Here is a 71,833-nt window from a genome sequence, read left to right as displayed (position 1 = left end):
AGGTGGTGAAGAACCCACCTGCCATGCAAGAGACCCGGGTTTGACCCCTGGGTTGGGAAGATGCCCTGGAGAAGGGAACGGCAACCTATTCCAGTATTCTTGCCTGGAGAATTCTATGGGCAGAGGAGCCTGGAGGGCTACAGTCCACGTGGTCACAAAGAGTCAGACATAACTGAGCCATCAACTCACACACACTGCTTTCTCTTGGCTGTGTGACCTTGGGCAGCTACTTAACATCTCTGAACTTTAGCTTCCTCCCCCACAATATAGGGCAAGGAGGACTATCTATAAGGAGTCTGTGGAAGCAATAAGTGGTAGGTGCTGGGGCAGGCCAGGGGCTCAGGAAATGTAGGACCAAGGGCACTCGGGCCTGCCCCACTCAGCTGGCCACTGGGATAAGCAAGCTCACCAGCTCCCCACCCCCACAAACGCCTCAGAGAATCTTGGATACCCAGAGGGTTGGGAGATGCCGGAGTCCGGCCTCCTCTTCCACGGAGCTGTCCTCGGCGGGCATTACACATTTCACCCCTCCCTGGGCCGCACTGAGACCACCTCCTGCCTCTGTTCCTATGTGCCCTGCTGTGCCCTCATCACCCAGGTCCCTCCTGCCCTGAGGAAGCAGTCATGCCTCCCTACTCTGGGCCCTGTGGTCCTAGGACCAGTGCCTCCTTTGAAGAGAGGAACATGGAAGTAGGCAATGCTTAGCCTCACCAGGAAAAGGCCTCTCTCCTGTTGGAATCAAGGATGTTTACAGGGGAAGGACAGCGCTTTGAACAGGGAGGTCCCCTTGAGTCAGAAAAAAAATCACTCTTCTCAGAGAAGATTCTTTCTCTGGGAAGGCAGTCGATTTTGGATGTGGGTTACCGTGCTGAGCTATGACGTCTGCCTGGAACCCTGTGTTGAGAATTCTAAAATAGTCCCTGATTTAGAGGGAAGGAATGCTGGGATTGATTAGTGATGTCTGCCTTGGGTGTGGGTGAAATACACACATAGCCTGTATTGCCATTCTGGATCTGAATGTCTGCTCAAGAGGTCCAGACCTACTCACTTCCCTCCCCTGTCCCTTGTTGGTCTCCTTTCCTTGAAAGTTCCCTAGCAAAAGGGATCTGTCAGGGAAGACACTGTTTAAACAGAACTCTCCCTGGCCTCCAACCATAGTATGGTTGTTCTATTTCTCATTCATTCCTCCTTTTCTCCCAGATGATGAGGGTTGAAAGCAGTGGTTCTCAGTTGGGGCAGTTTGCCACCCAGGAGACATCCAGCCAGGTCAGGAGACACTTCTGGTTGTCAAAATGCGAGAGGGTGGGGAGAGGGGGGAGAGAGTGGCTGCTACTGGCATGTAGTGGGTGGGGTCCAGGGATGCTGCTAGGCACTCTACAACATACAGACCAGGCCCCCAAAACAAAGAATTATCTGGTCCAAGCTGTTAATAGTGCCCGAGAAATAAGGTCTAGAGAACACATGACTTTCTTGCCCCTTGGGATTGATCTGAATTCACCTGGTGGCTCAGACGGTAAAACGTCTGTCTACAATGTGGGAGACCTGGGTTTGATCCATGGGTTGGGAAGATCCCCTGGAGAAGGAAATGGCAATCCACTCCAGGACTATTGCCTGGAAAATCCCATGGACAGAGGAGCCTGGTAGCCTACAGTCCGTGGGGTCGCAAAGAGTCGGACACGACTGAGTGTGATTGATCTGTTGGGCTCCTACCCCAGCGCTTCTAAACTTCCAAGCTTGAATCAGCTGCTCTCTCCTGCTCACAACCTCTCCATCACTGACCTCACTATACCCTTCCAGCATGGCTCACAAATCCTGCAGTATCTCCCTCCACCCTGGCTTCATCTCTCACCAAGTGTTTTCACTTGCTATTCCCTACACTTTCCCCTCTTGTTCATATAGCAACCTCTATTCATCCTTAAAAACTCAGATTAGACATTACCTCCTCCAGGAAGACTTCTCTGCCTCAGCCTCCAAGGAGACTGATGTAAATCAGCCACCACTTTGTGCTGTTTCTGTGTCTTGCAAACTCCTTACTGTCGTACCTTCGCCTTCCATTGTATTTGTTTTAATTGCTTAAATGACCACTTTCTTCCTGTGACCATCTACTTCTTGAAAGCAGGGACTGGGTTTTCTTCATTTCCTTATTCCCAGAGGAGCCCAGTGCCTGGCACACTGTAAGAGCCCAGTAAAGGAGACTGCTGGGCTGCTGGTCCAGTCTTGCCTGGGTGTGAGTCCCAGGGTGGGTCCCTGTTGGTTTCCTACAGTAGAGCTGGTAGGAGGGTGGGCTCAGGCCCAACTCTGCTCCTCACAGGCTGAGTGACCTTGGGCAGGGCGCTTCATCTCCCTGTGTCTCAGGCCCCTCTGTAAAATGAAGATGACAACCAAACCTACCCGTGGTTCTCATGATGAAGTCAGTTAATACATGCGAAGTGTTTACAGCAGCGCCTGTTGAATAAATCACAGGGGCTCACGCAGGGTGAACACTGATCGTTAGATGACTACCCTACTGACGTCACACCATAGCTCTGCCTTGCGCCCGCTCTGGCTGTCCCTTTTCCTCCCGAACATTTCTATCTCGAAAGCATGACTGCCTTTCACTGTGGCTGCCACCTAGTTCCTGTCACGGATGTCTTCCCGAACATTCAAACGTGCCAAATGTGCCAGACTTCCAGGCTGTGCTGCCCCCCTTCTCTCTACTTGAGCTCCCCCAGGCCCAGCCCCCCAGCCCCCTCTGACCCGAGCCCCCTCTCATCAGCCCCCTGGTGCCTAGCAGAGAGCCAGGCCTCTTCCATTCACTGGGGAAGTCCTTGCCGCCTAAGCGAATGACTGATGGGATTTGTCAAGTGGGAGCTGAGGGCTACAGGGAAGGGGGGGGGGGGGGGAGGCTGAGGCAGGGGGAGAGGGGAGGCAGGCCTCTCCAGAAGGCTCAGGGGCTGTTTCCAGGCTGGCTGATTGGTCTTGACAAGCAGGATGGAGGCTGAGCAGCCCCTTGTCCTCTGCACTTTAAAAGGCCAGCGCCCCTCCCAGAATCTTTCCTTGGAGACCTGCTAAAATAATACATTTAGACCTGCCAAACCCAATCGCTTCCGTCTGTCAGGCTCCCTGCAAATAGCACTTCTTAGCAGAGCTCAGCGAAAATACGATTCCAAACAGCATGGGGGCAATCATACATCAATCGAAGAAAAACATTTTCCCCCTTCCCTTCCACCAGCCCCCATAATTGCATTTTAAAACCGTTCCTGTGTTTCTGGGAGAGACACCACGGTACCTGTTGCTTTTTAACTCGGAGCTGAGCGATGCGGCAAAATGAGGCTAAACACAGCAAAGTTATTTTGATTTATTTCCTAACGTCGGAATTTGGAACTTGCTGCGGGGACTCAGCCGCAAGAAGACGAGCTGATGAAAATGTATTTTTTCCTGTCGTTACTCTTTTAAATAGACGGGTGTTTTATTCTTCCTTTTTGCCACTTTGCTGTGCTAGACTGAGCTTTATGGCATCCTGGCATGCCTGTGCTTTGCTTCTCAGCATCAGAATGTCTGCCCCCACCCTCTGGCCTCTTCTTCCCATGCCCAGAGCTGCAATGCCCCAGAGAGAGTTCTGCCTTGGGGATCAGCATTGCCCTTTTCAGGGGCCAGTTTTAAAGTAGCTCCCCCACCCCAGGGCCGGAGCGGGATGTCACCAAGGCCTCATTGGGAGCATCTGTAGCATCCTTTCCTCTCTGACTTGGAGGATGGGGAAGGAAAGGGGGGAAGAGAGGGAGTTATTGAGGGGCTGGAAGAAGGAAAGGAGAGAGAAGGCGGATTTGAAGATGAACGTGGACAGCTGCCACTGTTTGCCATTGACCAAACCAAACTGGTCAGTGAATTTAGAGGCAGGGAACCCCTGATCACCACTTAACATCTGGGAGTTGGTCTCGGGCTGGGTCCCACCTACAGAATAGGGTTAAGCATAACCTGCCTTCCTGTCCTGTGAGATCTGGACTTAGTGCCCAATACAATGACCAGAAGGGACTCAGAGCTTTCCTCCAAAGCCTGGCCAGCTCCTGGGTGCTCACTGGGGGCCCAGGGTCCAGCCCCTCTGTCTCAGGCTCTCCATGGCCACAGCCCACTCCTCAGGCTGTGCAGCGGACCTGGCAGCAAATGATGGAATGTCTGGGTATTGGCCCGTGCATCCCACCCTCACTGCTGGCTCGGGAGCCCCAGATCCCCTCTCTCCCCTCCACCAGGAGCCCTTCTCCTCCTCTGAAGGGCTCCCCTCCTACCCCAGAGGTTCATCCACACAGTTCTCTCAACAGAGATTGTTCTCTTCCCTAGAGGAATGCCAGGGCCAGCTGTAAGGTTGTTTTCCACTTTGAAAATGAAATGAACTAATTGGCAGAGCCTTGTAATCTGGGACCCTATCCTTGCAGGCCCCCCTCAGCCCCTGACACCCTAGCACTGGCTGGGGTTTCCTCCGACTCCCCGATCCCTCATGCATCTCCCTCCCTTCTCTGCAGCCCAAGCCCACGAAGATGCCACTCTGGAACACCTTGAGCCCCACATGCCCTGGAAAGCAGGATCCACGCTGGAAGCCCAGCATGGCTTTTGAAGATTGAAGCTGAGGACAGATCCTCCTCCTGGGAGGAGGTGGGAAAGAGCACTTTTCTGGGAGTCAGTCCAACTATCTGTCAGCCCTTCTGTCAACCCCAGCATTACCCAGCCTGCATCACAGGTCGAGAGGGCATGAGATGTCCCTTTGCAGTTGGGGACAGTTGAGGCCTAAGTGGCACCGGTTCCCTCAGACCCTGGACAGAAGCCCCCAGCCTTCTCCGATCCTGGGCTGTCTCCTGCCTGTCCATGTGGAGAACCAGGCAGCTGTGCAGACTGACAGGAGCTGCCTGCCAGCATGGTCTCAAGGGCAGGCCCAGCAGGTTGCCACGGAGATGCCATTATTAACAGAGCTAATGGCCACTCTGTGCAGTCAGCAGCACAGATTACAAGGCTCCGGAGCGCCTGCACCAGTGGTCTACTCCTTCGGGCTAGGTCTCTGCCCTCCATATCCCAAGAGGTGTGAGCAGCAGAGCAGTGCATCAGGCGGCCCCAGCCTCCTGCGTCCTTGAACACTCTGTGAGCTTGGGCAAGCTGCCCATCCCCTTCCACATCTCAGCTCCCTGTCCACAAAGTGTGGGTCCTCATAGGGATGTGCTGAGGATTAAGTTAAGTCCTCTCTGTGCCCACACAAAAGAAGAACTCAGTGAATGTAAGCCATGGCCATCTAGGTCTCTTCCCTCTGAGGCCCAGGGAGGGCAAGAGTTCAGGGCAAGGACCATGGGGTCCTGGCTCTCACTTAGGTCTCCTCCCCTCTGTACCATGTATTCCAAACAAATCTTGGCTTGTGCTGTTCCCACCCCGCTGAAGCACCCTCCCCACTCTGGTCCTTAAATGATGTCCTGACCCCAAACCAGTCTTGTAGCCTCCAGGGAGCTGTCTACAAGTTCTTGGGCTCACACTGGCTCCTCTTCTCTCTGACTGTGTAGGCACTTCATCAGAGCCTGCAGTTTCTCTCTGAGTAGCTGTTTCCTTTTTTCCAGATCTTGACCAGCCTCTCACTGAAATCTACCTGTCAGCATCCTGGCCGGACGGTTGGCCCACCCGCTTTGGGTGGTCATGAGCTCACCCGTTATAGTGGGCGGAAGCCTTCTATAAACAAGCCAGGAAATGAAACTTATTAGGCCACAGATCTGGCCCCGTGTGCCCCACCTGTGAAATGGAGGTGACATAGTAGCTACCAGTTTCAGGGACTCACCCTAAGCCAAGCCATAGGCTTTCTTGTCTTATTCTAGCCTCAGACCTTCTTTTTCAGGCAAGATGACACAGGCTCAGCACGGCTGAGTAACTTGCCCAGGGTCACACAGCAACTTGCAGAGCTGGGCCTTCTAGAACTCAGGTCTTCCTGGCCCATAGCCAGGAGTCAAAGCTGCCTTGGATTCCCTGAGGAAGAGAAGTCAAGGGGGTCAAAGGCCAGGAGCCAGCAAGTAGGCCCAGAGGGCTCTGCCACAACACTCCAGCCTGTCTGGGACTCCTGGGACTTGACCAGGCTGACTTATTTTCCTAGCAGAGCAGGAGGCTGTGGGAGGCCCCCTGAGAAAGGTGTGGGTGGCCGTTTCCATCTCCCTCTCCTGGGACAGTTCAGAGAGGAGCAGGTGTCCACAGCCCCACTTCTGAAGGAGACAGGGTGGTGGGTCCGGCCCCAGTCGGGCCTGAGTCTCTTGCCTCTCAAAGAAACTGTCCTGGCGAAGAGAGCTTCTCTGCTCCTGAGGCTTCCCAGGTGGCACAGTGGTAAAGAATCCACCTGCCAATGCAGGAGACTCAAGAGTCGAGGGTTCGATCCCTGGATTGGGAAGATCCCCCGGAGAAGGAAATGACAAGCCGCTCTAGTATTCTTGCCTGGAGAATCCGATGGACAGAGGAGCCTGGTGGTCTACAGTCCGTGGGGTCGCAGAGAGTCAGACACTACGCTATGAGTCACGTCACGCTTCTCTGCTTCTGCTCCACCTGGCTCCCCCTCCCTCTCCCTCTTTCCTGCCCCTCGAGGAGGAGGTCCTCGGGGGGTGGGTTCTGTGATTAGGGGTGGGTTCTGTGATTAGAGGCTGGTTCTAGCCCACTGGCCCCCACTGAAAGGAAAGTGGCTTCCTCAGGGCCTCAGAGCAAGCCAGTTTCGCTTCAGCACCCAACTCGGGGGAGTCCCGCAGGCTATGGAAATGATGAAGCTGCTCCCTTGTGACAGCTCGGCTACCTTGCACCCAAGGGTACTGTGAAGAAACAAAACCCATGAGACCGCAGAGACCTTCTAGAACACGGGGATCGTGAGGCCCAGAGAGGAAAGGCTGAGCATTAGATTACAGAGAGAACCAGCTGGGTAGGGGAGTGAGAGCTGCATAGACCACAAATGCAGAGTGAGAAAGATGGGCCAGTGCGGGAGGTGTGGTTGCCTTAAATAAACACCCAGCGCTGGCATCTGGGGCCAACAGCCTTAGCCCCAGGCAGAGGGGAAAAATGTCCATTTGGTGTGGTTTTTGAAAAGTCTCGGGAATTTGATTTCGGCTTTGAAAAGAGCTCAAGTGAAGCATGAACAGGCAACCGGGGAAATATTACAGGAAAATCCCCATTGAACTGGCACTGGACACTCTGGTTTGGGTCCTGGCTGGCCTGCCGTTGCTGGGTGACTTGACGCCCTTGCCAAGCTTTTCTGTCTCCTTTATCTGTCAAGTGCAGAAAATAATCCTACTGCCTCAAATTCCCAAGGGGCTGATGGAAGCTCCAGCACACAAAAACAATCAGTTAGAAGCCCCACAAACAGAAGAGGCTGTTGTTGCTCATACACACGCGAGGCAGGACGAGTCCAGCCTCAGAGAAGGGACCAGGATTTGTCCCCACAATAAAAGGTGTTCTAACCAGAAGCCACACTAACAGAAGGGCTTCCCTAGTGGCTCAGATGGTAAAGAATCTTCCTGCAATGCAGGAGACCTGGGTTTGATCCCTGGGCCAAGAAGATCCCGTGGAAAAGGGGATGGCAACTCTCTCCAGTTTTCTTGCCTGAGAATTTCATGGACAGAGGAGCCTGGATAGCTACAGTCCATGGGGTTGCAAAGAGTTGGACATGCCTGAACTGAGCGATTAACACTTTCACTAATACACTACCAGTCAGCATGGACCAAACACTGCCAGGTGCAGACTGTACCAAAGGGCCACTTCACTCTGGGAACTCACTTTGACCCTTCAAGATGGCTTTCCTTATACCCCTTTTCAGATGAACCATCAGGGATCCAGAGAGGTAACAAGACTTGCTGATGATCACCCAGCTTGTAGCTAAGTTCCTGCAGGTGCAGAAACTTTAACTGAGACCCTTCAGCTTCTCAGGCCACCACCCTATGAGATGTTAAGTCTCTGCGTACATCCGTGCTAAGTTGCTTCAGTCGAGTTTGACTCTTTGTGACCCTCTGGACTGTAGCCCACCAGGCTCCTCTGTCCATGGGATTCTCCAGGCAAGAAGACTGGAGTGGGTTGCCATGCCAGGGACTGAACCTATGTCTCTTATGTCTCCTGCATTAGCAGGCAGGTTCTTTACCACTAGCGCCACCTGGGAAGCCCGTGTAACAGAGAGAGAATGGGATTTGGGAGCTAAGGATCCAGCCTGGAGACCAGCCTTAGGGAGCTGCCCAACGAGATGACTCAGGAGGGAAGAGTGGTCTTGACATCTGCTCTGCCCCATGGGCTGTTGCAAGGATGTACTTACTGTGTTAAACTAGAATCTGAAGCTGTGCACGTGTGATAGTCGCTCAGTCGTGTCCAACTCTGCGACCCCATGGACTGTAGCCTGTCAGGCTCCTCTGTCCATGAAATTCTCCAGGCAAGAATACTGGAGTGGATTGCCATTCCCTTCTCCAGGGGATCTTCCCGACCCAGGGATCAAACTTGGGTCTCCCATCTTACAGGCAGTTTCCCGTTTGAGCCACCAGGGAAGCCTGAGTCTCTGCATGGTAATCCTAATTGTTAGAATAAGAACCTGGCTGCTGAAGTCATTTAGAGATGGTTGCAAAGACGCCTCTGCCCAGGGAAGGCTGCACCTGGGCCAGCCAGGGCACTGGGACTATCAGAGAACACTCCAAGATCTCAGAGAGGCCCCTGGCGAGCATGGTTCTTACAACCTTTATGGTCAGGAGCCTACCCTCTCCCCACGCTGTGCCTGTGACTTGCTTCCACCCTCACTGGGAGTTTGTGGGTGGCCTTGACAGGTCAAAGCTGTTTCAGTCGGAGTGGCTTCTCACTCAGAGCTTTCCTGAAGCCTTTCTGACTCCTGCTTCCAGCAGCCCTGGCAGGGAGTGTAGCAAAGGCGCTGGGTGTGGGCGGAGACTGGAAAAGCAGCACGTGGCAGTGGCAGAGGGCTGTGCTGCTGTCGCACCCACCCTAGGGAGAGGGGGAGCTGCTGCTCAGCTTAAAGGAATCCCACGAGTGTTGACTTGAGCAGATGGAGGGGGCAGCAGGGACTGAAGGCGCAAGCAGGAACAGTGGCTAAAGCAAAGGTGGAGATGTGGGGATGGAGCAGGAGGATGGAGGAACAAGCCTGGTCTAAAGGGTTACATGGCAATGACAGATCTCAAAAGGTCCAGAAACCAAGGCTGAACTTAGGTTGTCAGCAGGACAAAGTGAGGAGGCCCCTGCAGGCTCTTGGGCAGGTGAGGAGCAAAAGAAGGGGACCTGTCCATCCTGCCTCTGAGACCCCTGTTATTGAGGCATAAGGGGGACCTGGAAGGGAGGCAGAGGGTCCCCAGGGCCCATCCTCCCCCACAGCCACCAGATGCTGCAGGCCACGGAAGTGGCTGTGTGACAGCCCTTCCATACACACTCCCCCACCTGGTGTGGCTTTCGTGGTCAGCCTTTCAGCAGACAACAGAGCCAACCACAGGCAGCTCCGCCTGAGGTCACCCCCACGGCGACCCCGAGCTCATGCAAACGAGCATGGAAGAAGTGACAAGGGCACCTGGGAGCAAGGCTTCCTTTCTCAGGCCCTGGTGGGCAGGTAGGCGGTGGGAAGCCAGTAGAGGCCGGGGGTTAGTTTGAACATGGTGAGCTCAGCCCCTTCATGTCAGGCACCCAGAGACGCAAAGGCTCTGTGCTCAGGGCCGGGATCTCAGTTCTGAGCCTGCCTCCCACACACCAGGCCTCCTGGGCAAGTTACCTCTTTCTGGACCCCTGCTTCCTCAAAACCAATAGAGAGAGGAGGGTAGGTGTGGTGGTCCTCCTGATGCACCGGATGGACTTTCTGCTTCAACCCAGGAGACCCGACATTCCCATGGGGGTCATGAAGTCACACGCCACGGGTCCCAGCAGGTGACATAGTGGGCGTGAGGACACCTGATGGGCAGATCGAGCCTAACTGAGCCTGGTTCCTCTGACTCCAGAGGCTCATGTGGGCCAAGCAGACAGAGAGCAGGCACGTACCAGCCCAAGGCCGCTGGCAGAAGCCCCTGCTTCCTAGCTTGGGAGCTTCTTGGGGAAATCTGGTGCCTTTGAGAAGGAAAAAGCCCCGGGCAGATAGGACACCTTCCCCTGGAGTGAGCAGAGAGGACCCTGGGCTTCTCCCAGGCTCTGGAGCCTCCATCCCCTGCTGACTACACCTCCAGCTTCCTTCCTCTCTGACCTAGGTCACCTGCTTTCAAATTTTACACCTCTCTGCGCCTCAGCTTCCTCCTCTATGAAATGGGTCTAACGAGCCTTTCTCCTTTAGGGTGGCCACAGAGAGAAAATCAGCTAATCCATGTAAAGCAGCCAGTCGGTACCCAAATGGGACCTGTTGGTGTGGTAAGTGGGCGATTCTTATTCAGTGGCAGCCAAGCACTGGGCCCCAATTAATATCATTTAAAGAGGAAATGGCTGGGCCAGGAAGTGGTTTTGTGCTCTCCTAGGACTGGCATCCTGGTGCTGATGAAGAAACTAACCTGCTCACCAGCTTCTTCAGCAGGTCTGACTGGCCCCTGTCCATACTGATGCCTTCTTGATCAGGAGCGTGATGCTCTGGAAGCTCACACTCCCTAGTAAACAGGCACATCAAAGTTAGGGAAGAGGCAGCATGTGGCAATAATCCACACAGGGGTACCTGCCAGCCAAGGCCTTTGAGGGCCAGTGATTCTGAGACAAGATATTACTGTTTCCACTTCACCGATGAGAAAACCAAAGCTCAGAATGGGGATGTGACTTGCCCACGGTCACTCAGTCAAGAAGCTGGCCTAGGAGAGTAGGTCTCCTCAGACAGACATCTGCCACCACAGCTGAGGCTGAACAGCTCTGGGCTCAGTTGCCTCATTTATAGAATGGTCTTACAGCATCCATCCTGTGCCAGGCAAAGGAGATGGAGGTGGGCAGGGGTTCTAGCCCAAAGCTGGACCACACAACCAACAGCCCCTTCCCAGGACCACCAGGAAAACAGCAAATGGCTTACCCAGGTTTCTCACTCAGCCCTTGGTTCTGGCATCAACTCCAAGCCTGAAAGGGACAATTCTGAGCAGTTATCAAAGCACCCCTTATCTGTGTCAGGAGCCCAGGGCTGCGGTGGGTTATACACTGCAGACAACAGCATTTGAGAGGGCTGGAGACCCTCTGCTATGGCATTCCAGGGGTCTGAGTCCTGCTGGCGAGGTCTGAGGAAGGATCTCAAGACACCCAGATGATGACGGAGCAGGCCTGGTGGGGAGCTGAGATTTCAGCAGCCAGCGGAGTTGGGGATCCCCAAGGGAGGAGGCTAGATGACATCGCCAAGACCACAGGAAGCGAAACGCCACCCTGTGTGAGTAGAGCCTGGGAGGCTGGGTGGGAACCTCCCGGGGCCTGGAGTCCTGACCCCAGGCCACACCCCTTGACCCTTTGACTCCACAAAGGGAGGGCTGCAGCCCGGAGTTCATACCCAGTGTGTCTCTGCCTAAGCCCCAGCAGCTGTGCTGTGCACCCCTTTGGTCCATTTATTGGTGCAAGTATGTGACATATCCTTAGGATCGATGGTGCAGACCCGCTGTAAAGCGTCAAAAGACGCAGAAGGATACCCCACGCAAGCCAAGTTCTTTCCTTCCCCAGGTCCTCTCATCAACTCCCCTCCGCACAGGCCTCCAGCTCAACTAGTTTCTCCAGAGCCTTCCGGATACTATTACGTGTGCATTTACCAACACGGTTGTGCACACTACCTGTGCGTGTGCACGTGTGTGCGCGCATGTGCATATCCTTCTCCTCTCTTTTCACCCAAACGGTAGCGGATCTTGGAGCCTGGTGGTTATCAGAACACAGAAGCCACACCCTTTTTCAGCAGTTTCAAATAGTAATTCTTTTGTGTGCTTCTGTGTGTCGATTGTGTATGGTTGGGAGGGTGCCTGTTTCACGTGGTGTGGCTCAGGGTCCCCTGTGCTGGTTGTGTGTAGAATTCTGTTGTGTGGACACCACTGTTTTTTTAATACCCACCCCCCATTGATCATTTGGGCTTCCCAGGTGGTACTAGGGGTAGAGAATCACATGCCAGTGCAAGAGACATAAGAGACGTGGGTTTGAAGAAGATCCCCTGGAGAAGAGAATGGCAACTCACACCAGTATTGTTCCTTTTATTTTTATTCTTTTGACCACACCACTTAGTACGTGGGATCTTAGTTTCCCAACTAGGGATTGAACCCAAGCCCCCTGCAATGGAAGCAGAGAGCCACTGGACCACCAGGGCAGTCCCAGTCAACTGACTGTCAACGTTTTCCTTTTATAAATAAAGCCAGGATGAATGCAGAGTCCACACTTCATACATGTATCTGAGGGATGCTGGCTTGGAGCTAGGTTTGCTGGGTCAAGGGGAGGAGCATGTGCAGCTGTGGTGGGTTGCCACTTGCCCTCCCCCAAGGCGGCCCTGCCTCCTGTTCTTGCCCACACGTCCCCCCACTGCCTTCCCCCCCTCCCCGCACCCTCTCTTTCCATCCACGCACAGAGCCGCCGCACTTTGATCTTCCCCATCTGACGGTTGAAAGAGGGTCTCTCCTTGAAGTTTTCATTTGCATTTCTCTTATGAGGAAGACAAACTTTTCATGTGTTTAAGAGACATCTATATATTCTTTCAAAAACTGTCTTCCTATCCTGGGCCCATTTCTAGAACTGGGGCACTGGTGCTTTCTCCTTGCTGGGCGGGAACTCCTGGCCCTTTAAAGACATCAGTCGTGTCTTTGCAATAGGAGCTGCAGTTTTGTTTCTCGGCTGATTGCTTGTCTTTATGCCTGGGGTCACCCCATGCTTATCCTCTGCGGCCCCCTTCAAAGTCCAAAGTTCTTTGGCAGGAGGAATGAGTTCAGTTCCTAATCCCCAGTGTGGCTGTGGGCCCGGGGCTTCCCTGGGCTCATGTTCTCATCTATAAAATGGGTGGGAGCATCAGTGGTCTCTAAAATCCCTCCCAATCCCACTGGTCTGAGATCAAGGTCTAAGCTCTGAATGACCAGACCCAGGGCGAAGGGGCTCTGAGCGCCAAGAGGGTGATGGGAATGGGCTGGAGCAGGACAGGGCCAGAAAGAGGAAGCACGTGAATGAGACGGGTAGCTGGCCTCAGTGCTGCCTCGGGCAGGCTCGTGACGCCCCCTTTCCCCAGTGTGTAGGGAGCAAGGGGCCTGGAGTGCCAGCCAAGGTCCAAAGGGGCCTGGAATCTCAGGGCTATAACCATGGAGGCCTCTGCCAACCCTGGGCTTGAGAGTCCCGCTAGGAGGACACAGGGGAGCTGCTGGCCCTGGAAGGTGGCCCGGGAGACCCTACTCCGGCCTGGCTGGGCTCCAGAGATCCAGGCCCCAGCATCATCCTGTGAGAGGAAGGCTGAGGCCCAGCCACTTGAGGGACAAGCTAGGGCCCCCCACCTGTGGGCAGCCACACCAGGTGAACCCAGGGTCCCTGTTGTCGTTTTCCTATTCCACACCTGGGTCGAGGCCTGGAAGTGATAGGATGAGTTCCTATCCACAGAGCCCTTGCTTGTGTTCAGCTCCATGCATACACTTGACCCTCAGCCATCGCAACCCCAGCTCACTCTCTCCAGCAGGTCCCTGGGGGCTCTGCTGTGCTGCCTCCCAACACATGAAGAAACCGGGGCCCGTCTACGCAGACACACTCAGGGAAGCGGGGCGAGAGGAGGCAGCAGCCACTGCTCAACAGAGAATGCCTGTCTGAGCTCCGTTCCCCCATCCCCTGACTACCACCACCACCATGGAGGCTGAGCACAGGGACCGGGCCTTCCTTCCCAGGCTGGTCCCCAACGTGTCCTTGAATAAATCCTGAGAACAGCACTGTCTTCCACAACACTGCACCCAGCCCAGGACCTGGCCCCGGCTATTGCTCTGTAACCTTTCTCATGTGAATCAGAAGAGTTTCTGGGCCCAGGAATCACAGAGAGGGGGCACAGCACTGCATGAAGGGGCAGGACTCTGGCTGGGGACTGGAGGAGGCCCCTTGGATAATCTTCTCCTCCAGCCTCAGCTGCCTAAGAAAGGATCTGGCTCTGAAATTACTCACTGTGGTGCAGTGCCTTTTTTAAAATGAATTAGTTTATTTATTTGGCTGCGCCAGGTTTAGCTGCAGTATGTGGGATTTATATGAACATATATAAATGCATGTACGGACTTCCCGATAGCTCACTTGGTAAAGAATCCACCTGCAATGCAGGAGACCCCAGTTCAATTCCTGGGTTGAGAAGATCCGCTGGAGAAGGGATAGGCTACCCACTCCAGTGGTCTTGGGCTTCTCTTGTGGCTCAGCTGGTAAAGAAACTGCCTGCAATGCAGGAGACCTGGGTTTGATCCCTGGGTTGGAAAGATCCCCTGGAGAAGGGAAAGGCTACCCACTCCAGTATATAATTTATTTACTTATTTATGGCTGCACTGATTGGGCTTTCTCTAGTTGGCCGCGAGTTGGGGGCTACTCTTTGTTGCAGTTCCAGGGCATCTTGTTGCAGTGCCTTCTTTTATTTCAGAACATAGGCTCAATGGCACGCAGGCTTCAGTAATTGTGGTGCACAGGCTTAATTGTTCCACAGTTCGTGGGAACATCCCAGACCAGGTATCAAACCTGTGTCCCTGCATTGGCACCAGGGAAGTCCATGTGGGATCTTTAAGTTGCAGCATATGAGATCTAGTCCCCCAACCAGGGATCGAACCGTGGTCCCCTGCACTAGGAGCACAGAATCTTAGTCACTGGACTACCAGGGAAGTCCCTGACCCGTGCCTTTTTGGTAGCAGGTAATGGGGGTGTATAGGTTGTTCCCTCTGTGAGGGGATCAGAGGGACTAGAGAGGGACTGCTCAGCAAGGAAGTTTAACTTGACTGCTTTGCATTGGACGGCTTTGCCATAGAACACGTAGGGAATGAGATCATGTTAGCCAGAGCCCTTCCCCAGAGCAAAAGCCTCCCTGCTTCAAGCTCACCTCGAATTCCTCCCTGAGCAGGAGCATTTACATTTCATGCCCCAGAGAGGAGGCCACGCTCAGTAGAGGGCAAGAAGTGAATGGGAGTAGGTGGAAGCAAGCAGAGGGACAGTCTTACCAGCTGAAGAGCTCCCAGGGCACCTCCCTCCCCAGCCCCCTAGCCTCTGTGCCTGAGCAGGTGCTCCATTTCTGCAAAGCCAGCAGCTCCTTGCCTTTGTCCACCAGATTACTCCGCAGGGCCAAAGCCCTCATCTGCTTTAGTGCTTTGCAGATTGCTTGTGGGAAGAGGCTAGGGGGTCAGAGCTGGCCTTGTCGCAGCAGGGGACAGGGGATGAGGGAGAAGGGAAGGGACCATTCCCACGTCTGGTCCTGGCTTCTCAGAGTCCAGCAAGGCTGGCAGGCCTTTCTGGTAGGTTTCCTTCATCTTGTGGCTGCTGGGGAAGGAAGACTAGAAGCAGATAACGGTCACGGGCTAGGCAGCAGCCAGAGGCAGACAGCAGAAGGCACTGGCCTGGAAATCCGGCCTGCGGAGCCAAATAGCACTGTGGGGAGTCCCAGCTCTGCTCTCTCCAGGCCGAGCAGCCTTGGGCACATGACTTACCCTATGTGGCTTAGCCTCTTCATGTCAAATGGAGATAACATAACAGTTTCCACTCCACAGATGAGCGAATAAGCTGTGAAACTCTCAACATGAGCTATTTGTATGAGTCTTGGCCTTCTCCAATACCTTCTGCCATCCCATGGATCTAGTGCCCACCTATGACGGCCTAGGCAAGGCACTTTCCCTCCTGGCCTCACAGAATCCTCCTCCCCGCTGCATGAGATAGGATTATTATCTGTTTCCCAGATCAGAATGACTGGCTGAATCATTTGCTCAAAGTCACACAGCAAGGAAAAGGCAGAGGTGAGCAGACCCCAGAGCTGCCATCTGGAAGGATCAGGCCCTCTCTGTGAAGCTGTTGTTCTCCTGCCCGTAAACTCCCTGTGTGACTGTGGACGAGTCACTGGGTCTCAATTTGTTCATCTGTGAATTGGCCTAGCTGCCATCTCATGCTTCAGTCTGGTCGGTGTGGGCACTTCACTTCCAGCTGCCTCGTCTGTGTCCCCTAGGGTGCATGGACATGTCCCTTCAGGGGAGGAGAAGGAAGGAGAGTAGGTTTAGACCCTGATTCTCGCCCATTTGGTTGTGGGTCCATGAGTAAATCCATTCCTCAATAATTCAATAAATATCTGAGTATAGCAGAGTGGAGTGGGGGCCAGGAAGACGAATAGGAAACAGTTCTGCTCTCATGGTTTAGCAGATCCTTTAGCTTCCCTGGGCCTTGGTTGTTAATCTGTGCAATGGGCTCACTGCCTCTGGTCTTCCAGGTAGGTGTTCTGGCCTCAGGGTCCTAGATGCGATGGCTGCAGATCAAATGGGAGTGGGAGGGGGCCTTCGATCTGGACAGCCCAATTTTGAGGGGGAGCAGTCTCACAGGTGGCCCTGCAGGCTGCTTCCCTCATCCATCCCACAGAAGTGTGTGCCATGTTCCCATTTCTCAAAATAGCCTTCTTTTTTTTTTTTTTTTTTTTAATGAAAACTGACCCATCTTCCTTCCTTGGAAATGTGAGCAGTAGACGAGCTTGTTGAGAAAGAGGCAGATGGTGGGCTAGGCTGCATCATCTCTTGTAACTCATGAATATCCAACTCATGAGTGGATGTCTGACCTCTTCTCAGGAAGCTGGTTCTGTGAAAGGCTGGCCCTGGTCCCCTCTCTTCCAGAAGAGGAGACCCCTTTGCCCTATGGACCCAGTCTGTTACCCACAGACCAGCAGGCTCCTCTGAGATCACTTTAGCCCCAAACCCTTAAGATCTTCATCTCTCCCATCTCCTCCAGTGCAGGTAGACTCTTGTAAATTTCTTGGATTAATGTGAACTGACAGAGGAGTTGAGTTGATTCGTCTTGAATCTAACTGCGGTGAATTGACTTTGATGCCAGATTACAGGCTTCATCAAGACCCGTAGAAATTTGGTTTTTCTAAATGCTGGTCTAAGGACTTCCTTGGTGGAGCAGTGGCTAAGACTCTGCGCTCCCAATGCAGAGGGCCAGGGTTTGATCCCTGGTCATGGAACTAGACCCACATGCTAGAGCTAAGAGTTTGCATGCTCCAACTAAAGATCCAGGATGCCGCAACTAAGACCCAGCGCACCCACATAAACAAATCAATTTTTAAAAAATAAAGAAATAAATCCATAGATCCAAAAGGCTCCAGTTTTGGCCCCTTGTTTGCATTTCCTTCTTGAGAGAAAGTGAAGGGGCAGGAGGGATGTGGGGGACAGGAGTGGGGTTCAGTGATGGCTTCCTTTGGGAAACATCACCTTCCAGCCATACTCTCCCACATGCTCTCAATTTGAGCTGAAAGATGCCAGAAAGGCTCATGCCCAGAAGCTAAATAGAAGCCATGTGCAGGTCCTTCCTTTGTTCTGATTGTAGGTGGCACCCTTGAGTACCAGCAGTGCCCAGTGGGTAAGCTCTGGCTCAGGAAAAATTGGGACCTGTAGAAGGGCATTTGGGTGTCATGGGCAAGGAGAAGGTTTCTGGCATCCTGTGGGTCAATGACGAGTGTGTGGGCTGAGAGGCTGCCTTGATAACAGCCAAAAAAATTTTGACGTCCATTTTCTTGACCTTGCAGAACCCAGCAGCGGTGACCACTTCCTCTTGGTAAACCACGGAGCGCAGGGGTCTGTGTTTCCTTCTCAGTATCCTTTGCAGGCCAGACCTCCTCCTGAGTGGTAGATGCCCAGCCCTACTCCACCTGAGTGCATTCCATCCACTTCAGCCTTGTGGAGGAGGGACAGGCTCCTCATCAATTGCTTCTGAGACAGTAGCTCAGTGACCACCCAGACCAGACAACTCAGAGGGGGCTCTTGGCAGATTTCACAGTCACACCAAGACTGGAACCCAGAGAGCCACTCATCTGTGTACCTCACAGCCCCTCTCAAGCTTAAAATTTCCTCTAGTGAATCCACTGGGTAACTTCTTCTCCAGCCCTCCCCATCTCAGTAACCAACAGTGTCCACCAAGGCACCCAAGCCACAGAAAGCCAGACATCTCTTTCTTCATGCTCCAGAGCCAAACCACCTCCAAACCGGTCATTTTACCATACAGATCCCCCTACTCATCTCTGTCTTGGCAACCTGAGACATCCCTTGTTTGGAAAAATACATGCATGGGTGCATGTGTGTGTCCTCAGTCATGTTCAACTTTTTGTAACCCCATGCACTGTAGCCCACCAGGCTCCTCTGTCCATGGAATTCTCCAGGAAAGAATGCTGGAATGCATTGCCATTTCCTTCTCCGGGGGATCTTCTTGACCCAGGGATCAAACACACAGCTCCTACATTGGCAGGTGAATTCTTTACCACTGCGCCACCTGGCACATACCCATCTTCCTAGTACCTGGTTAAATTCACCCCTCAAGTCTCGGCTCATGTTACATTCCAAGAAACAATCATGAGACCATCACCAGGAGGATGGCTGGCAGGGGACATTGTGCATTGAAACATTTTTCTACCCCATATTGAAAACTGACTCAATTCCCCACAGCCTCGTGGTCCCTGCTAGACAGAAGCTGAGTGATAAAAGCTTATGCTGTGGTCATATTTCCAGAGGCAGAAACTTTCCCACTCACAGCGGGGGTGAGGTCTAAGAAATCTCCAAATTCTGTCAGCCCTGCTGAGAATCACATCTCGCTTCACCAGAAAGCTCCCAGGAAATGAACTGGAAAACTTGCTGAGCACGAACCGGGAGGCTGGGCTCCAGCTCGGGGCAAGGGAGGCTATACATTGTGATCTGAGGTAAGTAAAGCCTTGGAGGTTCCCTGGAGGAGCAGGGGAGGCGTGGACCCACCACCACCTTAATGATGCCAACATCTCATGTACAGAAGGGACTTTCAGAAGCTGAGTTCATGACGGGAAGTCAGGCTGGGTCTGGCTTAAAAGTCAGGCACCTTTGAGGCCTCTGAGAGCTTAGGCAAGGTTTGGGGCCCAGGTGTGACACCAAAGATGAGAATCGGGACAGTCCCTGCCATGAGGGTAGAGAAAACATCAAGCCCCACATCCTGGCCATCAGTTTATGAGTGCTGAGGAACATTCCAGAGCATCAGCAAAATCTTCAAACAGCAGGGCCAGTAAGGACCTTAGAATTCATCTCGTCCAATCCTCCATTTGATAAGCGGAGAAACTGAGTCTAGAAACGGCAATGGACTTGCTCGGGACAACTAAAAACTTAGTGTTGTAATTAGAGGCAGAAACCCAGTCTCCTAGATTTTTCTGCCACATCAATCTACCTTCAAATTTGGATGGCTCAGAACTGTCACCCTGGCTGCCTGTCATTTCTGCATGCTGATGGCCACCTGGGAAGGCCAAGGAGAAGCTGGTGGAGAGTTGGAACTGGCCTCTCCTGAGCTGGACATGTGTTGAATGAATGCAGGAAGAGAGCACACCCTGAACTAACATTTACTGAGCACACAGCACGTGCCAGATACTGTGCTGTCTGTGCAGGACCTCATTGTGCTGGATTAAAAATAGCTACACTTTTTTGCTTATTCTTCCATCAAAAGGTAAAATGTAATCCTTAAATCTAGGCTGGTCTTAGTGACTTACTTGACCAAATAACAGATCTCTAGAATGCAGTGGAAGTGACATGTCAGGACTTCTACAGCTAAGCCATGAGATGCCTTGCAGCTTCTGCAAGGGTTTCTTGGTCTCAGGGTACACCCTCTCAACACCCCACTTTGTGAGAAGCCCAAGCACTTGGGGGAGGCTACATGTGACCGTTTGGGAGGACAGCCCCAGCCAAGCTCTCAGCCAAGAATCGCATCAAATGGCAGCCATGGGCGTGAACTCAGTCTTCCTTAAAAGGCACAAGCCCAGGGTAGCAAGAGTGAAGGAAACATGGAAATGAAGCAGGGAAGGAGGAAAAGCAATACAAGGTGGGGTGTCCCAGTGTGTCCCAGCCATGTGGTATATCTTCAGCGTGTGGAATTGCTGAGCCTGGGAACAAGGCATTGCAGGGGAAATGGATGGGAGGGATCTATCTTCTGGCTCCTGTCTCTTGAAGTCTAAGGTTAGAGCTACAGGAAATTAACGTGCGTGTGTGCATGCTGAGTTGCTTTAGTCATGTCCAACTCTTTGCAACCTGGTGGACTAGTAGCCTGCCAGACTCCTAAGTCCACAGGATTCTCCAAGCAAGAATACTGGAGTGGGTTGCCATGCCCTCCTCCAGGGGATCTTTCTGACCCAGGGATCAAATCCACATCTCAAGTCTCCTGTATTGGCAAGCAGGTTCTTTACCACTAGCGCCACCTGGGAAGCCCCAGGAAATTAACACTCCCCTGAAACTTCGGGCTGCATTGGAACTTTCCAAACAGTTTCTGGGAAAGCCAGGTCCTGCACCCCAGGCCTCAGCACTTCATCTGAGCACAGAGTGACGGGAAGACCTCTGTGGGTCCACTCAGTGGGCACCAGAACCAAAGCCAGGCCCTCCCTGCAGACGAGACTGAGGCAGCAGGTGGGCTGGAGAGTGAGAGGCTGGGATTTTCCACTGAGCAAGTGCCAAGGGCGGGAGGAAGAGCAAGACTAAGCCGCTCTGAGAAGAACAGAAACTAATGTACATGTGTGTGCATGCTCAGTTGCTCAGTCGTGTCCAACATTTTGTGACCCCGTGAACTGTAGCCCACGTCTCTTTCATCTCCTGTATTGACAGGCTGATTCTTTACCACTATGCCTCCTGGGAAGCAGAGCTGATGTGAAAACAGGTCACCCCTCAATACCTGGGGAGACATCATCGCTGGAGAACAAAGAGGCTGCAGGAGTTAAGACCCTACAGAAACACTAGGGCTGGGGCCAGCAGCCTCCCACACCGGGCCCAGCTCATGACTGTCTCCCTCCCTCAGGCCCCGTGCATCCTATCTCTCTCAGTTCACGTTCTCCAGAAGCAGCCCCTGAGAAGAGGATTCATGGGAAGTTAGTTGCTTAGGTAATTGATTTCTCCCTCACAGGAGAAATCAGTCGAGGATTGGGGGAAGCCGGACGGGGTGGAGAGCAAGCCAAGCTGGGGTGGCACATGACCTTGGCAGAGCCCCACAGAGGGTAACCTCAGCCTGATCCCGCAGGGAACTCTGCCATGTGAGTCGCTCCTGAGAGTCATTTCAATTCAGACAAGAGAGCTCAGCTTCCATATGTCCCCACCATCCATCATCAGTCAAGAGCCACCAGTGGGGGGCTTAAATTCCCAGGCACTTCTGGCTCTCTGCTAACCTCTGAAAAAAGAGCTGCTGGCAGATGAAAGCAAAGGCTTGCCAGAGGTGGACAAAGGAATGAGAGGGATCCCAGTGAAGCCCCAGCAGCTTGCTGTTCTATAGCATGTCCACAGCGCCCTGCACTGAGGAAAAGGAAGCGTTGGCCTGTTTTCATAGACTACAAGCTCTGCTCCTGAAAGCTGAGTTCTCAGAACTCCAGGGTTGTTCCTGAAGTGCAGTGTGGGGCTGTATGTGACACACTTCTGTCTAGGATATTGAAAATCCACCTGGCATTGGCAGGCAATAAAAATACGTGATGGGACCAAAAACCCTGCAGGTTTGATGATATGATGATGGTGGTGGTAGTGATGAGACCTGCTGGTGTCTCATTTGCTGTAAGTCCCAAGCTCCTTAGATGTTTTCCTGACTTTGGATCTTCAGAGTCAGCAGCTTGGGCTGTAAGGGAGGAACTGGATCTGTGAGTAGAAAGTCAGGCTCCTCCTGGGCCCCGTAGGACACTGAACCATGCCACAGCTATTCAGGACTATATAAGTGGTGATGTTCTCCTCTTCCTTGCCTTGAAAGCTTTGTCTAATCAATCAGTAAATATTGATGGTAACTGACGATACTAATAACATCAGTCATGGTAACAGCAGACACCAACATGGAACTTAATACTTGCCGTCCTAGGTCATTTTCCTACATTAACTCACTTAATCCTCACAGCTACCCCAGGAGGTAGGGATTGCTGAGGTCCTCATTTTACAGAGAAGGAAACTGAGGCACACTACAGTACATGAACTTGCCCAGTTACACAGCCAGGCAGTGGAGGGCCCAGGGTGGGATGCCAGGCAGCCTGGTCCTAGAGTCTAGGCTTATAAACCATCCTTTCCCACCTCTCTTGGCCACAGAGCCCTTCACAAGGTTGGTGTGGCAGACTATGCTTTTCCAAGATCAGTTCAGTTCAGTTCAGTTCAGTCTCTCAGTCATGTCCAACTCTTTGCAACCCCATGAACTGCAGCACGCCAGGCCTCCCTGTCTATCACCAACTCCCAGAATTCACTCAAACTCAAGTCCATCAAGCCGGTGATGCCATCCAGCCATCTCATCCTCTGTCATCCCCTTCTCCTCCTGCCCCCAATCCCTCCCAGCATCAGAGTCTTTTCCAATGAGTCAACTTTTCTCATGAGGTGGCCAAAGTATTGGAGTTTCAGCTTTAGCATCAGTCCTTCCAAACAACACCCAAGACTGATCTCCTTTAGAATGGACTGGTTGGATCTCCAAAGCCAAATCTCCTGACCTACATGTTCTGCTTATAACAGGACTTGGATATTCCTTCCATTAAGCAATGGAGTCTATGTTCCCTCTCCTTTGAAACTGGGCAGGCTTTTGTGATTGGTTCGACTGATAGAATAACAGCAGAGGTGACTTTGTAACTTCCGAAGGTCAGAAAAGGGGCCCAGGGGCCTTCCCTGGAGGTCAGGTTAAGACTCTGTACTCCAATGCAGGGGACACGGGTTCAATCTCTGTTTGGGGAACTAAGATCCTATATGCTGCATGACAAGGCCGAAAAAACAAACCAAAAACAAAAAATCTGGATCTGCCCAACTCTGAAGCTCATGCTTACGAACATACTCTCCAGAGTTTCCCTGGTAGTCTGATGGCTAAGACTCCGTGCTCTCCATTTGAGGGCTCCAGGTTTGGACAGAGGAGCCTGGCAGGCTACAGTCCATGGAGTCGCGAAGAGTCAGACGTGACTGCGCGACTAAGCACAGCACAGGATGGCAAGGAGCTAGATCCCACGTGCCACAGCTAAAAATCCCACATGCTGCAACCGGGACCCGGGGCAGCCAAATAAATAAATATTTTAAAAATAAAAAGCACACGCTCTCCTAGAAGATATTCTCCCCAATGGATGTCACAATCAGAGCCAAGTATCTGAAAGGTTACTCTGGCACCATAAGCAAGATGGGTTTGGGACAGCAGAGTGCAAGGAGAAGGCCAATTAGGAGATGGTAGCAATTGTGTGGATGACAGGTCATGAGGGTCTTCCTTCACTAGGGTGAGATCACAGTCTTGAGAAGCCCAGGGACAAGAGGTAAAAATTCTCTGTATGCATCTCTAAAAGAATAAAAAAGTTGCAGGGGTCACGTTCTTCAAGCCTTGGAATCTGAATCTAGGTCTCATGGTGGGGCTTGTCCTTCTTCCTCAGGGTTTCCTTCCAGAAGGAAGAGCCAGAAAATATAATCTCAGATCCTCCTTGACCTTTTAAAATTGCAGCATGAGAAAAGAGGAACACACATGTAGACACCCCCAAATCACTATCTATTGGGTTTTCTGAAGAACACATTCAGTAGAAGAAATGACCCTGAGACTGGTTTTGACATATGGTGCTTGACTCTAAAAGTCTGAGGTTCTCATACCCACTCACCAACTGTGTGGCCTTGGATGAGCCACGTCCCCCTCTTGAAAATCACACCTGGTGCTGTCGTTCTGTGTCTGTCTCAGTCCATCTCAGACTCGCTGAAGGAGATTGTGGTCCTGAGGACTGTGAAGATTTGATTGTATGTGCATGAGTGCTAAGCCCCTCCAGTCATGTCCGACTCTTTGCGACCCTATGGACTGTAGCCCACCAGCCTCCTGTGTCCATGGGATTCTCTAGGCAAGAATACTGGAGTGGGTTGCCATGCCCTCCTCCAGTGGATCTTCCCTGACCCAGGGATCGAACCCATGTCTCTCATCTCTCCTGCACTGGCAGGCGGGTTCTTTACCACTAGCACCAGCTGGGAAGCCCCGGATTTGATTGTATAATTGGACACAATCCTGCGCTCTTCCTGCATCCACTTTCTTTATAATGTGACGGTGTGTCTCCTCCCATCATGAAGGGGATACAGCCTCAACTCCCACCTTGAATCTGAGCTGGCCTTGTGACTTTCTCTGGCTAATGGGATGTGACGAAAGTGACAATGTGTGTCAGTTTCAAGCACAACCTTCAGGAGGCTTATGCATTCCTATGCTTTCTCTTAGAACCAGGTACCTGCCACAGGAACTAGCCCGAGCTAGGCGCTGGAGGGCGAGAGAGCTGAGGCATCCCACCCTAGACCAGTTCATAACCAAGTGGCCCCACACATGCGAGGGTGTCCAGCCTGTATCAGCAGAGCTACCCAGCTGACCACGGGTGAGATGAGATGAGTGCCGGTGAACCTGGATAGTTGTGAATGATAATGAGTGATTGCTTTAAGCCATCAGGTTTTGTTTGGAGTGCTTGGTTAGATAGTAGTGGTTAATTGATGGCAATGCCAAAAGGACTTTGGCAGCTCAAAACTGTCATTACCAGAGAGCCTCTCAAAAGTCCCATGGATTCAGATTTGGCATCTCCACTTCATGTGGCAGGACACTAAGAGGGGATGTGGTTTCTCTTATGCCTATAACCATTAAGCCATAAATTTGGAATTTGGAGCCAGCCTACAGAATACATATCCTATGTTCTTTCTACCACACTTCACTGAATGCTGAGGATTCTTAGGCAACTGTCTGGCTTCTAGCCCTTGGCTGACTCCATGCACCGTCCTGCTCTGTTATCATGTCAGTGAGTAGAAGGGAGACATCAAGGCCATGCCCCGTTGGCCAAGCCTCCTGAACCATAGACAATGGGGAGAAGCTCACCTGCAGCACCCAGTTCTTCTTCCTTGCCCTCCGCCTCACTGTGGGTTGAAGGCATGCTTGGAAATGCCATCTCAGGAAACTCTGTGGTCCTCAGGACACTGGGGGCGGTGGGCTATTCTACAGACAAATCTGAGAAGCCACAGTAACCCCAAGGAGCAGAGATGATGACCTGAGATGATCAGGGAAGGGGAAGGTCTCCCATCCAAGACCCGTACCCAAGGGAAGGGCTCTGTTCTGAAAGTCCTGACAGCGGACCCTGGGCTCACCCTACTACCAGCTGGCTGAGCCTCTGACCAAGGCCACCTTCTTCTCTGAGCCTGTTTCTTCATCTGTATGGGAGTCCCCACCACCTTTAGGATTCTGCATAGCATGATCTTTGGGGCCCAAGCCACTGCCAGATTTTGAGGCTCCCTGTATATAAAGAAATGCCAAAGATGCCAAAACAGAGTTACAAAAATCAGGGTGCACTTTAATTCTTACAATGACCAAATTAATCCTTTGAACCTCTCACCCCACCCAACCCACTACATTTCTACTGATTATCAGTGACAATGGCAAGACTCTTAAGTGGAGGTCATTTGTAAGTGGATCCTGAACTTGAAGGTGAGAGTCACCTTCTGCTGTGGCTCAGTGAGGAGCAGGAGCAGCAGGAGAGAGGCTTGACTCTCAGGCCTCAGTGATGTGAACCTCTGTTTGGCCACCTTTTAAGACAGGGGCCCAGCTGGGCCCAAGGCCAAGGCTTCCGTGGTCTTGGATCCCTTAGATGGAGCAGTGGCCAGCTCCTGTAGGCACAGTGAAATGCCTGCTTTGCATCTGAACTGGAAGAGAGTATCGCTGCAGAACAGATACAATAAAACAGATCATGGAAAATTTAATGGCCCGTGGTCGGCAATCACTGAATTATTTATGCCATCTCTGCCTCTTCCGAATCCTCAATTGCTCTGCCCCCAGCAATGCATGCCTGGCTGTTTGCAGACTGCAGGGTAACGGGGCCTGGAAAGAAAATGGGGCCCAGTAGCCAAGAGGCTGGAGGTTTCTGGGTAACCTTGGGCCAAAATTGCTTCCCATCTCTTGGCTTCATTTTCTCATCTGCCAAATTAGGGGGTTCTTTTCCATGAGCTAATAACAACTTAAATTTATGCCACTCTTTTTGTTCATAGATGACTTCCATGTCCCTTCATCCTGTCCCACCCCTTGGGAGGCAGGCAGGACTGATATTACTACTATTCCCTTTTTCCAAAAAATAACCTGAAGTTCAAAATTGTGAAAAGCCTTGGCCAAAGTCAAAAGGACAAAAAGTGGTGGAGAGATTTCCCAATTCAACCTGTGTGTAGACAGCACATAGACTTTAAATTCTCTCCTTACCAAAGTCCAACTGGAAAAAAGTCAGAAAAGATACTCTGAGAAAGAGTAAATTCATATTAGACAATAAGAAAGGATGCTATTCATGAACCAAAATATGGAAGAATTTCTGAAAGATTGCAGGAATCAGTTCAGTTCAGTTGCTCAGTCATGTCCAACACTTTGTGTCCCCATACGCTACAGCACACCAGGCTTCCCTGTCCATCACCAACTCCCAGAGCTTGCTCAAACTCATGTCCATTGAGTCAGTAATGCCATCCAACCATCCCATCCTGTCATCCCCTTTTCCTCCTGCCTTCAATCTCTCCCAGCATCAGGGACTTTTCTTCACATCATGTGGCCAAAGTACTGGAGTTTCAGCTTCAGTATCAGTCGTTCCAATGAATATTCAGGACTGATTTCCTTTAGGATGGACTGGTTGGATCTCCTTGCAGTCCAAGAGACTCTCAAGAGTCTTCTCCAACACCACAGTTCAAAAGGAATATGGGATCCAGTTGATTGAGAACCAGAGCAAGGAACATGTCACTCCTTGCAGGCCCAGAAGGGACTTGTCACTGAAGCTGGAGCCTCAGAGAAACAGCTACAAAAACAAGGATGCTTTGGGGCAAATGAAACTGCTGGATTCATAGCTGGGCCAGTCGTTCCAGGCCCTTCTTAAAAGTACAGAACCAATGGCCTTGGCATTCAATCTCAGGAAAAAGTCAAGAACACTGTCAAAATGGGGGTTTCTGCAGGGATTTCTGTAGCCTTGCCCTTCCTGACCTCCTCCACAGACTCAGGGGGTAAAAACAAAGGAAAGAGAGTCCAGCGTGGGTAAAAAAACGTGGTCTGTTTCAACAATGTGTCTCTATATCTGTATTAGCATACCCATGCCTGATACATGGGATCATGATGTCAGTCCCTTGTGGGGGTTGCATTGGTTTATACAGCACTTTTCCCTGTACCTGCGATATGTGCCACCAAGTGATAGCAGCTGAAGGCAACACAAGCTGAACCCAGGAGCACAGAACGTGCAACCACACTCCTGCTCACGGTCACGGCATTGTCTTGGAAGGGGTTATTACATGGTGCTCTGTGTTCTCTGTGTATTTTGCTCTTGTTTTCATAACTCAGAAACCTACAACCAGACTTTCCTGGTTGTCCAGTGGTTAAGATTCTATGCTTCCACCTCAGGGGGCGTGGGTTTGATCCCTGGTTAGGGAACTAAGATTCCAAATGCCATAAGGGCCAGCCAAAACAACAACAAAAAGTCAGCAATCTACCTCATGTCTCCTTCTATCATGATACTCTTGCTTAAAAAAAAAAAAAAAAAGTTAAGCCTTATATTTACTGTAAATTTTTTTTCGTTGTTAGCAATTTATCATGTACTTTTTTAAAACCCCAGCATTTCAACAGCTTGGGTTGCTATTACTTCTGTGAATGGTCCGATGATAATGTGGCTTGACTTTTGAGTAACTTATCCCTACCCCTGTTTTTCCCATTAGTCCTCTTCTTTTTGATGTGCAATTTGAAGAATTTAAGGATTTTTGGCATCTCATGAATCAAAATCTCTGTAACTGAGGCTTTCCACATTCAGAGGAAAGTCATCTTACTTCAGCAATGGTGGCAGATCAGGAGGCTGCATTTCTGCTCCCTGTCAGCAAACCTCACCCAGACAGTTCCAGGACCCCAGACCCATGTAGGAGAGAGGCCTATTCCAGAAGATCTATATAAACATATATCCACACAGAGGAACGTCCCATCTGAGCCAGTACTTATCAATGTAGCTTTTCATTCACACACATTAATGGATGCCTGAGAATGACTAAGTTCTGAGGAAAACAACCACAGAAAAGAGAAGAATCAAAGAGAACAGAGCAACTGAGAAAAAAACAGAGATGACACAGCAAACAGAAAACAAATGCTAATTCATTGACTGTTACATGCAGAAAACAAAAGCAACTTGCTATGGTGGGGGTGGGGTGGGGGGGAAACAGGAACAAACAAAATTTAAAAGTTCTTAGAATTAGAAACTGGCTGAAATGGAGAACTTAATAAAAGGGCTGAAGAGAGGAAAGACCAAATCAAACAATAAAGTCTAGGAACTGTATCAGAATATAGATTAAAATGTCAAAGTGGTTTTTAAGATGAGGAAAGACAAAAGGAGAGGGAGGCTAGATCTCAGAAAGCCAATATTCAAATAATAGGAATTTTAGACAAGAACTGAAGCCATGAAAGGGAGGAAGTGGTAGTCATTCAGTCATGTCCAACTCTTTGTGACTGTAGCCTGCCAGGCTCCTCTGTCCAAGGAATTCTCCAGGCAAGAATACTGGAGTGGGTTGCCATTCCCTTCTCCAGGGGATCTTCTCAACCCAGGGACTGAACCTGGGTCTCCTGCATTGCATAAAGATTCTTGACCAGCTGTTCAGTTCAGTTCAGTCGCTCAGTTGTGTCCAACTCTTTGCAACCCCATAAATTGCAGCACGCCAGGCCTCCCTGTCCATCACCAACTCCAGGAGTGCACTCAAACTCATGTCCATCGAGCTGGTGATGCCATCCAGCTATCTCATCCTCTGTCGTCCCCTTCTTCTCCTGCCCCCAATCCCTCCCAGCATCAGAGTCTTTTCCAATGAGTCAACTCTTCACATGAGGTGGCCAAAGTACTGGAGTTTCAGCTTTAGCATCATTCCTTCTAAACAACACCCAGGACTGATCTCCTTCAGAATGGACTGGTTGGATCTCCTTGCAGTCCAAGAGCCAAGGATTAATCAAATAATAAAAGGAAACTCTCCTTGGCTGTTGAAAGACAGAATTTTGTTGTTGTTGTTGTTAAAAGTTGTCATTCCATTATCAAGATTCTTTTGTTTATCTTGAGGGAAACCAAATTAAATCTTGTAAAGAGAAAATGAATGTATTGTCTGATATGACTCCTGTCTCCCCTGCCCCCAGAGGTTCATGATTTGACATTCATTCATTCTCTCTCTCTCTCTTTCTCTCTTTCATGCTCATCCTCCCCTCTGACTCCCTGGGTTGGGTTCATGCCCAGGCAGGATCTTTAGTTGTTGTGGCCAAGAAGTCCTCTAGAAGCTCAAGTCTTACTTCTTCCTTCCACCAAACCAGATTAAAAAAAAAGCATAATCCTCTTTCTCAGCATCTAAATCATCTCTAAAAAGTACTCTGATTGGCCTGACCTGGATCACATGTCCATACCTGAACCAATCTCCTGGCTGGAGAAAAAGAACCCTCAGATTGGATCCTCTTCATTAACAGAAGTCATGTGAAGAGAGTGAGACCGTGGTAGTTCCCAAGGGAAAGAGAAGCAGGCCAACCAGAAAAGCAGGAGCATTTTACTATTCTCACCACAGAGCCGGTGCACTGAAAAAAGACGCACACTTTGCAACGTATTGGGAAAGTTTCTGAAGCCCAGTGATCAACAGGAAATCGTAAACCTTCTTAGGGGAAAAAATGGAAAATATCTAAAAATAAATGGCAATCAAACTGCATTAGATGTTTTTCTTATACAATAGAACTTTCTAGAAGGCAACTGAATAGTCACTACAGCAATCTGAAAGGAAACTGAGTTGGAGTCTCTTATTTAAGTGCAAGGTCACAGTGAAGACATTTCAAAATATTCAAGGACTCAAATTCACTAGTTTTGTAACTCCACCTACGTTATACACACTTTCTTTTTTTTTAACATGAAAATAGGAATACACTTTTACTAATCTGCAAAAAATTTGTTCCTAACGCATATCCGTAAAGATTTTATAATATAAGGAGGCATATTGCTCATTAAGAAGGGGTTCTACAAGAAAAGCACTTACTAAGTTAGCCACTCTGAGAATGACCAGGTCAGAGATGAATTAAATGCCCAACTTCAGAACGGATGGGAAGGTTTAAAAAACGAAAAGCTTAAGAAAACACTTACTGTTAATATGGACATTTCTTCATCATCTAGTGTATTTGACAGAAATTAACCTTTTCAAAGTTTTACCCATGACACTTTCAATAATTAGTGTAAATTCATCTCCATATTTTGTCAAAAGTGTTTTCACCTTTTAATAATAACAAGTGTTCCACACACTCCACTCCAGTGCCCTCAACCAGAGGATACTTCGCCAGAGGGAAAACATATAAATTCTGTTCAAAATCTCATCAAAGCAAATACACTGATTTTTTTCTAAGCAAGGCTTTATTGGGGCCCCTGCTGCGGGAGAACAAGCTAGAATAAGCAACAGTTTCCTTTGCTGGCACACCTCTTTGGGGAGAGACAAAGTTGTTCCTTACATGGGGTGAGGGTGGAGGTTGTCCAGGGGTCAGTTTGGAGGGGTGCCTTAGGTGGTTTGCCCACACTTTAGGTGATATTGTGGTGTGGGGGGGGCGGGGGCGGGGGCGGTATGCTTGCCCTTTTCCCTGCTTTTGCTCCCAGCTCTTCAAAAGTGGCAGTTAGGTTTTTGGTATCTTTGTATCTTTTGTCCAGAATTGGCCCCAAATGTACATGCATACAGTTATTTTTAGCCCCTTATAGTTTCTTTGTATTTTGTTGCTCGAGGAGAGGTGTGTCCAGTGCAATCATTACAGCATTGCAGCAAAAGGTCCCAGGTCCCAGCCTGTCTCACTCCCGAGAGTCTACACTCTCAGGCTTGAAAGGTAAGGAGCTGAAAAGTGAAAGTGAAGTAGCTCAGTCGTGCGACTCTTTGTGACCCCATGGATGGTAACCTACCAGGCTCCACGGTCCATGGGATTTTCCAGGCAAGAATACTGGAGTGAGCTGCCATTTCCTTCTCCAGGGCATCATCCCAACCCAGGGATCAAACCTGGGTCTCCTGCATTGCAGACAGACGCTTTACCGTCTGAGCACCGAAAGTCTCTCCTAAAACTTCTTCCTACTGGACAAGAGCCATTTGACCCTAGCCTACCCTAGAGGTGTAGAAGTCCCTCCTTGACTATTCCAAGGACCTGTAGGAACCTGGGCCACTTTCTGCTGGAATGGACAAAACCTCACTGTGAAATCAGAGAGATTGATCCAAAGAGCTGAGACGTTACACTCGTGCATTATGACATACAGTACAATATTAGGTCATGAACATGAGTTAATACATTTATGATGCATTAAATGGCAGTGTTTCATGAAGGAGGCTGAACTGCTCTTCATATCTGAAACTAAGTTAGCAAGTGTCTGCATTTCCTAACCTTGGAAGCTGCAGTCTTCTCAAGGACAGGGGTTCAGCATTCAGTGTTCTTAGCCCAACAACGCAACTTAGTTCACAAGATATTTTGGCAACTTTTAATCTGAGCAAGAATAAGTGCTTTTGAAAAATCAGGCTTTAAGATAGTTTGTCATTTTAGGGCTGAACTTTAATAGAATGTGAAAGCTTGAACCCTTACACTTTAAACAAGCAAAACCTAGAAATTATTGATTGGTTCAAGATGGTTTTATGGAAAAACTAATCTGTAATACAAATTTGATATTCAGTGCAAAGGCTCCATGGTTTGAGCAAGGTTTATAAAGGTTTCCAGGGGCTGGGACAGAGCAGGAGAGGGTCTGGACATTTACAGCAGGCATTTTCTCTCCCTCTTCTCAATGGGAGGTGGGCCAGAGGATGTCTCAGGTAACTTCATCAAACAATGTCTTGTTGTCCAGTAGCCAAGCTGTGTCTGACTTTTTGTGACCCCATGGACACAAAAGCATGCCAGGCTTCTCTGACAATACAGATGGCTAATAAACACATGAAAAGATGCTCAATATAACTATTAGAAAAATGCAAATCAAAACTATAATGAGGTATCACCTCACACCTGTCAGAATGGCCATCATCAAAAAAATCTATGAACAATAAATGCCAGAAAAGGAAACCCTCTTGCTCTGTTGGTGGGAATGCAAATTGATACAGCTGCTATGAAGAACAGTATAGAGTTTCCTTAAAAAATTAGGAATAAAACTACCGTATGACTCGGAATCCCATTATTGGGCACATACTTTGAGAAAAACCATAACTGAAAAGACACATGCACCCCACTCTTCAATACAGCACTATTTACAATAGCTAGGGCATGGAAGCAACCCAGATGTCCATTGACAGATGAATGGATAAAGAAGTTGTGGGACATATACACAATGGAATATTACTCAGCCATGAAAAAGGAATGCATTTGATTCAATTATAATGAGATGGAAGAACCTAGAGCCTAGTATGCAGAATGAAGTAAGTCAGAAAGAGAAACACAAATAGCATATATTAACACATATATGGAATACGGAAAGATGTTGTGGACTGATGAACCTATCTGCAGGGCAGCAGTGGAGATGCAGACAGAGAGAGCCGACTTGCGGACACAGGGCAGGGGAAGGAGAGAGCAGGACAAATTGAGAGAGCAGCGTTGAAACATAAACATTACCATATGTAAAACAAATAGCTAGTGAAACTTGCTGTATGATGCAGGGAGCTCAAATTCAGTGCTCTGTGACAATCTAGAGGGGTAAGATGGGATGGGAGGTGGTAGGGAGGGAACATATGTATACCTTGACTGAGTCATGTTGATGTATGGCAGAAATCAAAAGAATATTGTAAAGCAATCATCCTCCAATTAAAGTAAATTAATTAAATGTTAAACATTATTATAAACTAACAAGCAAAAACATTGTCTTGAGTGCCAAGCACTCCAGGTATTACACAGCCCGGATCTCTTTCGCCATAGCTAAACCCTGCAGGTAGGTGACAATAATCAGCTGGTTCTCCTCTGTTTCTCAGTCATTGGCTTTATCATTTCTACCATCAAGTTTAGCCCCATCAGGATGATAGCAGTTTAGGGACAATGATATCACACTTCAAGGTAACACTTCGCACGAACATTTTCCAGTGATGCAGATGTCACAAGAAAAAAGCAAACGAAGAAAATACCTGTTTGTAGATAGGACAGGGGACATAATCTATCAAAATCTTCTCGACCAGCTATATCCCATATGGCCAGATTCACTGATTTTCCATCTATCGTGACATTAAGCAGAATGACAGTGGGGATATAGTCTTCAAGAAATGCATTGCTTGCATAACTGATCAGTAGGCAAGTTTTCCCTGTAGCTAGCTCTCCCACCACCACGCACCTGATGGCCGGCCCCTGGACTGCTCACTGAGCCCAGCGGCAGATACACTGCAGCGAGAAGCAGCGAGCTCACCATGAGGTGGAGGGTGGTGGAGGACAGGGTGCCTGAGACCATGGTCCGCACCACCTCGTCTTCCCTCCCCCGACTGAAAGCTGGAGCCCAACAATGGCCACCACCCAAACCTGGGGAAAACTGCAGAGAAACAGGAAGTGGCCTCTCCACTCACATCTATCACTCTTCGGTGCTGCTGTTCCCAGGCTCTGGAGCGGGACTCCACATTTTCTGAAAAAATGCCTTGAGGATGTACCCCAGAAAAATGAAAACAGAATCCAAGAAAGAAGACAACAGACTCCAGAAGTCATAGAACTAATCCAGGAGAACGACGAAAAGAAATACCAGTAGGACAGCTGTGAAGCTGGCCTAATGAGCAATTAGCTCCAATCAGAATGAGACATCAGAAGAGTCTGTGAAGAACAACCTCAAAGAAAACAGTGTTAGTCAATCCTATGAGGAATACGCTAGGATGCTAAGTATCACCATGGAATTAAGGCGTGCAGCACTTCTGAGCAACAAGGATAAGAAAGGTAATTAGTGACTCTGGGAAAGGCAATGAACTGTACATGAAAGTCACATCCCAGATAAAATGTGATCTAAATTGTGGCATGATTCTGAGCCTTTAAAGAAGTATAGGAAATTGTGCTTTCTCATTCCACAGAGCCAAGCTGCCATTGGTCAGGTACTGTGGGAAGAAGCTGGTAACTGTTGAATGCCTGGGGCTCACACATCATCTGTGTGGTTTTGTATCAAGAGTGAGTGATAATTATTTCCTCCTGATGTGTTTGTTCTTTTTGAAAGTAATTGAATATGTCAATAATTTATCTTGACAAGTTATCCTAACAGTAGGCCTACTTTAAAAAAAATTATTTTTAATTTAAAAATATATGCATAGATAGATGAGTTTAGTCTGTTTGTTTAGAAATCAGTTGTACCTTTTGATTTTTACCAGAAGAATCTTTATTTTCTTCCTAAACTAGCAATCGTTAAGAAACTAGAAATCATATCATTAAAATAAAACATTACAGCTTAAACTTCTCAATTTAACTTAAAGTTAAGAAATGTGTAAGGATTAATGTCTCTTATTTTGAAGAGAAATCTACTTGAAGTTCCATGGTGCTTTCTAACGTTAGTTTCTTCTAATATTGTCCAGTGAAAGTAAATTTTCTGTGTTTTCCTCAATGTTAATCATTATCTTTGGGTAATGAGATTTTAGGATGCTGGCAGATTTGGGTTTTCTTTTTTTTAATATATTTTTCTGAATTTCCACATCTTCTACCATAAACTTGTGTGATTTTTATAGGAAAAAGGAAAAGTGGAAAGTTGAGCTATATACATTTTGATGTAGAAATATGTCTAGCACATTTTTATAAACCCCCAAAAAAAATTGATGAGCATGCCATAGTGTGTGTGTGTGTGTGTGTGTGTAGTGTGAAATCTGGAAAGATAATTGTCACTAGGGTGTGAAGTAAAGACACTAGCAGGATGAGGGGCAGCGAATCTATCATATTTATTTGTTTCTGTTCTGAGCTATATATCTTTTTTACAGTGTGCCCATAGTCATTGAATAATTAAAGACATTTCTAAAAAGCAGTGGTGGAGAGAGGTCGACCCCTGAGCTTCCAAGTACACAAGCATGCTTACTCCCCTCCAGCTCTGGTGAGCAGCCACACAGGGAAGAACAATATCTCTTTCTTCCTCCATGCAAAAGAACCCTCCCGAAGGAGAGGCCGTCCCATGGTAAGCAGAGAAACGCATTCAGGCTTGACCCACGTAACTGCTGCCCAGTGGGCTCTGGGGAAAGGGGCCAACGGGAGGAAGCTCTGATGCAGGGAGACCAGGCACCCAGTGCTTGTTGGAGAGTGGAGTGAGCCTAGGAAGGCGGTCCATGTGTGGAGTGGAGTCCAGAAGGGAGATGCCCACTGCTCAGGGAGGCAGTCAGCGTTGAGGTATCTGGCAGAAGACAGCGGGCTCACTCCTTCTCAGTCCGCACACCCCCCTGGCCCTTCCCATCTACTCCGAGGGGTGGTAGTCATACTTACATCTTTTTGTTCACCATGGGGCATATGGAACTGACCGAGGAGGGCGTCCTATCCACTGTGCCACCAGGCAAGTCCCTTACCTACCTCTCTACTCTCAGTGCCTGTCTCTATCTGGGGCTTCAGGCCTAGATATCAAATTATCTTCTGAACAACCCTACTTGAAAGCCCCAGGGGCTTCTTAGACTCAACCTGCCCCAAACTAAGCACCAGACCTCCAGCCTCATGTCCTGTGCTTAATCACCCAGTTGTGTCTGACTCTTTATGACCCCATGGACTGCAGTCTGCCAGGCTCCCCTGTCCATGGGATTCTCCAGGCAAGAATACTGGAGTGGGTAGCCATTCTCTTCTCCAGGGCATCTTCCTGACACAGCAAACAAACCCAGGTCTCCTGCAATACCCACCTGCTTTCCCTCTGGGACTTGGTTAGTTCCACTTCCGCTCACCCCACCACATAGGCCGGAAACAGGCAATCACCCTTCGCTTTTCTCTCTCCCTGCCTCCCATGCCCAATCAATCACCAAATCCCACCCACTTCTAATTCTCTCTCCTCTTGGCACAAAACTTCACTTCTCTCCTTCCCCCTGCAACAGCAGCAGCCCCTGTCTCCATCAGCATCAAGTGGCACTGCCACCCTGGCAAGTGGTACACCCTCCCCAACCACAGTCCCACTGCTGGCTCCCTTCCTCCCATTCCTTCTTCTCAGAGTGACCTTCTAAAACATACAAACCTGCTCCTGATATTCCCCCACTGCTTCTCTTGTATCTCAGTGGATAAAGAATCTGCCTGCAATGCAGGAGACCCAGATTCCATTCGGGTTGGGAAGATCCCCTGGAGAAGGAAATGGCAACCCGCTCCAGTATTCTTGCCTGGAGAATCCCACGGGCAGAGGAGCCTGGCGGGCTACAGTCCATGGGGTCACAAGAGTCGGACAGGACTTAGTGACTAAACCAACACCACGACAGACTCTTTGGAGGCACCCACTGCTCTTCACTCCCAGTCCTCTCCTTCACTCAAAAGCAATGTCCTGCACAACTGGCCCCAGCCAGCTACTCTAGCCTCATCTCTTACCTCCTCCCCTCACAGAAGACCAGCTAGATGAATGTGCTTCATTCCTTAGAACCTTTCACACGCTCACTCACCTCTGGCCATTGGATTGTATCATACCTGCTCTTCTCTCTGTCTGGGACAATCTACCTATTCCTCTCTTCTCTTCACTATTTACCTGCCAGATCCCAGTTCAGGTGCCTTGGGAAGTTTGACTGGATCAGGTATACCTCCTATGAGCCCGTAGTATCCTATACATTCTCCCATGGGGCACAGATCCCAAGGTATGGCAATTGACTTCTGAATAAATCCATGTCCCCTGCTAGAATGTTACTGGGGGCTGTGAATGGATAGGTGAATACATGGATGGATGAGAGAGTGGATGGATGAATGGACAGATGGGATGACAGATGGATGGGTAGATGGTAGGTGTTAGATGAATGGGCGGGGTTAGCCGAATGGATGAGGTTAGATGGGTAGGTGACTGCAAGAGTAAAGAAATGACTAAATGAATACATGCATACACAGGACTCCTGCAGAGTTTGGTGAGCCTGAGGTAAAAGGCAGGTAATTAGAGAGGCCCAGGAACAAAGGCATGGATCTAATTATCAGATTTACGCAGACATTGTCCATTTCCAGAACCTAGGATGGCGGCTGCTGACCCATCAACCTGCCCCAATCGCATACAGATCCTAGGGACCAGGGACTAGGGTGTGGGGGCACATGCCGCGTTTACACGTGGAGGCCAAATGGGATCAGAAAACAAGGAGTCAAACCCCAGCCCCCCATTTCTTACTGAGTTCCCTGAGTTGGGTTACAATCCCCTCTGAACTGCAGTTTCCTTTCTGGAAAAAGAGTGGTAATTAATCCTCCCTGTCTGAGGCTGACTCCCCAGGAGCATAGTGGGAGCTAAGGAATAATGTGCAAGTGATTTATAAAGAAACAACTCCAGGGAAGACCTCAGGGAGTAGGGGATCAGGATGCGGAGGGAGGGAGGCAGGTAGGGTGGAGAGTTCCTACAAAGTTCCATAGAGGATATGCAAGCTGAGGGGACTGGGCCACAATCCAACACCTGGCCCCCAGGGTTTAGGAGCTCTCTGTACTCGGCCAAGATGACTTCAGTGGCTCACAAGTAGGCACCCAAAGATAGTCACAGGTGCTGTTGGCAAGGGAACTGAAGTTCATCAACAATATCCATTGCATCACTTTACCTTGCTCCCAAAGGGAAAAATGAGATTTTGTAAAGCTTTATCACTGTACCTCGTACATAGCAAGCAACAAAGTATAGTTATTATTATACCAAAACTCCTAAATTTGCCAAGTGTTTGGTAAGTGGCATGTCCTTGACTGGGCTTCCCAGGTGGTGCTAGTGGTAAAGAACCTGCCTGCCCCTGCAGAAACAGAAGAGACGCAGGTTTGATTCCTGGGTCAGGAAGATCCCCTGGAGGAAGGCATGCAATCCACTCCAGTACTCTTGCCTGGAGAACTCTCATGGATAGAGGAGTCTGGCAGGCCACAGCCCTTAGGGTCGCACAGTCAGACGTGACTGAGCAACTTAACACACACACACACACACACACACACACACACACACACACACATGTCCTTGACTAGTACTGGGCAGGGTTGAGGAAGAGGGACCAGTGTCTAGAAGTCCTCAGAGCAGCCCTGCTAGGAAAAACAATCTTTTTTTACTTGATGCAGCAAAAGGCCCAGAATTGTCAGAAGCCACTGCCAGCCAAAAAAAAAAAAAAAACACTGTATATGCAATTAATTAGGCCTCTGCTTCAGTGCTCTGCTCTCTCTGTTTGCCTTCACCAGCTTAGCATCCAATTTTTTAGCTGAGAAGGCGGGGCAGCAGGTTTCTGAGATATTTTTTGCTAATGGGCTGAAATATTACACCCGTAATTATAGCCTGGCTGCATATTTTTTTCCTTTGCTCATTTTGTTCAGCGTCACAAACATTGTATCTGATTACAGCCATTCATGTCTTCTTTATGAAACAGGGTCTATCATGCTCCGCAGAAGGGATCAGTGGCTCTGGGGAAATTATCTAGGCTAACAACCCTTTCTGAGTTCCTGTGGGCTGATGCTGTTGGATGCTATCTCCTTGCATGGGGCAAGGTGGGAGGTAGAGATGTGGGGACCAATAGGAAGGAGATAGCCCATGCCTGATACCCTCCATAGCCTCCATAGCCAGGGTTCCAACCTGCTCCCTCCACCCCTACTCAGGTTCACGGTCCCTGCTCTCGCTGGCACAAACCATGCCCACTCCCACTTTGGGGGCTCTGCCCATCCTTGCACCTTCGCTCACCCCTTCAAGGGTGTCTTCTTCTATCTTGTCTATTTAAACCAGTAATGCACCAAGAAATGCAGATTCTCAGCACCACCACCTGAAGGCACTGGGCCTCTGTGGGAGGGGACTGAGTGGTCAGAGGGATTTGGATGTTTTCTCCAAAGCGTGAAACCCACTGAGCTAGAGAAACCTTACAACAAGGGTGTGGAGTTTTATCAGCGGGTTCCTGTTTCTCTCTCTCTCTGTCATTGGACAGCTTATTTAATCTCTCTGGGCTCCAATTTTTCTACAAAATGAGGACAATATAACTGACACATAGAAGACATGAAAATAATCCTTTTAGATTGAGCCATACAAAATTTCAGGTTTTGTGGGCCAACAGGTCTTGCACAGCAGCAATTTCATATGGCTCAACCCCATAGTTGCTTTTTTCTTTTTAATTGTACAGAGCTCAGCTCACATCACACCTTCCCCTGGAACCCTCCGAGATTAGCCACACCACAAAGTGCGCTCCTTCCCTGGAAGGAGGCCAGCTTTTCCTTCTGTGCTTGTCAATTCCTTACGGGATATCTCTGATCCTTCTCTAGGGTTCCAAATCCATATGCCAGTCTCTTCATGCAAATGGTACCTCCTTGGGAGCAGAGGTTCTCCTGGCCTCACATCCTTCACAGCAGAGGTCAGTATAGACCTTTGGCTTTGAAAAGAATCCCTTACTTTGTGACTAAGACTGGAATTATTTTTTTTTAAGGAGGGGAGGATACCAGGGGAAAATGAGATGGTGAAGACCCCAGGCAAGGCCATGGAAGATGTCAGGAGAAGACAAATTCAGATTTAACAGAAGACAAGGAATGGGCAGGACCTAGGGAGCTGCATCTTGGGCCTGGAAGGATGGATCAGCAGAACCTTGGGCGTGAGAGAAGCTGTGGGTCCTTTAGAGCAGCACGGCTCACACTGGTCCCTGGAAGAGCCACACGGGGCATCATCTGAACTGGCACGCCTCTCCAGGCTACTAAGTCAGAATCTCGGGGTGGGACCCTCCGGGTGATTTTGATGATCACTAAAGCTTTGAATCATTCATCCTCTGTCACCACCATCCAGGGCTCGAGTCCCTTCTACAGGGTAGAGTAGTCGTAGGGTAGTGGTGGGGACCACCCTGAACACCTTCAATGACAGGGAGCCTTGGCCTTCTCTTCCAAAAAAGATAATGTCAGGGTGGAAAGTGATTTGTCAGGATGAAGGGCACTTTCCCTGGCAAGAGGCTTTGTGGTCAGGTTAGCCCTGATCAGAAGAAGGCTAATATTCTACCCAAAGAACTAGGTATTTAAAAACATCTCTGAGTACAAACTAAATAAATTATTGAACTTCTTTATTACCAGTGGAATCAATTAGCACGGGGAAAGCCTCAGTATTGCCTGTGGGTGGAACATGGAGGTAAGGAATATCTGTCAACACCAGGGCCGGGACTAAAAGCTGTCTGCTTAGCTCTCATTTGCCTTATGTTCTCAGTCCCTAAAATTGACCTACATATTTATAAGTATGATTCTGGGCCCAGCACTGTCCTAGGTATTGGCTGTAAAATGTTGAACAGAATAGAAACATTTTCGGCCCTCATAGAGCTTACTTTCTAGGGGAGAAGGTAGACAGCAAACAAGTAAACAAGATTCTGATATAATTTTATGTCATAATACACGCAATGATTAAACAAAAAATAATAGTCACTGTAAAGGACCTTTTGGACAAAGCTTGCCCTAACAACCCTCTAAAACTATACCTGCTCCAGCACCATTGGCTTGCTGTATTATTTCCTATAGCATTTGTCATTTTCTAGAATAGACACAATTTACTTCATTACATTCATTGTCTGTCTCCTCCCACGAAGGCCAGGGCATTGGGACAGAGAGATGCTGATGATGGGATCTGTTTTATTCACTGATGTATCCCAAGCTTTTTGAAGAGTGTGGTTCCCAACCAGGGCTGATCCCCAGAGTACACTTGACGATGTCGGCAGGCATTTATTTTTATTTCTCTTATACCCCTGCCCTGTTGCTAATTTATTTTATTTCATTTACATTTTTATTTTTTTGGCCATGCCACGCAGCATATAAGATCTTTTCCCTGCATGTGTACGTGCTAAATCACTGTCATGTCCAACTCTTTGCAACCCTAAGGACTGTAGCCTGCCAGGCTCCTCTGACCATGGGATTCTCCATGCAAGGACACTGGAGTAGGTTGTCATGCCCTCCAGGGGATCTTTCCAACCCACAGATCGAACCCATATCTTTTATGTCTCCTGCACTGGCAGGCAGGTTCTTTATTGCTAGCACCTCTTGGGAAGCCCCTTAGTTCCCTGACCAGTGATCAAACCTGTGCCCCCTAAAGCAGAAGCACAGAGTCTTAACCACTGGCCCACTGGGGAAGTCCTCTGCAGTCATTTTTAGTTGTCGCAGTTGGGAAGGGGTGCTCCTGGCAGCTAGTGGATATAGGCCTGGGATGCTGCTCAGCATCTCACAATGCCCAGGACAGCCCCTCCCACTCCACAGCACAGAGCAACCCAGTCCAAAGCACAAGAGTGCTGAAGCTGAGAGACCCTGTAGCAGACAGTCAGTGCATACTTGCGGAGTGGGAGGATCAGCAGGAAGAGGAGGCCTGCTGGATGGGGTGTTTCACAGAGGGTGCTCATGGGAAGCCTCGCTGAGCTGTGAACACTTGGTTGGAGAACTGAATGATGTTCTGGGGCCAGCCATGTGAGGCTCCAGGGAAAGTACTTTGCAGGCAGAGGAGCCAGCCTCGCATCAGAAACAAGGTCGGGATTTTCAAGATGCTGTGAGAAGAACGATGTGTCTGGGAACAGGGGGGTGAGGTAATGATGCATGAGGTGAGAGAGGAGAAGGCGGCCAGGGAGAGAGCGTGTCCACTGCAGCCCACAGAAGCAGCTGCATGTTACTATAAGTGAAGGACAAAACCGTGTTGTGGAGTAAGGGACTAATGGAAACGGATTTTAAAAGAACATCCTGGGACTTCCCTGGTGGTCCAGTGGTTAAGAATCTACCTGCCAATGCAGAGGACACGAGTTCCATTCCTGGTCTGGGAAGATGCCACACGCTGCAGAGCAGCTAAGCCCAGGAGCCCCCGCTGCTGAGCTTGTGCTCTGCATCGAGAGAAGTCACCGCAGCAAGCACTCACACTGCAGCTAGAGAGTAGCCCCCGCTTGTCGAAACTAGAGAAAGCCCACACGCAGCAACAAAGACCCAGTGTGGCCGAAAACTAAACTAAATAAATACATAAGAATTTTAAAAAGAGCGCGCTCTGGCCCCCACACAGGGGTAGAGCAGAAGCAGAAAGACCGATGAACAAATATCCGTAGTGGTTCAAGCCAGAGATGTGGGGTCTGAAGTAGGCAACGGCAGAAAAGGGGTGAGGAAAGGGTGGTCTGAGAGTATATTGGGAAGATAGAGCCCCAGAACCCTTTAGCTTGGAGATGGAGGAAAGAAGGGGAGAGGGGGAAATGGATGATCCAAGGTTATACAGTTAGGGACAATTCAGACTAAATTCCACATGTCTTGGTTTGCAGTCTGATGTTCTTTACACTTCATCACGTGATTTTTGTGGACCAGCCAACATTCTCCTTTAATCCTCCAGACATGTATATTGAGAACATTTGGTGTAAAACCTGTAAGGGGTATGGAAAAAAACCTGGTCCCACCTCAGGAACTTACATGATGGGAAGGAGACAGACACACACATACTAGAACAAAAGATGGGCTATAAATGTTGTACCTGAATTAAAACAATAGTCAGTAGAAGCACAAGGAAGCAAGAGATGGAAAACTACTGGGGAACTGGGAGGTAACTTGGCTGGGAAGGATGGGTGGAATTTAAGGATATCCAACGGCCTAAAACTGCTGAACCAGGAATCACCTCACAATGGAGATGCAGAAGCCTCAGATTCCTGATGACCCCGGCAGCATCTGCCTGGGTTACGTGACAGCAAGACAAATATTTGTGCCTTCCACATCTCTCACAGGATGGCAGAAGAGTTCCAGGGGACAAAAGACCTAATACAGTTCAACTCATAAGCAGGAACTCAGTTCAGTTCAGTCGCTCCGTCGTGTCCGACTCTTTGCGACCCCATGAATCTCAGCATGCCAGGCCTCCCTGTCCATCACCAACTCTGGGAGTTCACTCAGACTCACGTCCATCGAGTCGGTGATGCCATCCAGCCATCTCATCCTCGGTCGTCCCCTTCTCCTCCTGCTCCCAACCCCTCCCAGCATCAGAGTCTTTTCCAGTGAGTCAACTCTTCGCATGAGGTGGCCTAAGTGCTGGAGATGGTGGCAAATTACAATAGTAAGTAGGCTGACATCTGTGATATCCACTGAATTGAAGATGTGTACTTTTTATTTTAGTTGTATTAGGATAATAATGGTGAGCTGGGAAGGATGATATTGGTAATGATGCTACTGAAGATGTTGGTCATATTGTTGGCAGTATCAGTAATCCTTTGTAAGGTTCGTGAGGGCTCAGATGACTCTGCTTTTATGATGTTGATGTGGACTGGATTGATAACAGTGACCATCACATTGCTAGTGACCGTAGTGATGTTAACAGTGACATCTGTATTAGAAGCAACTCCAAAAACAATTTTGGTAATATGGATACATGTCATTTATGACATCAGTATGGACTTCATTGACGATAGTGACAACAACCATATTGCTAATAATTAATGATGGCATTTATATTAAAACAAAATTAGCAATAATGAGATGGGCGAGATTGATTCTGATACTGATGATATTAACGTTAGCAACCGTGTTGATTCTGGCGATGATACTGGGAACAATTCAAAAGATGATGCTGGGTGATTCGGTGATGCTGATGTAAAGGATAATGGTTTTGCTGACACTGATGAGAATACTTGTGATAACAATGCTGATGATACGTAGCGTGGGGGCTGAAAGCTTATTTTGGAGCCAAAGAGACCCTAGTTCAAATCCAAAGTCTGGCATTTACTACCGTGTGCCGCTTGGAGCCTCAGTTGCCTCCTCTATTCAATGAGGATAATTTTAAGGGTGCCTATTTTCTAGGATTGCTGTCAGGATGAAATCACATCCTGCATGTGAAGCCTAGCATAGAGAAAACAGGCAATGAAGTGAGTGCGATGATGATGGTGATGGGGGTGAGATGTTCCTGGAGATAATGGCATTGATGATTCTCATGATGGTGCAATTAAAGAGTATTTATTGGTGATATTATTTCAATGATTGTGATAAGGCTATTGATGGTGAAGAGACTGATCATTTTTGATGACAATTATGATCAATGGGAACAGCATGGTGGAGTGCTCAAAGCACCCACTTAAACAGCAAAGGTTCAGTTTCCAACTCTGTCTATGACATTCTGTGTAACCTTGGCTGCCTTGCAGCAGGTTAAGGCTGGAAGGCCAGTGGGAGCCCATCTAATCCACCTCCTTGTCTGACAAATGAGGCAATTCAGGCCCAGAGAGATGAGATGCTCTCCGCTCCCCCGTTTGAAGAGTGTGGCAAAGCCAGAGTGGGAAGCCAAGCCTCCTGGCATCCAGTTCAGTCTTTTTCCCTCTATAGTATAGTCAATCTCTTTGGAAGGGACCTTCAATTCCTTAACTGTGTGTGTGTGTGCATGCACACATGTGTGTGTTCACTCACATGCATGTGTTTTCCTGGTTCATTTTCCCAAAAGCACAAAACAGCAGGGCAACCAGCCCCATTTTCAAAGAGTTATTTTGTGAGAATCAGGCTCTGGGCGTCCCTCTGTAATCTTTTTCTTCTCCTCCAATAAGCAGAGGATTGGCTGTGGCTGGACAAGGAGCTGAAATGGGCAATATTTGCCTAGTTTTTAGTGTCTGGTGTCTATAGCTTGTGCTTCCATCATCCTATTATATTGATGACAGGCAGGCCCAAGCCACAGAGAAGAAACAAATTACCTAATAAATCAAGGCCCCAGGATCTAAAGTGGACAGTGTTATTAGCGGAGGGAAGAGAAAGATGCTAAGTGATAGGTATGGGTGCCTGTGAAAACGGTCCAAGCAGAGAATCATCTGTCTATTTCTCCATCAATAATTACACACAACTGATATGCATCTCAGACAGAACATGATATGTTGTTATTAACTAAACAGTGGGAGGGAGATGGTAGCAGGAAGGGAGAGGGGGCAGCGTGCTGAGGAAGCCAAAGCAGCTTTCATGATTTTGGACTTTAGCAAAGGCAGGAGGGGACAGGATGACCTCAGAAACTGTGATCCAATGAGGCTGAGACCCTAATTCTGGACAGAAGTAGGAAGCCAAACAATTTGGCAAAGAGGATGGGGGGAGGAGTGAACTAATGGATATTGAGTCTCTACTGCACCCCAGCCCCTGAGGCTCAGTTCTGCTCATCCGTTACTCCTTAATCTTAGCAATGGCTGGTTAAGAACACAGCCTCTGGGGCCATGTCGTATGTATTCAAAAGCCCAGTATTGTGAGGTCCTGGGTAGTTACTTAACCCCTCCAGATCTCTGCTTCCCCCTCTGTAGAGTGGTGTGCTCATAGGAGAATCCATCTCACAAAGCTGTTGTGAGCATTAAATGAGTTAGTGCTCACAAAACACTTAGACCAGGGCCTGATGCTGAGCAAACACAGTATTGTAAGCATGTGTTAAATAGATGCTCATCCCTCTTTGTCAAATGGAAAGCCTGAGGTTCAGAGGGAAAGTAACATGTCCAAAATTAGATGGAACAAAAGTAAAAGTAGCATTCCAATCCATATCCAGTCAACTCTGAAATCCATACTCTTTCCCCTGCCTATGAGTGGACAAACTTTGTAAAGGGCCAGATAGAAAATATTTTATGGTTTTGTGGGCCAGTCTTTCCTCAACTACCCAAATCTGCTGTCATAGCCCCAGGTAATCTAGAAAGGAATGGGTGCGATGGTGTCCAATAAAACTTTTTTATAAGAACAGGCAACAGGTAGTTTTGCTGACCCCTGCCCGATCCTGTTCTAATAACTCACTTAAATGGTCTCCCTCTCCAAGGAGACAACTGTAAATACTCCAACTCTGTACTATAAAAGGGGTCGGCATTTTTCTCACCCTACTCATACCACAAGCCTCTGCAGGTGCAGATCACAAAAGGCTGTGCCACCCCACACCCCTCCCCCACCCGCTATGGTTGGCTCCTATGAACGTCCTGTGGGTTGAGGGGGTGCCCCCAGCCAGCGAGGCGGAGCTCTTCTGCCTGAAGATTGTGCTTTCAAAGAGCAGTGCCCGGAGCCAGGAAGCAGCCCTTTTCCAAGCCTCTGTGGGCTTCGCCTAGAAGCCCCATGATAATCCTTTGTGGGCTGTTAATAAGCAAGTTGAACCCCATAATCACCCACTGCTTAGCTTCCTGGCTTTAATTTCCATAGAGGCTGGAGAAACAGTGGCTGAGGGTTTTGCTTCCAGACAAAAGCAGCAGACATTTACCCTGCAGACATCTCGAAGTGGGGCTGGCACTGCCCCACGTGGTCCGCCCTACGGCTCCTGCACACACAGGCCTAAGGGGCCTGGCTGAGTGAAGCCTGCATGCTCTGCCCTGGAAACCCATCAGCATGCTCAGAGCCCCCGGGAACAAAAGCAGTTCTGCGGGTGCTTCCAGAGCCTTCTCAGGCAGGCATCATCTCAGCAAAAGGCTGGGGGTTGCCCCAGCTCCTCTCCTCCCAGAGCCACTCCTGACCTTTCTGACATTCCTGTTTGGGGACAATATACAGACCCCTGTGACCTCATCCTTTTCCCCGCCCTTTGGACCCCCCAGTCCAAAAAGTGTGGGGCTTCATTATTTGAGGAAATGTTCACCAGGCAGATAATTTCTATTTCAGCAGGGCCAACCTGCCTTTAGGTCAGTTAGGAGATCTCCTTCGAGCGATCCCCCCTGCCGTATGGAATGCCTCTCTAAGGAACGACACTTGCCTATTCTTTTCAGCCCTTTAACAAAAACCAAACAACCAAACAAAAAAAGCCAGTAGCTTGCTAGTTCTGAGTTGCAGCCAGGTCCCTGAGTCTGTCTGAACCTCTATTCCTTGTCTGGAGTGCGGTTGGACCCAGCTCTGCCACAACCTGCGTGGCCTCCTGTGAGTCACCCTGCTCTCTGAGCGTCAGTCTTCTCCTTAAAGTGGGCTGACAATCCCTCCCTCCCTACATTTATACCTATGGTTCTGGAAGGATGAAAGAGAGATTGCAGGTAAGACAGCACTCTAAAAATGTTTCACTATGTTCATGAAATCGTGGCTTCATAGTATGAGTGTAGACTGTGGGATCAGCTAGGAATAGGTTCAAATCCCAGGGCTCCCTCCCCACAGCTGGAAACTTTAGACTAGGCACGTGGCCTCCCTGAGCCTCAGGTATCTCTCCTTGAAATTAGGGTGGGCGCAATCAGGGGTTTCAATCAGTTCCTTCAAGCCAGGATGCCCCTCACAGGTGACAGTCCTGTCGCTACATACACCATGGCCAAGTGCAGGCTCTGAGATCCTGAGAGGGTCCTGAGACTGGCCAAAGACATCGTGTCCCTCTGCAGTGACTCAGCAGCAAGGGAATGACCCTGCAGAGGGGAATTAAGTCATGGCACAGACATTGGTGGCAAGCAAATGGCTTGTCAGACCCCAGAGCGAGGAGCTCTGGACAGGATCAGTAAACTGCATTACTGAGCCGTCACTCTCCGGTCTTCAACACTCATTTATTCCTTCATCCAACAACATGACCTGAGCATCCACTGATGGGGGCAGGACTTTGACTGAGTACCTGGGAAACCAAGGGCATCAGCCCGTTTTCTACCTTTGGGGAAGCAGGTAGGCGAGTACAACAAATATCATTAAGTAATACCATAAAAAAGGATGCTCCGGGGCAGAGGGGGATTGGCAGCAGAAGGGATAGAGGGAGGGATTAGGTAGTGGGGGTGGGGAGAGGGCACTGGACCAATGACCCTTGATCTCAGTGGCCCTGGCCAGCATCACTCCCACTTCCTGGGCACCCATCAGTAAAGCACCGTTGCCCATGGAAGCCCCGCCTCCTCCTCCAGGGAGTTGCAATCATCTACTGAAATAGAATAGAGGAGTAGTTAACATGGCAGCCTGATGTAAAGGGAGGCATTACAAGTGAGAGAGAAGCACCAGGCAAATCTGAGAAGCAGACCTCTGTCTGGCCATCTGGTCATCCACAGCCCTTGTGCCAACCGTAGCCTCTCAATGTCCCGGTACCACCGAGCAGGTCCTAAGCTCTGAACCTGTCTTTCTCCACCCACCACAGTGTTCAGATACCACCAACAGAGAATTTCAGCAAACAAATTTCAAACAAATTCAAGAATTGCCTAAAGGAGAGTTAGTTGTCCCAGTCTAAATGCTTGGGGAAAGTAGGGTCCCCTGAGAGTGAAGGATTTGTCTGAGCTCATTCATCTAGTCAGCATGGGAGAGGAGATTAGAAATGGGGTTTCCTCTTCCCAGCACATGTTACTTTCAGGGTCCCCTTCTGCCCAAGTCATCGTTTCCTGCCTCTGCCTGCAATGAATTGAATTGTATGTAATTGATAAATTATGCAAAAGGGCGCCTGGCAGTTTTCTGAAACGTTGGGTAGCTTCAAGGCAGCCCCTGGGGACACAGCCTAATTTTATGGAAACCTCACACTCTGTCTGGCCTGTTTTGTGTAAGTCAGATTGATATAACAAGACTCGAGGGAGTTGACTTGATTTCTAATTTTATTCTCTAGGTGAGCTGAATGAGATAGAACTGTAATGAGTGTGTTGTCTGGGGCGGGCAGTGTAACGGCAGTGAAGAAAAATGTCTTTTCATCTGCCTAATGGATCGTTACTGCAGCTGGACCTCGCTACTTCAGAATCCAGGATTCTTCCCCTTTGGGCAGAGTGGCCTTGTGTCATGTAGGGGGAGCAGGCAATGGAAAGGGAGGCTCTACGTCCCATCAGCAGATAAACCCAGAGCTTTGCAGGAAGGAGGGAATCTGTACCAGTGAAACTATCTTCTTGCTGAGAACACCCTGGGATAGGCTATGGCAACTTTTTAATGAGATTTTTTTTTTAACTTGTTTATTTTTGGTTGCACTGGGTCTTCGTTGCTGCGCACAGACTTTCTCTAGTTGCTGTGAGCTAGGGCTACTCTTTGTTGTGGTGAGCAGGCCTCTCATTGCAGGGGCCTCTCTTGTTGCCGAGCACAGGCTCTAGGCGTGCGGGCTTCAGTAATTGCAGCATGCGGGCTCAGTAGTTGTGGCGCACAAGCTTTAGTTGTCCACCACATGTGGAATCTTCCCAGACCAGGGATCAAACCCATGTCCCTCGCATTGGCTTGTCCACTGCACCACCAGGGAAGTCCAGTTTTTATTTTTGAGGTTCCAAATCGAAAAGCATCCATATCCCCTCCGTCAATTCTCCTTGGCTAAGCTGATAGACCAGAACATTCACAGGGACTTGCCCGAGGGTTAAAGCCCAATGGTAGGGTGAATGCTTGCCATGAACTGCCTGCCTCCCACCACACAGGGCCAGGATCCTGTTCTTCCCCAGAACCAGCAGGGTTCAGTTCAGCTCATGAGGGAACACGGAAGCAGAAGTAAGTTATTGTGTTGGGAAACTACTGTGTGCTGCATACTTCAATATTCACAACAGCTCCGAGAGAGAGATGTGATTCACCCTACTCTACAGGTGAGGAAACCGAGGCCCCACAGGCTGCAGTCACTTCCCCAAGGTCACAGAGGTGACAGAATCTAGGATTCTGACCCAGGTCTCTCTGACACCAAAGCCCCTGCAGGCAGGGGGGCTCCTGCCTGCACAGATCAATACACAGCCTCCTCCCGGTGCCTAGACAGCTCTGACATTAGCCATGCCCCTTCTAAGCCAGGTGTGGCTTCTTCTTAATATGATACTAATTGTGAATTCAAAGAACTGTTGCCTCCCTCCTGTCTCCCTTCTCCTCCCAGCGCAGGCACACATGCACACACCACGCTGGCATATCCACCCAGTGAGAACCAGACAGAGTGCAGGGTGTCCTACCCCGGGAGTCAGGAGACCCAAGCTGGCACCCGGGGCCACCACTAATTCTTCACATGCCCTCCAAGCACTATTCCACCCTCTCTGAGCCTGTTTCTTCACCTGCTAAATGGGGCAACCCCATCCCAGCTACACTCTGGGGTTTGTCTGACAGCCATGAGATAGTGGGCATGGGGTCTTAATGTTAGGACCAAACTGAAGCCAGGACAGGCTCTAAGGGGGCAGGCTAGGCCTGAGGTTTAGTCTCTAGGAAAGCTGAGGCACTGGAAACTCCCGCAGGCAGTGTAGCTCAACCAATCAGAAAATAATCCCCATAGCCCCCCGCCCGCGCCAGACCTGAGCCAATCCGGATAGGGATGCAAGGTTTAAAAGTTCCACGCGCATGTACGGTTTAACTAATCAGCTATGCTGTTACAGGAACAAAGAACCATCTGTATAAAAGTAGATGTGATTCAGAGCTCGGGGCTATCATCAAGCCTCCACTGCGCTGGATGAGTCTTGAGCCCTAGGTCGAGCTAGCAATAAACCCCTTTATGCTTTTGCATTGCTGTGGATGTCTTATTCTCTCAGTTTTGGGGACTTGGACACTGGGCATAACACTTAAAAAAAAATAAGGGGACTTCCCTGGTGGTCCAGTGGCTAAGTCTCTGGACTCCCAATGCAAGGAGCTCAGGTTGAGTTCCTGGTCAGAGAACTAGATCCCACATGATGCAACTAAGATTTCCCATGCTACATAAAGATCCTGCATGCCACAATGAATATTAAAGATTCCACATGCCTCAACTAAGACCCAGCACAGCCAAATAAATAAAAGCCATGGGTCTAAACAACCTAAACTACCTCCTAAAAGAAGAACAAACACAACTTAAAGGCAGCAGAAGGAAGGAAATAATAAAGTTAAAAGTCGTGGAGTCTCATTGCAAAGCAAGAACAACAATGATGACTCGCACGTCTCTGTTGTGCGCCTGGCCCCGGCTGCACTGAGTGCCTCTCAAGTGTGACTCGTCACCCTTGCCTGTGTCCGTGATCGCTCACCACTTTTAAGGCCTGGTGCTTTTTTCTGTATCCATACCACTCAGTGTTCATTTGGAGAGTTAAGGAGGCCAATCAATAACATCCCTCATCCCCTCCCAGGTCTAAAGTTCAGAAAACAGGGTTCAGGAGGCAGGTGATGAAAAATAAAATGTCCAAAATAACAAAGCTGGCTGTGGCTTAGAGGGGTGGCTGCAGTGTTTCCTAATAATTCCTTCTGAATGAACCCCTAAACAACTTCACCCTCTGTGCCGCCTGCAGAGACAGCTCCAGCACAGTTAAAGAGATCGGATCACAGGCGCCTCCCTGCAGGAGGCTGGGCTGGAGGCCAGGGCCGGAAGGGGCCTCCAGGGGAAGAACATTTCCCTTCCAAACTCTCCAGCTCCCCAGTCCGGCACGTGCTCCCTCTCTAAGGAAACAATGGCCAGATAACATCGGTCCTAGAAAGACCAACCATCCCAATTTGCCTAGGACTGTCAGTTTCAGCACTAAAAGTCCCACATCCCAGGCAAGCCAGAGCAACCAGTCACCCCAGATGGTGCCCTAACATTCCATGAACAAGCTCTCACCAGAGGTTTCCAGCCCAGAGGTTCCAGCCCTCCAAGTCTGGTCTAGGTTGGCTGTTGGGACAGGCCAAGTCCTCCCAGTGTGGTCCATCATGGCTTCTGACCCATCCCTGGAAAGCCATGCAATACAGGCCATGCTCAGGTCCCAGCCCACAGGCCTTCCCTGGGCAGAACCCAGGAAGCTGCTGTCCAGCACAGCTCCCAGGCATCACTGCTCTGGCCAGGATGGTCTGCCTGCTGAGCCCTTCAGGCTCACATCATTCTTGCCCAGGCATCTTCCTGCCAGCCTGGTGGCAATAATCCTTGTCCCCTCCAGCCTAGGCAGCATCTCTGGAGTGACACACCTCACCTCCTGTGAGCCTCCTGGCCACCCCAGTGGGACAAAGCAGGGCAGGGGTCAGTGTTCCCTTGAACCAGAGAGCAAAGGGAGGCTTGAATATCACCTTCCATGTCATAACCAGCCAGGACAACCAGGCCCCAGACCCAGTCTTACGGCCTCAGTGACTCTTGTCCTCATGACCCAAGAAGAAGGAATGGGAAGGGAGAAAGGTGACATGGAGATAGACAGTTTTAGGGGGAATAACCAGTCTATGACTTAGTATCTAAGCAAAGCCCTGAGCAGGCAGTGCGGCCTCTCTGAACCTCTCTTTTCCCATCGTGAGATGGAGCAGTGTCCCCCCTATACTCCAGGAGGGGTATAGAGGGACTCCTGTCCCTCCAGGAGTACTGGAGATCTTAGTCTGGGTCCATGACAATGACAATGACCCCAGGTCTTTCCCAGCTGCCCTGCCTCTGGTGCCCTCAGGCTCTTGACAGTGACACTGGGTCCCTCCTGGTTGCCCTACCTCTGGTCCGCTCAGGCTTTCCCAGCCCACTCAGGCTCTCCCAACCCACATGCCCTAACAGACCACAGCCATGGGCCCTTCAGCCCTGGATCACAGCTGGGTTGAGAGCCAGGTTCCAGGTGTGTGAGATCACTGGTTGTGTGAATTTTACATTACACGCTTTATTAAGACATCTGAGGGCTCTGGAGGACTAAAGCCACACCCCCTCTAGGAAGGGAGAAGGGGTAAACCAGGAGGGTGGCCCCTGCGACATCAGTTACCGGGAGTCCTGAGGTAGGTCTGGGAGGAGCTGCTGGCATTTAGGAGCTGCTACCTGATGGCACTGGAATTGAGGCTGATTTATTAGCTGTTTTCCCCTCTATCGGCAGGCCAGGACCAGGCTCTGGGGGGTTTGAGGGAGGAGGGGCCTGGAGGAGGGGCCATCAGCCCAAATCATTCAGCCACAAGTCAAGAGGCACAGATTATGTACCCACTAGCCCCAGTGGACAGTGGGGAGGATATAAGACCCAAGGGACAGACTTCTCTGGTGGTCCAGTGGTTAAGAATCTGTCTGCCATTGCAGGGGACACAGGTTTGATCCTTGGTCCAGGAAGATTCCGCATGCTGCGGGGCCACTAAGCCCGTGTACCACAGCTCCTGAGCCCATGCTCTAGAGCCTGGGACCCTCGACTACTGGTCCTGCGCCCCGGAGCCCACACACAGCAATGCCTGAGGCCCGCGTGCTCCAGTGCCCGTGCCCTGCAACAGGAAGCCACCGCAATGAGAAGCTCATACACAGCAGCTAGAGAGCAGCCCCCGCTCTCCACAGCTAGGGAAAGCCCACACGCAGCAATGAAGACCCAGTGCAGTTAAAAATAAATAAAAGACCCAGGGGGTGTGGTCTCTGTCCTCAGGGGGCAGCCCAGGAATGTTGGAAGAACTTCTGGGCAGGAGGTTTTCTATCAGAGCCCCCACAACCTCTAAAAGCGTGTTGAAAAGATGGCAATCTTTAGGGAAACTTCGGCTGTTGGAGCCGAGAAGTGTTCACACAACGTCAACCTAATAGCCATCTGCAAGGTGGGGACTTTAACTGAGGTGGGGAGTGGTGGGGGTGGTGGTATTTGCCCAGGGACCCTCAACGCCATCTGAAAGGGAAGGAGAAAGGAGAAATGCTGGAGCAGACGTGGGCCAATGTGGTAGGGCATAGATTGTATATTATAAAATAAAATCTGCTTCAACCCCTTCACAGAAACCAAGACAGGTTTGGGATAGGGACTTAGATCACACAGGGATAAGCTGGCACTCAACCCAGACCTTCCAGACCTCAAGCCCACCCTCTCAGCACACCCCATTGCCACCACATCTCTGTTCTAACGATGGGGACGATCACACCTCCTTCAGATTCCGAGCCATCACACCCAATGGCCATTACAGTGGTACCCACACTAGGAGCTACTGAACAAACGGTGTTGGAATCACACTTCTGAAGGCTGAGCCACCCCCTACTGCCTGAGTCAGCAAGAAGGCAGACTTGAGCAAATATTAGAGGAGGGGCTTCAGGGAGACAGCCATCCGGAGCAGCAGATGCCTCACAGCTGGGAAACCGGGCGGGGCAGAGCCTGGTCTCAGGCGAGAATCCTGCTCCATGCATGCACGCATCAGCGCCTACTGCACCTTCCCTCCTAGAGGACTTCAGACATCCTTCCTCCACGGCCCCTCCCACCTCTTGTCTGACGCTCATTTTCATATTTGGCTGTTTACCTCTAGAATCATCTGTTATCTCCAGAGCCAGAGAGCACCCATCATCCTCTCTCAGGGGGAGGCCCTGGATCCACCCCTCCCCCTCCCCCTGGTCCTGTGCCCTCCCCTCCTCTGACATCCCTGTGAACCCACGCTGGCCTTGCAGATGTGGGATCTTCCAAATTTGTTTTCTTAGGACAGTATGCTATCAGAGGCCAGCTGCAGCACTGTCCCTGCGCTTTCTGACCCTCCTGTCCTCCTCTAGGCACTGGCTGAGCCTGCCACCTGATGCCCTCTGAGCTCATATTCACCTCAGTTAGAGGGAGCAGAGGCCTGAATGCCTGCAGATGGTCCCACAGAACGAGTCCTCAACCCCAGGCCCCACCTCACCAGCTCCCAGGGACTCTGATGTGACTCCACCCAGGTGTGCCCTCCCGGCTCAGCTTTCTGACCCTCAGAGGTCAAGTTCAGGCCCCACTGCCCCCCTCTTCAAGTCCCACCCACTTCCAAGGCTGCATGTGGCGGGTGGAGAGTGTCCAGGCATTAGAGTCTGGGACAGGCCTGGGGGGGCGGAGGGGAGAGGAAACTCACACGAGTCTGGGGAAAATCCAAAGCCCACTTGAGGCAAGGCATCTGCTGTAAGAGTGCTCTAATGAGCTTCAAGGAGGGAGCGTGTCCACTGCTCATCCGGCCCATCTGAGAGCAGGAGGGCTCCTGGCGGGGTGAGGCAGGGATCTCTGAGCAGGTTTGGTGCTTTTCCTAGGAGCATCTGGCTCAGGCAGAGCCCAGGAAGATGTCAAGAACCACCCACCACATGTGCTTTCTGTGGGACTGGTCCCACGTCTTCATTAATGATGTGATAATTCAAGAGAGACACAAAGAAGGCCTTCTCATAAACCAAACTCCCAACCCTCGGTGAGATCCCAAGGTCAGCTCCCTTGTGACCGGGGAGTCCTTTAGGCTCCAGCCACCTCTTCCTTTTCCCTGCCACACAGCATGCATGGGACAGTGAGTCACCTCGCCTGCAACAGGGAGCCCAGTTCCCGGACACTGGGGGGAGGGCATGCCCAGAGTTCTGCTCCCAGACCCACCCCACTGCCAAGCACAAGCTCACCCAGTCACCCTTAGTTTCTTTCTCAGAAAAATACAAGGATAGGACTTCCTTGGTGTTCCAGTGGTTAAGAATATTCCTGCCAATGCAGGGTCACAGGTTCGGTCCCTGGTCCGGGAAGATTCCACAGGCTGCAGGGCAACTAAGCCCAAGCACAGCAACCAGAGAAAGTCCATAAGCAGCGATGAAGACCCAGCACAGCCAAAAACAATAAATAAATGCATAATAACTTTAAAAAATAAAAGGTGACTTCTAAAGACTCTTCCAGCTCAGAGAGTGTGGAATACTGGGCTTGCACAGCCCTGAAAATGATGCCTCCATCACCTCACCCTCAGCCATGCCTGAAGGTCCTGCCTTTATTTGGAAATTTGATATTTTGTTTATTATAGATTTGTTTGCTTCCATTTTTTTTTTAATTAATAGTCTTTGCTCTCACAACAGTTCTAGATTTATAGAAAAACTGAATGGAAAGTATAGAATTCCTACATACTCTCCTCTCCCTCTGTGGTTTCCCCAATTCATTTCAGTTTAGTTCAGTTCAGTGGCTCAGTCATGTCCAACTCTTTGTGACCCCACGGACTGCAGCACACCAGGCCTCCCTGTGCATCACCAACTCCCAGAGTTTACTCAAACTCATGTCCATTGAGTCAGTGATGCCATCCAACCATCTCATCCTCTGTCTGACCTTCTCTTCCCACCTTCAATCTTTCCCAGCATTGGTGTCTTTTCCAATAAGTCAGTTCTTTGCATCAGGTGGCCAAAGTATTGGAGTTTCAGCTTCAGCATCAGTCCTTCCGATGAATATTAAGGACTGATTTCCTTTAGGATGGACTGATTAGATCTCCTTGCTGTCCAAGGGACTCTCAAGAGTCTTCTCCAACACCACAATTCAAAAGCATCAATTCTTTGGCTCTCAGCTTTCTTTATAGTCCAACTCTCACGACCATACATGACTACTGGAAAAACCATAGCTTTGACAAGATGGGTCTTTGTTGGCAAAGTAATGTCTCTGCTTTTTAATATGCTGTCTAGGTTGGTCATAACTTTTCTTCCAAGGAGCAAGCGTCTTTTAATTTCATGGCTATAGTCACAATCTGCAGTGATTTTGGAGCCCCCCAAAATAAAGTTTCTCACTATTTCCACTGTTTCCCCATCTATTTGCCATGAAGTGATAAGACCAGTTGCCATGATCTTCGTTTTCTGAATGCTGAGCTTTAAGCCAGCTTTTTCACTCTCCTCTTTCACTTTCATCAAGAGGCTCTTTAGTTCCTCTTCTCTTTCTGCCATAAGGGTGGTGTCATCTGCATATCTGAGGTTATTGATATTTCTCCCGGCAATCTTGATTCCAGCTTGTGCTTCATCCAGCCCAGCATTTCTCATCATGTACTCTGCATAGAAGTTAAGTAAGCAGGGTGACAATATACAGCCTTGACATACTCCTTTTCCTATTTGGAACCAGTCTCTTGTTCCATGTCCAGTTCCCCAATTACTTACATTAATGTTGCGTTAATGTGGTGTGTATGTTATAATTCATGAATCAGTATTGAAACTTTAGCATTAAAGTCCCTAGTTTACCATACGGTCTACTTTTGATGTTTAACATTCTATGGGTTTTGACAAATGAATAATGACATGTATTCCACCATTTAGCATCATATACAGTAGTTTCACTGCCGTAAAAATCCTGTGTTCCACCTGTTCACCCCTTCATTCTCTGACACACACCCCCCATCTATGTCCTGGCAAAACTGATTTTTTTTTACTGTCTCCATAGTTTTGCCTTTTCTAGAAGTCATATATTTGGAATCATATAATACATAGCCTTTTCAGGCTCACTTTTTCACTTGGTGTTATACATTTTAGGTACTTCCATGATGTTTCTTGGCTTAAGAGCCATTGCTTTTTAGCCCTGAATACTCTGGCCACCTGATGTGAAGAGCTGACTCATTGAAAAAGCCCCTGATGCTGGGAAAGATTGAGGGCAGGAGGAGAAGGGGCGACAGAGGATGAGGTGGTTGAATGGCATCACCGACCAACAAAATGGACAAGACTTTGAGCAAACTCCAGGAGACAGTGAAGGACAGGGGAGCCTGGCGTGCTGCAGTCCATGGGGTTGCAGAGTCAGACATGACTTAGCAACCAAACAACAACAACAGTATTCCACTGCCTGAATGTACCACAGTTTCTTTATCTATTCACCTAATAATGGAAGCTGTGGTTGCCTCCAATCTGTCTTCATTTGAAATTTCAGTATTCTTTTTATTACAGATGTTTTTGCGTTAATTTTGATTTTTTTAAAAAATATATTACATTAAAGTTTTATTTATCTGGATACTGAGTTTGGGGTGCCCTTTCAGTGTTGCACCGAGGTGAGTGCCTGACTCCACTCGCCCAGGTACCAGCCCTGCTCTTACCTCTGTTTGGCTTGAGACCCAGGAGCTGGAGAGACTAGGTGAGAGCTAAGGGGAGAGCAGATGCCAGATGTGGTCCCAGCAAGGCTTGCACTACAGGCTTGAAGTCCACTCACAGTCATCATGGGAAATGTTGGCCCGTACCCTTTCTTCTCTATTTCTTGGAGCCCCTCCATAACCCTCACTCCTCCGGGCTCTGTCCCTGCCCTCTCTGCTCCAGTCCCTCCTGGATATCCAGGCTAAGCCATGTTCTCCAACAGCTGCTCTCATCACCTGTCTCTCCTTGAGATGCCCCGCCTCCTTGGTGTCTTCTGCACGTGGTCCAGACTGCTCAGCTCCCAGCGTCCTTACACAGCCTGCATCCCCATCCCAGTGGGTTTTCCCAGCACCCTTCCACAACTGCCTGCTTTACTTGCCTCTCCTTCCTGACCCTCAGGCTTTTGTTCATGCCAAATCCCACCATGGGGTGTTAGACATGGCGAGGTGTTAAGGAAGGCTCAATCTTTTTCAAACCCAGAGCTCATTCTTTAAATAAAACAATTCTCAGACACCTTATGTGTAAAACAAATCCAGCAGACCCACTCTGCCTGGAGCAAGTGGACATGCTCTTTATCCCTGAAGTACTACACCTGAAAAGTGAGGGAAGCTGGAAAGCATGGGTGTGATAGAAAGACCTGCACTTTGGTATCGAAACTCCTGGGCTTGAGCACCGATTCCCCACCTGCCTGCTCTGCGGTGCTCTCTCTCTCACGCGGTGTGGACCTTCCCACATCCGAATCCTGCTGCTGCACATCTGCCTTCCCCATCACACTCAGTGCCTGGTTGGATTGCCCTTCCTTCATCCAGCGATTTGCTCCAGCACTTACGGAACATCTGCTAGTTCCGCTACTATTTACTGGGCACTTGCTCTGTGCCAGGTATTTTTCCAGGCACCAGGGATGCAGCTGTGAGTCAAGTGAGCAAATCCTTTCCCTTCACAGAGCTGACAGCTCAATGAAGTAAGAGAGATACAAAGCCAAGTAGATTAGTAACCTAGAGAATAGTTAGAAGAGTTAGAAGAGTAGCGCTCTGTAGACAAATAAAGCAGGCAAAGAGTAACTGAAATACGAAGGTCAGGGAAGGGCCACCCGGGGAGAGGTGACATTGGGACCAGGGCTTGAAGGAGCCATGGGCACCTCTGGGGACAGGAGTTCCAGGCGCAAGGAGAGCAAGGGCCAAGGAGTGTGTCAGGGTCATGCAGGGACCATCAAGGAGGCCACTGTGGCTGGGGCCATGTGAGCAGGGCGGGGGGGTGCGGGGGGGGTGGGGGGAGGGGGGCGGTGCAGGCCGCAGGAGAAGCAGACAGTGCAACCACCAGCTAGGGCCTGGGAGGAACAGCAAGGTCCTCGGCCTGCTGAGTAGTGATACGAAGGTTTCAGGCAGAGAACTCATGAGCTATGACTAGGTCTTTACAGTGAATGTCTGTACTAGAAATTCTCCAGCTACCACTTAGACCCTTCCACCTTGCTTTGAGTCCTACTAGGCTGATAATTAATGTAAGGACAGATCCAGACCTCATGGGGACTCAAGCTTAAACAACTGGGGAGTTTTGCTCAAGAAAAATGACACAAAGTTATAAACACTTAACCTGGGAAGGGACTTGGGCCAGTGAGAGACTAGGAGCCCAAGCTTCCTTGCTGCTGCTGCTGCTGCTGCTAAGTCGCTTCAGTCGTGTGCGACTCTGTGCAACCCCACAGACGGCAGCCCACCAGGCTCCTCTGTCCCTGGGATTCTCCAGGCAAGAACACTGGAGTGGGTTGCCATTTTCTTCTCCAACACATGAAAATGAAAAGTGAAAGTGAGGTCACTCAGTCGTATCCGACTCTTCACGACCCCATGGACTGTAGCCTACCGGGCTTTTCCGTCCATGGGATTTTCCAGGCAAGAGGACTGGAGTAGGATGCCATCGCCTTCCCCGCCAAGCTTCCTTAGCACCGTCCTAAGCTTGCCTTTAACTGCATCACAGGTGCTCCTCCGCCCTCTGGCTTCCAGTAGAGTTCAATCAATAGCAGCTGCAACAGGAGATCAGAGGGGAGAAGGAGAGAAAAGCCGGGGTACATTACTTCCATGTGGTGGCCCTGTCCTTCCCCTGAGGATGCAGCTCCTACCACAGACCGCCCCCTCTCCATGATCCCAGCTCTGTTGGGTCCCAGTTGCTCCAGGAGTTTGCCCGTCCCTTGTTGGTTTCTTTGCAATTGGCACCTTCAGCCAACTGTCCTTCTGGGTGCACCAGGACCCACTAGCAGACTCACTCTGACTCCTCTGCTAAGAATGGAAGGCTAAAGGGAGGGCTGGAAGCTGCTGCAAGAACTCAGACTGGGGAGACGATGACTTGCCTCAGGTGGTAGCAACAGAGAAAGAGGACTCAAAGATGACACACACACCTCTGATCCGCGTGCCTTCCAGTGTACCTTGCAGCCTCACACTGCATACAAAGCCTCAGGTATCCAGGAAACCCCATAAACAGTATCCCTACTATTTCTTTTAACTATCTAGCTTGCCCTTGTGGGTAATATGGGAATAAGTCACACCTCTCTTGGAGGTATTCTGGAAGTACCCAACCTGTAGTAGAGGCTCAGATGATGTTTTCTTTTATGGCCCATTTGTTGAGTCTCCATTTTCCCTGGAAGCTACCCTGATCAATCCAGCCACATGGAGTAAGCGATTGCCTTCAAACCTTCCATTGCTCCCACAATCAGAATCAGCCACCTCTGACCTGAAGTTTTTGCCATTTTCTGTGATGCTGGTGTTTGGTCACTTCAGCTCAGTTTTAGACTTCTGTAAACAAGGAGCCCTGTCATCTCTTGAACTCCCCTCGGAACCTAAGCACAATGACATCAACCTCAGCAACAGCACTTCCTGAACACACATCACGTACTAGGAACTGTCAGAAGCATGTTAAGTGCTAAGCATACTATCTTGTTTAATCCTGGCAGTCAGCCTACCCGTTACAGACAAGAAAACAGAGGTGGTGCATAGTACTTAGGGAACCTGCCCAGTATCACAGGTTGCCAGCAGTGGATCAAAGATTCAAACCCAGACCCGTCAGACTCCACAGCTGGCCCTATTAACTGCTGCACTATGCTGCCTCTTATCCATATAAGCACTCAAGAAATATTTACTTTTTGATTAATCGGTAGCCTCTGAACATTAATGCTTCCAAGACTGTCTCTTTGTATGTCAGTCTGTTTTTCCCAAATGCCAGCTCTACTGAAAAATATATTGATCATTCCCTGTAATAATTTGTCATCTGGTGGTGGTGGTGACTTTACAAACTGCCAATTGGCCCGAAGGAGGATGAAAACTGGGCTGTTGAAATATCTGTTTTTTTAAGGAGTGGGAGTTCTTCAGTGTTCCCCCCATCTTATAGCACATGTATCTTCTCCTGCTGCTGGGCATGCGTGGGAAGGGGCCATCCTGCCTGATTGTGGGAGATGATCTGGGGCCTTGGGACCCTGAGTCTGGCTGCTGGGCTCTTTCCCTCCCCTCCCCCAACCCCAGAGCCAGCTGGCTGACGGGCGGTGACAGTATCTCAGGATAACTGCCTGTCAAGTGGTTCTCATGTTGTGACAGTAGGCAATTATGATTTATTTCACAGGGAGTCAACAATAAACTTAGGCGAAGGAGGGGAGGAAATCAGAGAACTTAGGATAACAAACACACTTGAAGGAATTTGGTTGATAGGCTTTTTAACTAGAAGATAGAGAAGGGAATGTTTTATAGGGAGAAATGTACACGTAAACGTAGAATCCCTAGATGGAACTATCTATTTCCTTCCATCTCTGACAGGCAAGAAATTCCTGTCCTTCTGAAACCTCACCTCCTCCAGGAAGCTCTCTAGATTTCTGGCCAGACAGGATGACTTGGTCTTCTGAACTCTTCCCCCACCCCCGCCCATCTACCCCTCTCTGGAGGCACATACCATTCCCACCTTACCTGGAAGTTCCTGGTGAGCTCATGCCATTTGTTCTGCTGGATTGTAACATCTTTCGGAGATGAGGCAATGAATTGTTTATGTGCAATAGGTGCGTGCCTACGGGGTGTTTTGCACATAATACTCTTCAGTAAATTAAATGTGTGTGTGCGTGCACAGGTGGGCAAGGATTGGTGTCCAGTGTCCCCAGAGTAAAGCAGCTAACAATAACCCTACCTCAGTGGTGGAATATTTTTGTTAGTTTGATTCCAGTGGAAGAAGAGGGAACAAATAAATCCCCAGAGGCCTCTCTCTGTTCAGTTCTGCACTGTTGATTCAGAAACCTCACCCAACAGGTGATTCCCTGTTGTGTCTACACCCCAACCTTCCCCTCATCTTTGTCTCCAACATCAATTGTAAACAATGTCAAATTTTGCATGAAAAACGCTCTTCTTGTACCTGGATGTTTGACCCAACTATAAATAGAACATAGTTTTGTTTAAGAAATCAGAATTAAAGAACCAAAGCTTTCTAGTGTCTCAGTAACCGAAGCATGAAAGCAAGTCGTGAAGAAAGAGCTGTTGAGTGCATAAGTTTGAGCCAAACAGGCCTGGTTTCGAATTCCAGTCTTGATCTTCCTGAAGTGTATGAATACCAACAAGCCACTCTGTTTCTTCCTATGTAAAATGGAGATAATAATGCCTGCCTCTGGGGATTGTCAGGTTTTAAAGAGATGTCGGTCATAAAGCTCTCAGCAGAGTGTTCCTCGTAGTAAGCACTCAGTAAAGAGAGAGGATAAGGCTCGCTGGAGGCAGGATGCTGAGGTTCTCATCTGACGAGTCCTTCTTGTCTCACTTTAGGTGACCTCCCCCCTTCTCTAGTCCTCAGTCTCTATACTCAGCCAAGAACTGACTGAGACAGTCCTTTGTCCCTTCCACTTTTACAGGTCTATGAGTCGGGCCTGGGGATCACATAGTATGGCAAACAAGAGCATCATCAGAGGCCAGAAACCCTGGTACCACCACTTCCGGCAGTGCGGCCGCGAGCAAATTATTTAACTGCTCCTAGCTCGATTCACCTCATCTGCAAACGAAAATACTTATGTAAACTTTATAAATCCAAGGGCCCATGTGATCCAGTTTTATTTAGCACTCAAAAATAATTTACAAAGAATTCCATTTGTACTAGAAACTCAAATAATTCAAAGTAATGTTTTTCAAATCCCCCCTCCTGTGGAAAACTCCTCAGTCCTCTTGCCATCTTCCCAGTTGCTCCGGAGCATCTCACACATGCAGCCACGAAATAGTCTCACAGCCTCAGCTACACAGGACTTCTTTCCTCCCCTTCCCTACCCTATCTTCCCTCCAAAAAGAATTCTTCCTTTTTAGGAGAGGGTTGGAGGAAGAAAACTCAGAGAGCCCAACAGAGATCTATTCATCAGGAACAAGGCGGGTCAGTGGGGGCTGTGACTATTTCCAAGGAAATAAATAAGTTTTGTCTTGTCACTTGTAAGCGGCTTTGGGGAAACTGATATTAGATTATTTGTAGTAAGTAGTCAGTTGTGGCTCAGACAGTAAAGAATCCGCAATACAGGAGACCTGCGTTCGATCCCTGGGTGGGGAAGATCCCCTGGAGAAGAAAATGGCAACCCACTCCAATATTCTTGCCTGGAAAATCTGATGGACAGAGGAGCCTGGCTGGCTACAGTCCATGGGGTTGCAAAGAGTCGGACACGACTGAGCGACTAACACTTTCACTTCACACTTTCAGAGTCTGATATGTAGGAAGTGCTGAAAATATGGCAGCCATTATTGTCGTTTTGTTTCCCTGGTGGCTCAGATGGTAAAGAATCTGCCTGCAATGCAGGAGACTTGGGTTCGGTCAGGAAACTCCCCTAGAGAAGGGAATGGCTACCCACTCCAGTATTCTTGCCTGGAGAATTCCACGGATATAGGAGCCTGGTGGGTTACAGTCCATGGAGTCGCAAAGAGTTCTACACAACTGAGCAGCTAACACTGTTACTTTTTCCAAACCTACATTTTCACGCAGAATTATTCCACTGTTGCCACCACAAAGCCCTCTTTCCCATCTCCCTCTTCCATCTGACCACCTCCCTCACTCCCATCAGTGAATTCCATTCAACTCAAAAATTCTAACCGTGCCTTTGCCTGGTACGCCCACTGTTGCTCCCTCCTCAGTGACGTCCTGGCTCCTCCTGCAACATTTCCCATCTCCCAGGAAAGGAAGTGTCTCTGGCCCTGGCACACACCCCCTTTCCCATCTGCTGTCTCCCACTTGCCTCTCCCATCGCACAGAAGGCCTCCTCACCATCATTGCCATCAGAGTGCTTCCACTAGTGGGACAAGGGCTACTTCTGTTTTACAAGCTCCATGGAGCATCTGGTCCCCAACAAGGAATACTGGAGAGAGAAATACCTACGTGTATCCAGGCCTGGCTGAGGCTTAGAGAGGAATGCAAAAGAAGCTAAGAAGCTTAGAGTACAACAAGGAAGGCAAAACATGCAGAAAGCCTTTGGGTTGTATAGTAGGAACTGAAAAACATGAGACTTTCATGCTGAAGCTTATTTAAGACAAAGAGTGAAGTCTGACATTGTGCCCTCCTTTGTCCAATTCCCTACCCCAATTCAGGACTGGAGCTTCCCTTTTACTTCCTATTGAACCTCGATCTTAACAACCTCAATTTCCCCAAATGAGGCATAAATGACCAGGAATCGTGTGACATCCTCCCTTCCCTATTTCTAAGGGTATGGATATTCTAAACAGGATTAAAGTCCTATAAAATCAATAAAGCACCAGTGGGGAAGTATCAGGCATTATCCTCCAGACGAGAGAGGATGGAGAGAGGCCTGCTTAGACTTAAACTCCCTCCATGTAGGAAAGTCAACCACTTCACTCTGGTGAGTGATTGGAAGTAATGATTAGCAGAAGGAGACATTTTTAATCTTTTCTAGAAGGAAAAGACGACCTCAAAAAGCACTTTTCCTGCTGGATCCACAGTCACTTCTGAGGTTCACATGGGGAATTAATGGAAAGTGTGAAGATAACATGGTGAAGATAGCCATCCACTGTATATCACCAGCGAGAAAAGGCCATCAGACCCCAAATGAGCCCGTAGGAACAGCATCCACAGTGAGTGAGAGCCCCACCCAGCTCTGAGCTGCTCAGGGCCCACAGTGAATCACCATCTCGAGGAAAAACAGGGAGTCTGACCAAAATGAAGGTATGCCATTCTTACTTCAGGAGGATTCATGGAAGGAATCCAGGGAACTTTTCCAGAAGACAAGACTGCTGGTCTTTGGGGAGGGATGAGAGAGTTGACAAGACAGTGAGGTTCAGATATCTGCAGAGCCCTCATACATGCTCATGTGTGGAACTCACAGGGACTTGTGCATTTGTGAAGACACAGATTTTTTACAGGAAGAATTCTGGGTCAGCCAGGCCTGACAAAAGAACAGGACGTCTTACTGGACATTCACTTGGAGACTGTGGACTAGCCGAAGTGAGGGCCCTGTGGTTGGGGTAGTTGGATAGATGAATGGATGATGGATGGATGGACTGGCAGATGTATGTGTGTATATATGGAGAGTTCAACAAAGGTGTCGTGGGATGGATAAATACATCTGAATGGATGGATAGAGGGAAGGACATACAAATGGGTATATATATAAAGATATATGGATGGCTTCCGAGGTTCTACAATTACATGGTAATTTGGGCAAGGATTACCTAGTCTTCAGGATTTCACAGATCATTAAAATCTAGGGCATTGACATAAAGTTACCAGCTTCCCATTTTGTCGTTAAGAACATCAGTATAAATAACTACCACGTGTTGGAACAGATGAAACAGATCAGGATGAAATAAAGAGCAGTCATTCCCAAGTAGGGATCATCAATAATCTCTTTCTTCCTCTGTCTCTTTGACATTCATTTTACATCAATATTTTTAGATATTGTCCACATTTTTCTCATTTAATTGGTGCAGGTTTGAGAATGAGCAATAACGTGTGTTGTTTTCAATAACATCTCCTGAGCCACAAGCTCTAATAACTAAAAGGGAATAAATTTACACCAGGGGTGAAACACTCATTGCCTTTGAGTCCAGGCAGGTACCATAGTTGAAGCGGGTGTGGTATGGACTGGGGAACGAAGGGACCATGAAAGCCTGAGAGTCCACACTCCCCGAGAAACAGCAGGGCAGCCTCAGCCCCAGCTGTCACCACACAAGGAAACCCAAGGTGGCTGGCTAGATATTCTGACCTATATTGAGAGAAGTTGGATGTATGACTTTTTTGATGAATCGCATGATTTAAAAACATTTGCCAGGAATTCCCTGGTGGCCCAGTGGTTAAGAATTTGCCTGCCAATGCAGGGGACATGGGTTTCGATCCCTGGCCCAGGAACTAGGATCCCACATGCCACAGGACAGGAAGGCCTAGGCAAGTCACAGCTACTGAGCCTGTGTTCCACAGCCCGAGCTCACAAGAGAAGCCACGGCAATGAGAACCCCACGCACCTCAACTAGAGAGTAGCCCCCACTCGCTGCAACTAGAGAAAGTCCACACGCAGCAACAAAGACCCAGCACAACCAAATAAGTAAATGAAAGTATTTGCAACTAATTTTTAAAACTGGATTTGTCTCCGGGCTATCATCCGTGATCCAATCAATAAACACACACACACACAAACACACACACACACCTGTGGATCCAGTTTGGTCCATGGGTCATGGGTTTGCAATTTCTGCTCTAGATACCAGAGTTGGGATGGGCAGTGATGGAAAGAACACCAAAAAGGACCACCAGAGAGCTTCTCTGATTAAGATGAGGGTCGAGGAGGGGCACTGAGAAAAAAAGCCACTGAATTCCTCCTGGTGAATAATTTCTCCGCAGTCTATTTCCGAAAGAGCTGTAATTCGGGCTCTGAACAACCTATGATTTACATCCCAGCCGGTGTAAAAGATATTGTGCTGAGCCTTCCGAGTGTGCTCTGTGTGTTTGTATAAATCTCCCTACTCAAAATATCTCCCACAGTTGACTGACAGCCCGTGTAATTTAGCAGAAGGCTAAAAATTAAAATCTTCGAGCCTGCTGAGGGAGTGAAAGAATACAGTAACTCTACAGCACCGCCCCCTCGCCCGGCCCGGGCTCGGCAGACGCCAGGGCTGTTCATTTTGGAGACGGAACAAAATATTTGTATTTAGATTTATTAAGTCATTATTCCACCATTTGTTCCAATGTGCTTTATTAAAACCAGATCTCATCTCTGTTTTGAAAGTATTACCTGATTTACATAAGCTGGTCCCAGCCCTAATTACCGCTTCCTTTCGTGTCTTTTCATTTCGAGGGAGCTTTGCTCTCCCCTCCTGTTTTTGTCGCCTGCCTTTATGGCCCATATGTCTGCCTTGAGATAGCAAGAATCTTCAACCTATAAATAGACGGTTCAGAACAGCCCCGCTGCCAGTTATCTGTCCACACATCAACATTACCATAATTGCAACAGTGAATGTGTAATCTCTCTAATCACACGTTCCAGTCGGAAAACTGGATTGGGTTTCATAAATTGTATAATTTGAGGCTTTCCTGAGCTAACCACTGGGTGGGTAGGCTGCTGTGGGTCATCCAGGGCTTGGCCGTGCCCTGCAGCCTGGCCCGGCACCCAGGGTGGCATAGTGACACACACACCTGCGGATAATGGTAGTGCCACCCTGGCTCTGGAATGAGGATGCCTGGGGAATATGAGAAGCGTAACTTTTTGAGGCCTATTGAGAGGCTGGCACTTTGCACAGGCTCTTTTCTGATTTTCCTTCCATCATCCTTTTAGGGAAAATACCATAAACACTTGCCTCTTACAGATGACACCAAGGCTCTGAGAGGTTGAGTGAGTATCTGAGGGTCACACAGTGAACAGCTGAGACTCAGATGCATGTCTGAGATTCCATATGCCACTCTCGGTTAAGCAGCTTTCATTTACAACACAGCACAGCTGAAGGCTTCAGTGGATTCCATTTTTTGTTCCTCCAAAGTGCTTTCATTTCTGTCATTTTAGCTAATCCCCAGGACCAACCAAAGAGGTCTTTATAGATAACAAAACTGAGAGGTTAAGTACACTGTCCAGGGTCACACAGCTTGTGAAGTAGAACTGGGATTCCAGTCTAGGCTGGCTCCCACACTTTTGAGTGTTATTCCTGAAGCTTCCACAGCCCAAGTGCTGACTGGGGGTCTTTCTTTCCTCTTTCAGAGCCTTTGTTTTCTTTGCCGGCCTCTCAGAAGGATGCTGTAATTGGCTTGATGTCAGCAGGCAGAGCCCTGGGGACAGGTGGAGAGAGAAGAGCAGTCGGGCTTCTGCCAGCACCCCAGAACCCCTGGGGACAACTCTCTCTCAAGCCTGGCGGGGGCCCAAGGAAACTGCCTCTGGAGCCCCCCACAGAGCTGCTGGGCCAAGGGCTTCTTTTATTTTGTCTCAGGAGCTTCCTCTGGTCAATGTTATTCAAACTCCAGGTCTTTGGAGTAAGATGAGGAGGCTGATGACACCCTGATAGATGGACTGCTCCCCACAGACAGAGCGCCACTCAGGCTGTGCCTGGTAATTGTGCAGCTTTGCAAAATTTCAGATGTCTATTAGCGGCTTTAAATTGGGCGCTAATCAAATGATGACCTTGTTACCAGGACGCTCCTTAGGGCCTCCCTCCCTCTTTCCCCCAGCCCTCTTTCTCTCAAAAGGAACTGTCTAATTCAACCCATTTAATTTTTCCAGATGAGGAAACTGACGCTCAGAAAGGGGTAGAAACTCAAGGTGTAAGTACGTCCCTAGTTCTTTTTGTGATGGTTGTTGAGCTGCATGCGTGTGTGTGTGCCCTCACAAACACACACACACACTCACACACACACTCACACACACACTCACACACACATCCCCCGACACTCCATCTCTCCATTTGTTAACTGGGTCTCCAAGCTCCTTTACCCCATTCTGAAGCACTTTAGCCAGCATTTTAGGCAAGAAGTTGGAGCCCAGAGTTTCTCCCCTCCCAGCCCTGTCCTTATAGTGTCCCCAGGCCCCCAAGGAGTCAGAAAGCTTAGTTTCGGGGACTTCCCTGGTGGCGGAGTGGACGAGAATCTGCCCACCAATGCAGGGGACATGGGTTCAATCCCTGGTCGAGGAGGATTCCACGTGCTGTGGGGCAACTAGGCCCACGAGCCACAACTACTGAGCCTGTGCGCCAAGGCCCGTGCTGCCCAAGAGAAACCACGGCAATGAGAAGCAGAGCACCGCGACGAAGAGGAGCCCCCACTCGCCGAAGCTAGGAAACACCCCTGGGAAGCGGCGCAGACCCAGTGCAACTAGAAAGAAAGGACTACTGAAAACCAGTTTTTTTAAAAGAGAAAACTTTGTTTTCAGGTGACTCTGTCATGGCCTCTGACCCGTGGGTGACCCATCATGAGCTTGCCCTCTATCTCCGGGCGTCGGAGCCTGGCCCAGCAGGTAGAGATGAGGACTTTGTACTCCTTCACTTCCCCTGCACAAGGTCTCCAAAGAGCACCAAAGACAGTCCCGGGAACAACTGGGCTGAGTGGGCCGACCTCTGAGCTGGCCCCCCTCCCAGGAAATGGTGAGGGAGTGAATGGATCACTGCTCTCAGAGTATGGTCCGCAGATGGCAGCACCTGGGAGCCAGTTGGAAGGGAAGATGCCCAGGCTCCAGCCAGCCTTGGTGAATCAGAATCTCAGAGTGTGTGTGTGTGTGTATGTTGGGGGCCTGTTTCAGCAGGCGCTTTTGTGTTTCAGTGTGAGTTTGAGAATTGTGGGTCCTGAGCAGCTGATGCCTGGAGATCCTTCCCAGATGGACAGTCCTTAGAGTCCATTCTCCCTGTGATGGTTCAGGCCCATCTCACACATTCGCACCAAGCCAGTGCTTTCCCATACCATCCTCAACAGGAGGACTTTCTCCCACCACACGTCTTCTGTAGCATCTTAGGAATAATGCTCTTCAAGTGCTCAACAAGCTGCTTTCTGTTCTGTCATCTCCCTCACTGGATCCTGAGCTGTTGGCTCGTCTTCAGGCTCCGCATCTCCCTGGAATGTCTGGTGCACAGTAGGTGTGCAGAGCAGATGTGGGCGTGCATTAATTGCACTGACCACTGGGTCCCCAAGAAACAGGCTCTGTGACAGACTCTATTGTTGTTCTAGACTCTCAGGGAGACACTTCATCATTTTACAGCCAGCAAGGCTCTGTTATCATTTTTTCTGGGGTTTTGGGGGCTGGCCCCACAGGAATCTCTCAGGTCACAGCAGGGAGCTTCTCCTCCCCTCCCCTGTTTCCCCCAGTGCCCACCTACGCCTGGTCAGGCTTGGACATATTAGTCATACCTGGTGGCAGCTTAGCTCAGCCTAGGTGACATCCTACACTGCTCTTGACCCAGATCTGGAGAGCTCATTGAAGGCTCATGAGCCAGTTCCTTAGGGGAGGGGAAGAACTCCTCCCCTCTCTGAGAAGTGACCAAGCAGTTTGGGAAAGGGGGGCCTGCAGTGCCCAAGGAAGCCTGGTCTCTTCCAGGTCCCAAATAGGTTCACCTCCTCCAGGAAGTCCTCCTTGGTGCCCTGACCCAGGAGGCAGGAGAGGTGGGTTTTCTTACGTGCCGCGTCCCCACACCCCAGCAAGCTCCTATTCTTTGTGCCTCAGGACCTCAGAGTCATGAGGGATTGAGACTTACCTGCCTGAGGGTGAGCAAGTTGTCCCCATAGTTGGCCAATTCCACATCCTGAAAAAGAAAGTCATAAAGCTGGAATGCCATTCCAACCCCCACACCTCCTCTGCTTCCCTCTTCCCGTTCACCCAGGTAGTGCTCACATCATCAGCTCCCTGTGCCTCAGGGCCCTCCCATGTGCTCTGCTGTGCCCCCTTCCCCCAACCCCACCCCACCCCACCCACCGCCTGAAGCATTTCAAACACATCACCCAGAGCTAGGGACCGGGATGGCGGGGGTGGGGAGTGGGTGAGGGGGGTGGAGGCGGGTCGGCTTCGAGTGGGATGGAGCATGGAGGACGTGAAATGGCATGGGAAAATAAAAGATAACAAAAATCATGCCCTGCCATTAAGCTGCTGTGTGACTTTGTGTGAGCCCCTTGCCCAAGCTGGGCCCGTCAGGTAAAAGAAGGCTTGGATTTTCTATGGCTGCAGCACTCTCCTCTCATCATAGGAAATAACTTGGAGGGTTGTATGTACATGTGTGTGATTGCCCCAAGAACATGTGGGGCCCATCTAACCACATTTTGCTTCACGTTCTTTGCTTTCATGCCCAGAATGTGAGCTGCTCAATGAACTAGTTTGAGTCTCCTCCCAGTGCCTGCTGGGGGTTGGGTCCTCTGCTGAGTTCCATTTCCCAACAAGAGGCTCCTCCCGTGATTGGCCAATGCCTAACAAGGATTAGCCAAGTGTGCAAAGAGCTCAGGGGGATTGTCCTCCTTAGATGGTTTGGAGAGCCCCCGTGGGCAGAAGGTACTTCCTTAGGGTGCAGGTTGGGAGGCGGAGATGGCAGATAAAAGACCTGCTGGCTTCTCTGGCAGGCGCAGCCAGAGTGGTGTCTTGTTACCAAGTCTCTGAGCTAGCCACTGCACCTCTGGAATGTGAACAAGATAAGTCGGGAGATTTCTTGTTGACACTTGTCCTGGAGAGAGGGTCCGGGCTTCTGGTCTCATGTTGTACAACACCTGGGCAGGTTGGCTTCGCAGTTCCTGGTGCTCATGGGGAGGGGGGCCTCCGTACCAGCAGAGCCAGGCCTCCCCCTGCCCCCTACCCACCACCCAAGGTACAGGCGGGATTCCTGGTGGTGGGCCCTGGGGGGTCGTGAGGTGACCCAGAGCCCCAACTCCAACCCTCTGCAGGGGAGCCCTGGCCGTGGGTGATGCAGACCCAGACCAGACTGCCGGTCCCGTCCTCAGGGAAAGGCCTAGAACAGGCAGCCCCTACATGAGGCCCTACTGTGTGCTGGGCAGTATGTGAGGTTTTCCCACACTCCCTTTTATCCCTACCATATAACTGAGAGGAAAAGGAAAAGGAAATGACTTGCTCTGAATTACAGCCATGCCTGTCTTTTGCCAAAGTCCGGGGCCCCAACCTCGGGTCCAATGTCCCATCCACAGGGGCACATGCCTGGCCTGCGCTCCCTCGAGAGCTGACAGCCTCAAATATGACAAATATTTGACAAGTATGCCTCAGCTCAGTGATTCAAGAGGCAGCCAAATCTAGATCAGGGGGTCTGATGAGCCCAGTTAACTCTGGGCATCCTGCGGCCCTGGCAGGGAACACTCTCCGGCTTTCAGCCCTCTGTGGTGGTGGTGGTGGTGGTGGTGTCCAGCCGG

At 49.5% G+C, this 71,833-nt stretch overlaps 1 pseudogene; it reads right to left on the bottom strand.

The window, feature by feature from the left end:
- Positions 1-31,794: 31,794 nt before the first annotated feature.
- LOC128054255 (ras-related C3 botulinum toxin substrate 1-like) lies at positions 31,795-33,460 on the bottom strand (annotated as a pseudogene).
- Between the last annotated feature and the right edge of the window lie 38,373 nt (positions 33,461-71,833).

This window comes from Budorcas taxicolor, chromosome 10 (genome assembly GCF_023091745.1).
Source record: "Budorcas taxicolor isolate Tak-1 chromosome 10, Takin1.1, whole genome shotgun sequence".
NCBI lineage: Eukaryota > Metazoa > Chordata > Mammalia > Artiodactyla > Bovidae > Budorcas > Budorcas taxicolor.
The sequence above is the reverse complement of the archived record's forward strand: the minus strand, read 5'-3'. Positions and strand labels throughout refer to the sequence as shown.